This window comes from Lactuca sativa, chromosome 7, assembly GCF_002870075.4.
Source record: "Lactuca sativa cultivar Salinas chromosome 7, Lsat_Salinas_v11, whole genome shotgun sequence".
In the NCBI taxonomy this organism is placed as follows: Eukaryota; Viridiplantae; Streptophyta; class Magnoliopsida; order Asterales; family Asteraceae; genus Lactuca; species Lactuca sativa.
The window spans coordinates 89034501-89106589 of record NC_056629.2 but is presented as its reverse complement, the minus strand read 5'-3'; the positions used below and the strand labels follow the sequence as shown (position 1 = coordinate 89106589).

Sequence of the window (72089 nt, the reverse complement as noted above, 5' to 3'; positions counted from 1 at the left end):
ATAAATTTTAGACAAAAGAATAAAATGGTTGTTTACTCTTGTTTAGTTGTAATAGTTATATACTAGTAATAAACATTCAATTTTTATTTAATATTTGTTATCATTTAGTTCATTTGATCTAAAGAGGAAACAAACTTTTTTCATTGAATAATTTCAATAAGCAAACAACATCTGTCCATATAAAAAAATAGGCCCCTAAAATGTTTCAAGGGTTAAAAATCATATGAGAAAAAGACAAAATTGGAGAAATAACTGAAAATATAAAAAGCAAATGAGAGCAAATTTATAAAATGTTAGAGTTAATAGGTAAAGTACTAAGTCTATCATGTCTTATTTTCTCCTTTCAATAGTATTTTTTTTGTATAAAATAAATAAAAACAATAATAAACTTTTATTAAGTAAAAAAATACTAACAAATATATTAACGAGTAATTCCATTGAATAAAGAAGAGGCTAAATGCAAAAAAAGAAAAAAAAAACAACTACAATTTCGTTGATTTTTTATTATAGCATATTTTTTAATTTATTTGTATTATAACATTGTATTGTATTTTAAAAAATACAGCGATTTTTTTTAATCGGAAAAAATCTAGCGATTTAGTATTGTCATCAAACTACAAAAGAATTTACTTGCTATAATTGGATAATTTTTTTGAAATACAATGTTTCGATAAAAAAACTTAAAACAAAATGCTATAATTAGACAAATCTTTTAATATACAATGTCTTAACTAAAATACTAAAACAAATAAAAAATAATATATAATACCATAATGTATAAATAGATATAAATAAGTTGTTATTTATTTTCTTACACTAAATAAAAATGACACCTTGGATATTAATTTCGTGGAAATTGTTATACAACAGTGGTCCAAGTTAGACCAGCAAATTGTTTGATGAATTGCATGTGCACGTATATGTATTTTAAACCTACCCAATTAAATCACTTTTAAAACATGTTATTATATTTATAATTAATAGCCTCTTTTGGTCACTATTTTACTTACCCCACTCCTTATCTATATACACTTTCTATCTTATCCTTTACTTTAATGGACAAAATAATAAATAAGAAACAGTACAATAATAATACAAGTGGCACAATGTCCCCTTTATTTTAGTATTATGGGATACGATTGTGACCATATATTTTATATAATTCTTAAAGAATATGCGGATATAAAATAAAGATGTGAAATATGTTTTGGTAATAATGATGTCATACACTTATTTTGTCAAACTAAAAACAATAACATGTAAAAAAGATACAGCAATTTAGATTTAGATCCTTTATTTTGTAATATCATATAAATATAAATATATATAGTTATTGTGATCTTTATGGAAAGACGATATTAACGCTTTTTTAGGTTGACTTTACAATAATAGTCATAAGAAAAGAAGTTTGATTTGATTTTGATTTTGATTTTGATAACATCAAAATTAAAAATTTTTGTGGATCAAAGTAGAAATTAGAATGGTAAAAGATAAGATAAGATGTGTTTTGTTGAAGATTTGTCAATTGTGAAAATGGAAATGCATCTAAATTCTATTTGGGACAAAAATCGTTTGCAATTAGTTGAGGATGAGATTGAGTATAAGATAATACATCCCTTTCATTCACCAAACTTTTCCTAATTTGATAATTTTCAATCTCACACATTGAAATCGTCAATTAAAATGTTTTCAATAAATTCTTCAAGCAAGAATCGTGCTTGAGTTTATTCAAATCATCAATTTGTGAATGTAGCTACTTGATTGTTAGATAAAATAGTTGCTTAAAAGATCATGAATTGCATTAGGTCAAGTATCAGTATCAATCTAGATGCATTCGATTCGTCATGGAAAAAGAAACAGTTGAAATTGAATCAGAGAAAGTAAAATTAAGATACCTAATTTTCATGAACTCATAATACTAAAGCAGAATCTAATTCTGTAATTGAAATCTACGACGATGTTAATATACAGAACGTTCACACACAAGAGTTAAATGAAGGAGAAGAGGAAAACAAACCTGATCGGAAGCGCTTCCTCAAGAGCTTGAATTGCATCATCGAGAGAACCATTGCTGATTTCGTTCTTATTCTGATGATCATATCTATAAGGACTTTGAGCATCACTTTCCTGATCGCCGTCGTCGTCGTCGTCGCTATTTTTTCCGATCGACGAACTACTAGACGAATTACACTCTTCTTCTATGATCCTCATGAACTTTGTCGCTCCGGCGGTTTCGTAGATCCTTTCAGCTTCTATTCGTCCTCCGTGATTGGTCATAACTACTGTCTCCGGCGGCGGCAACGGCAAAATCCGGCAACCACTACCAACACTACCCACTCCTTCTGAGTTAAGTTTCATTCGATCAATGTAACCCAAACATATATTTGGATTTTACGGAAGTAGTAAAGGAAGAGACAACAATGGGCGCCTCAGTTTAGAATCCGAAATCAGTGTGTTTATGTGTATTTATACACTCATAGGTGTGTTCTTTATCCTACCTTTTGTCCGGCTGGTTTTTCATTTATTATATATATATTTTAATGAAATTAGACTTCCTTTGACTTAGGTCTGTTGGTTACCCTCTTACAAATTTTTATTATTATTTTAAAAAAAAATTTGGATGATGACGTTGTAAAGACATATGGTTGTGTTTTCGGGGCAAGATTTTGAGTATGGATGTATCAAAGGGTCGGATCCGGATCTGGAGCGAACCAGCCCGAAAAATTTGAGTATCCTTGATCGAAACCGGACCATTTTAGGGTTTGTCGGTCTAGATTCCAGGTCCCAAACATGGTTTCGGTTTTTGGACAGAATTGACATTTATTTGTCTAAATATTTGTTGGACTTTATATAATTTGTTAGATAAAATCTAGCTGGTAGCGGGTAGTTTGTAGCAGGTAGCGGGTAGCTTGTAGCAGGTAGCGTTTTGTTAAAAGCTACATGAAGTAGCATTTGAATTTGAAGCGTTTTGATTAAACTAAACGCTAGAAGCTTGTAGTGCCAAAGGAAACTTTCTATTTTAAATGGAGCGTTTTGTGACTTTGTCAAACGCTAAAAGTTAGAAGTTTTCAAACGTTCCAAAATGGTCTGTGCCGAACAAGCCCTATATGATTCGTATATTTCATTTGTTGGTCATCTTTTACTCAATAATATGGTGTCACGATACTAAATTAGTATCATTAGATTTTCAAGTGTATGATACATATATCTTTTTGTATGATAATATGTTTTATTTTCGATATGTTTATTTAAAATTGTAGTAGATTTTAGTTATTTTTGAAGTTTGAGATTACGAAATATTATCACATTTTTTTCATCTAAATAATACATTTTAAGAACTATTAAAGCATTTTATTTCTGATTTGTTTTTTGTTTTTTGTTTTTTATTTTTTTTTTGTTTTTTATTTTTTGTTTTTGTTTTTTGTTTTTGTTTTTTTGTTTTTTTGGGTTAGGTTTCAATAAAGAAAGAAATATTTTTCTAAAAGTTCTGATTTGGTCTTTGGTTTGAAATTAATTTTTTTCATCATGAAATCCTAAATCTAAATCTGTAATATATATATTTTTGTAAGAAATATAATTTGTTGTGGACAATAACCAAAAATAAAATTTATTTAATCGAAAATGCCTAATTTTGGAGATGATGGTATTATCACTTTTTTCTTCATCTAAATAACACATTTTATGAACTATTAAAGCAATTTATTTCTATTTTGGTATTCAATAAAGAAAGAAATATTTTTTTAAAGATTTCTGATTTGGTCTTTGTTTTGGAATTAATTTTTTTCAGTGTGAAATCCTAAATCTAAATCCGTAATATATATATATATATATATATATATATATATATATATATATATATATATATATATATATATATATATATATATATATATATATATATATATATATATAGGGAAAAGTGAATATACCCTTAAGGGTATATAAGGATAGGTACCCTAACCCACTATAATTCGTCGTTTTGTTTGATATATTCATTATAATATTCTTAAACTTCAACCCCTAACTTGATTTACTTTCAATATATTCGAAATTTCACTATTATCCTCCTCTTACATCACATGTTTATGTCTGTGTCCTACTAGGCTTTATTTATTATAGTTAAAATGAAAATTATGTAAGATGAACATCAATGTAAATTTTATATAAATCTTGGATTAAATCAAGTTAGAAGTGGAATTAGAATAACATTGGACAATTAAAATGTGTATATATGATACAAAACAACGTAATATTGTGAGTTTGGGTACCTAAGCTTATATACCCTTAAGGGTATATTCACTTTTCCATATATATATATATATATATATATATATATATATATATATATATATATATATATATATATATATATATATATATTAAAAGTAATATATATTTTTTATCAAAAATATAATTTTGATGTGGAAAAGTAGTCAAAAAAAATTATTTAATCGAAAATGTCTAATTTTGGAGATGATGATAAAAGTGACTAGTGCTTTAGTATTAGGCTGAGGTGAATGATGTCGAACTCCACCTCAATTCCGACTAAGAAAAGAAGAATCAAAGAAGAGAGGAGGGTATGGTTGCCGAGTTGGGTGAAGGAAAGAGTGAAAAAGGGAGGAAGAAGAAACAACTTGACAATATTCCACCGAGTTGCCGAACCGAGCTCAACATGCTGAGTGGTCGGCCGGTGTTCGCCGAGGCCACTCCGTCCAGCATTACGGAACTAATATGTTCCTTTTTATGATGATTCATTTATTCAAGGATTTTTAATAATTAAATAACGTAAGAAAAAAACCTTTCGATTATGGTCCGATCTTTTGGGTACAGTCCGGTCCAAACCTGAAAATTCAAATTTTGTTAAAAAGTTAAACCGAAAAAACTCAGTTAAATGTATTTCCAATTCGGTCTGGTCCATGTTTTTCTTCCGGTCCAGTCCGACTCAATGGGTCATATGTTTATCCCTAATTTTGAGCCTTTTTTTGAATTACAGAAAAACTTTGTCTGGAAGTGCTTGTTTAAGGCTTTTATTTTAAGAGAAGTGATATGGTGATGTTCAAACGAAGGAGAGATAAAGATCAAGGGTTTGATTTATGAGGAAGATGTTGAAACAATAAAATTGTAGATCGATAGATTCAAAACAGTAAAGTAAATCAACCAAGAAGAACAATGATCGAAGATTAATAATAAATGCCTTAGAAGAGTTCGATTTGAACTTTTCTGTAAAGACAATGTAGGGAGTCACAAGAACGATTAACCCTAATACAAAACATGCATGTAATATTTATAGCCTAACCCTAGCACCATAAATACAGATGGACAAACCCAACCCGTTTAATAAAGGCTAAATACATACATATTAAATTTGACACAACCCAATAAATAACCCAACAATCTCCCCATTTGTGTCAAATAAGGAAGGAAATTCTTCATTGCTGTTGGCGCTTCTGAACCTTGAAGAGTTTTGGCATCAGACCAAGCAAAGTGTTGCGAACTGTGATATATCATTTGATCATATCTGCGAAGCACTTCTTAGCTGCAACATCATTCACTTTGCATTGTTTAGTAATCCCCAAAATATAGTTCAGACTGGTTATAAAATAAAGATGCTTGTCTGATAAGGAGAACAAACACTTCTGAACATTCGTACAATCTCTAGCACTTTGTTGAAATGCCACACTCCAATTGTCCTTTTGGATTCTTCTGAGTTTCATCTTGGAGGCATCGTTCAAAGCTTCTTTTGGTTACACAATGGGTTTCTTTTGGAGTACACTCGCGATCTCCACATCCATTTTCCCAACTTCTTGAATGTAGGAGACCAACATCATTTTTAGATGTTCCATAATGGGTTTGCATTTCTTTTCATCTTTAGATAAAAGATTGAACAAAAAAATCCAATCATATGGATTAATGCATGAAAAATATGCAAGAGTGAATTCAAAGATCGATTTGCTTGCCCCTCGTGATGCTTTGAACTGAGCGTTAATAAAGCTTTCTGTTTCAACCGGACCAAAGACTTTCACAACAGTAATCTTCTTCGAACTCCATGTTTGATATTTAGGATTTCCATGTTTAAGATAGAAGGATAAAAGTGATTGATTGACATCGTTATCTGAATCATGGGCTTTCTCTATCTTGTTAAAACACCGAATAAAAAGGCCTTCAGAGTTATTGAAAGTCAAGCTGAGACTCTGAAGTGTTTTCCAATTCAAACGAAGCAACTGGCTCTAACCAGTAAACATTCGGATTATCAATTGCCTTGTTTAGACTCCACTCCATGGACCGAGGAGGGAAGAGGGCCTTATGAGTTTTGAGAGTAACATGTGCTTCACGAGCCTCTTTTTCAGCTGCTTCAGCTTCTTTTGCAACACACAAATTCTCATCAAGCTCTTTGTCATGTTTCCTCCTTTTGAGTTTAGCATTTTCTGATAAGTCTTATTCTTCTTCTTCTTCCTCCTCCTCATCATCAACAATTTTAACTTTTCCTTTCGATCTAGAAGCTTCATTACCCTTATCATCTTTTGGTTTTAGATGTGGCTTATGTTCGTACTCCCCAGATTCATCAGCTGGTTTCTTGGGTTCTTCAGCAAATGGCTTCTTAGCTTCTCCCCCTTGTTTCGGAAGAGACACAGATTCCGGAACACCCTCTATACGATTAAGCATGGAGAACACTGGTTTGAGTATGTCAGCAAGATATTGGCCAACCGAGACTGTGAGCAACGAGTCACGAGTCTCTATGAGATTTTGCAAGAAAAAGTTGACATCTACGACACAGCTCTTGAGAACAACCTTTTCGGACTTTAAAGCATCAAGATAATAGTTGGTATTTTCAAATTATACTGAAAGAACCTTCACCTTTTCAGTCTTCATAGCAAGTTTATCCATGGTTTTATTCTCAATTGCAAGATCTTCCTGTAACTTCTCAATCGTTGAAACGATGGAGGCACTCATCTCCGCATTGTCCACTCGGAGTTTTGAATGAACTTTGGACAAAGCTTCTTTCTCCATTTGAAGAGTAGAGCCAAGACTCGTGATCACCTTATTCGCAACTATTGTGTACTTATTATAGGAACTCCGAAAACCCTTCATAAATTGAGTAACATCAGCAAATAGTTTTTCGACTTTTTCGGTTGTTTCATGAACTGTCTTTTCTGAGTTTTCAACAGCTTTTGTAGAAGCATCGATACTTTTGGCATGCTCCTTGGCGAGAGTCTCAATCAATGCTTTGTGAGCCTCAAAGGAATATGCGATATTCGATGAAGATTTGGAAGACTCAAGCAGAGTATCCAATTTTTGATTGAGGGCCTCGAACTGCCCTATCGTCATGGGTGCATCATTATCATCACTCTCCTGGTGAACTTTGAATGGGCTGTAGTTGAAATCTTGAAAAACATCCCGATCATCACCAAAGATTATATCAGGCTCATCATCTCTTAAAGGTGAGACGGTGGAAGTGTTGGATTAGTGTCTAAGTCCATAATTATTTTGGTATGTACTTGACCCGATGGTGCATGGTCCTTTTGGGTTGCCTTCACCAAAGCAACTTGATTGGAGAAATAAATAGAGAGAGAGGTTATTATGATTTATTAATATGTTATAAGAATAATATATTAAAGGAGAAATCATATTTGTTTAATTAATATTGGTCAATAATTAATTAAGAATTAATTTTGTGGTCAAATGTAATTAATTAAACTAGAGGGGCTGAATTGTAATTATGTGATAGTTACAAAATAAGGTAAGGATTATCTTATTATGGGTTGGACGAATTTAAGGTGATAAGGCCTTAGAATTCGACTATGATAAGGATTCAAGGATTATCTTATGGGTTGCTTGGTGGACAAGCAACTAGATAAAGATAATGACTGAAACCCTATCTCTACACCTATATAAACACCCCTTGACTCATGAATTCGGCCAGACCTTCCCCAAGGCTTCTTAGGAACGAATTCAATACCTCCCCTCTCTCCTTATACCTTCTCCATTTGCTCTTGGTGTTTGTAAGCCATTAGAGGAGTGACACTTGTGACTCTAAGCCTTCCAAAGTCAATTCAAGGAGGAATTGGGATTGTTATTGCCACATAACAATCAAGGTAATATCCTGTCACACCCCCAAACCAAGGATGGCGGAAACGTCCGGGGGTGGAGTACTTCATATAAAGTATCACAACAACGAGTATAATAGTGCTCAAAGTAAATACAACCATCACAAATATAATTGAAAAAGTTACATCAACGTATATGTTTACATGATTCACATCAATTACATTATGATACAAAATGAATTGTTTGACGAATTATCGTCCCATCCTCAAAACGTTGCTGATTTCCTATTTCACTGAATTCCTGAGAATACAAGTAGTTTTGAAAAAGTGTCAACACAAAGGTTGGTGAGTTTATAAGAGATTTCGTTAGAGAAGTAAACCGTTTTCCTTGTAAAAGCAATAGAATATGTATCCAGAAAATCCGATATTTTCATTAAAATCTATGTAAAGTAGTCTTATAACCGAAGACCAAAATGTATAAGTACCTCTCTCACTAATAGAAAATGATATGTGTTTAAATCGACATAAACGCGCTTGAATTAAATGAAGTTCCCGTAAATTCTTATGTTTGTTAATACTTTATGTATATGTAGTCCTAAATCCCAGGACCGAGAAATAACAAGTATTGGCCATACTTAAAGATATAAATGTGGTTTCAAATGATGTGTAGTCATAATTACCAAAACCGAATGTGTACAGTAATATCTGTACTTATTGAGATAAAAAGTGATTTTTAAATCGACATAAAAACCCATTTAGGTTTTATAAAAATCCCGTAAACTTTATGTATTGTTATATCCCTATGTGAGTCGCTATAATCATACTATGACTAAATGAACCTGCCACGACGTTTCTCAGGCGTCGTAAAACTGAAATGACATTTATCACCCGTAGACCTGCAGGTCCCACTGTAGCTAGCAGCAAGGTGTGGGGTGTCAAACCCAATATAGATCTATACACAACTATCACGTTCTCCCTCCAGGAGGCTCTGATTATAACTAGCAGGAATTAGATTCCGCACTCAGACGTACGGAAGAGAATGTCTCACAATTTAGGTTAACAAGTTTACGTGTGGTGTGCATAAGTGTAAAGCCTTTTCCTGTGGAAATAAAACCTTCCGAAATGTGTTTGTTGTGTTGATGGAAACATAAACCATACCTATTATAGTTTATCCCAAAACGTTTGTAATGTATAAAAACTCTTTTATGAAAACGCTTTTGTAATGAATTTACACTTAACGTAATGAAAGTTCCCTTTTTGTTTAAATGTACCCTTCTGAAAACATATTTCTATTTTGTAAAGTATCATAGACTATACCTATTATAGTTTATCAAAACAAGGGTAGAAATAGTAAAGTACATAAACTATACCTAACATAGTTTAATAATACATTTGTATGTAATGGGTGTACTTTAATTATAACACTTGGTTATTTCTATGTATTATCTAGTGAAAATTCATTTGTTACCTGGTGTATATCTAGATATGAATACAAAAATGTCACATAATACAATAACACATAATCACATAATGATATATACCTTGCTCAACATGTTACAAGGTGAAATGAAATTTATAGCGTTTTTCTATTTATAACATTTTCTGCAGCTGTTATTGGAAAATTGGTAGAAAAATCATAAAATGTCCAAATCAAGTTCTGTAACTTCTGAGAGTTTGGAAAATGAGTCTAGTTGGTTCATAAATTTTTCCATAATTTTTAGGGACCTCTAACTTGTGTGACCAAGTCCATAATCACAGACTGGTCCGGATTGGTGTTTGAGATGATAGACAGTTTTGTAAAAATCACCATAAATTGTAGAAAAATCGTATGGAGATGTGCAAGTAGTCATTTTAAAGCTAAGAACTGGAACTACTTACACCTAAAACAGTTTTGTAAACAAAAATGTTTAACTTTCCAAAACAGTCCGTGAATGAGGTCCGACTTTTCTGATGAAGGCTGTTAGAAAAGTTTAGTTTTGTTCTTGTTGTTTTACTTGTATTCTCCCCCTAAAACTTGACAAAACATGAAAATGTAGGGGTATGAAATCACCTTGAGTGGTTTCAGTAGGTAAGTGTTGAAGAAGAGAAGTGTTCAACCCAAGAACACTTGAAGAATCACTTGAAGATTCGAAGATCTAACAAGAATGTGATGATGTTTGTGTAAGCAATCTATGATTTTTAGTGGGAGGATGTGTAATAATCATAAGAAAGATGATGATACTTACTAATTGTAGGAGAAAAGTCTTGGACTATGCCTTGAAATTCTCGAATTGGAGAGAGAAAGATGAGAGAGTTTGGAGTGTGGTTCTTGGTGAAAAAATGAGAAAATGAATGAAGTGTGAGGAGAGAGGGTGGATGTTCCAGCCCTAAGAATGTGGGAATGGTTGAAAATAATGAGAAAGGACCTATGAAGTGACTAGGGATGGGCTGGTGGTGAATAGTGACATGGAGTGGGTATGGGAGTGGTTGCTTGTGTCATAGAAATAAGTAAAGTCAACACTCTACCTTTGTACTTCACCCACTCTCTTTTGGATAAGGTTTTATCCTTAAAAACATGATTAATTAATAGTTAAGGGTCTTTATATGTTAAAATAAAGTTTTGGGTGAAAATCCCGTGTTAAAACAATTAAAAACGGGCCTAAAACGCGAATTTAGTCGAAAACCGGGAAAAAAAGCATTCCCAGCGAGACCTCTTGGTCCTAGGCCGAGGTTCGGTCCTTGCTGGTGCTGAGCCGGAAGCAAAGTGCGAACCAGAAGAAGAAGGCGAAGGCGAGGGGCTTAGTCTGAAGGCTCGGTCCGAAGGGTCAGAAGCGAAGGTTCGGTAAGTCATCAGAAGCGAAAGTGGTGAGACCCGAAATGTGCCGAACGTTCGGGTTCGGGTGAGGCATGCGAGGTTCGGGCCCGAGAGGACCTTCGGGTTCGGTTCAGCAGCCTTCAGCTCAGAAGGGTTCGGTTCCTAAGAGGGCTTTTGGGTCCTAAGAGGACTTTCGGGTCCTAAGAGGGGTTTCGGGTCCTAAGAGGGGTTTCGGCTCCTTAAGTCCGTTTTTCGCGTAGACTTCCGTTTTTGGGCTGTTTTCGCCAAATTCGAGGGTCGGGATGCCCCGAGTGGTTATAGAAAGTTGGGAGAGATTTGGAGAGAGATTTGAGAGAGATTCCACATACTTAGAGAGATTTGACATACTTGGAGAGATTTCACATACAAAGAGATATTTGGGAGAGATTTCACATTCTTAGAGAGATTTGGGAGAGATTTGACATTCTTGGAGAGATTTCACATACAAAGAGAGATTTGGGAGAGATTTCACATTCTTAGAGAGATTTGGGAGAGGTTTGACATTCTTGGAGAGATTTCACATACAAAGAGATATTTGGGAGAGATTTCACATTCTTAGAGAGATTTGGGAGAGGTTTGACATTCTTGGAGAGATTTCTCATACAAAGAGAGATCTGGGAGAGATTTCTCATACAAAGAGAGATCTGGGAGAGATTTCAAATTCTTAGAGATATTTGGGAGAGATTTCTCATACTTAGAGGGATTTAGGAGGGATTTCCGATAAGAAGAGATGGAGTGAAAACGGTTGAGAGCGGTTTTGTGTGTGACGAATGTGAGTGTCCGGCTTCGCAGTGCAAGGTCCGTAAACCCCGTTAAGCCTTGTTTAAGGATCTTGCATACTCCCGATGAGTATGCAACATTGTTTTATCTGTTTGGCTCGCCACGTACCACAGTTTTAGGTTAAGGAAATCTAGATGTACGCACTTTTCGATTTGTGATCTCTCATTAGAATAGAGAGTTGTTTAGAAATTACATAACGTAAACTCTAGTACCTATGGGCAAATTGAGTTGATCGGTTTGACTTGTTGACTTTAGTTGACTTTGGCTTGACCGAAAATTGACGGTTGTCACATATCCTAAACCTAATTATATGTTAATATCGATTTCCATATGCTAAAATTAGGGTTTATAGTCTTGGATTCAAAGCATGTACAATAGAGAAACCTAGATCCAAGCATTAGGGTTTGTATGAGAACATAGGATGTCTTATGACCAAAACCCATCAGTGGTATCAGAGTCTAGATTGGTTTCAATTGTATTGATGCATTACATGTTCAAAAAATTCGATTTTTGATGTTCTGGAGGCTGGACTCACCGAGTCCATAGCTGAACTCGCCGAGTCCATGCAGAATCGACGAGTCCAAGCTTGACTCGACGAGTCAACTCATCAGACAGAGGTATATCCGGGATTTCTTGCTGGTTTTGCTTATGGATAGTTACCTTATCATATTAGATCAATATTAATCCGATTTTATGATATATTTGACTATATTCTTGATCTAATTGAAGATATTTATCAATTAATAAGATAATTGTTTCCTTATGTGATAATTAATTAATTATTTTGACTTAATTGGTAAATTGTTTTGCAAGAAATCATTAAATAAATCAAATATGGATAATTATGTAATTAAATGTTAATTCAGATTATTTGTTATTTGATCCTTGTGCTTTGAAAAGTTTCATATTTTCCCCTTTAGGTTTTATAGTTTAAATTTGAACCCAAAAAGTTTTGTTGTTTTGAAATTTAAATAGTTAAAACCCTAATGTTTTGGAAAAGGTTTCAAAACTTGCCCTCAAGTTTTGGAATTTAAATTTTGATTAAATGGTTTAATTTTGATGTATATTTAAATTCTAAACCCTAATGTGTTGAAATGTTTCAAAACTTTCCCTCAAGTTTTGGAATTTAAAAGTTGATTAAAAGTTTAATTAGGAATGTTAAATTCTAAAACTCTATTATTGTTTTGAAAAAGTTCAAATCACACCCTTATGGTTTTATTAATTAATTAAGGTGTTTAATTAAAAGAAGTTTAATAAATCCATTAAAGTTTAGGTTTACAATTTAATTGAATCAAAAGTATAATTGTTAAATTAGACCACCTAGTATTTCGAAAGTATAAAATACACCCTATACTATATATAACATTAAAAGTCTAACATTATATATGTATGAGTAAAAGTCAGTCTTACCGTTAGTAGGCCTCATTCACGAAGCTGGTCTATAAGGGGTGTTTAAGGAAATTGCCTATAAAATGGCGATTGAATGGGTATCCACTCTTACCCACCGCACTCTTGACTAGTGGAGGGTCGTTAGCCGAACGGGCAGGATGGGACAAAACCTTCCATTATAAGTATAATGAAGTATAAAAGTAACTAAATGTTTTTGTAAAATTCCCAATCTTAGTTACTTAGGCAAAACTGATTTGATGCAATTCCATGAAATTACACTTTGTGCCCTTGCGAAGACGTTAGTGGAGCGTGTGTGGTTTACCGGCACACTAAATGGTTCTAAGCAAAGGTAGCAAAGGGTGACTTAATGTTTGTCATAGTTCGGTGGAGCGTGTGTGGTTTACCGGCACATCGAATAGGTGACTGTAACATGTAAGGGCACCATGTAAGTTTGCATGGTTATTCACACCCGCTTTGTGATCCTCGGCATCCCAGTCACAAACTAGAGGGGCATATCGAGATTTAAACATGCCATTGAAAGTTGAATGAATCTCAAAGGATCTAGGAGTTTTCATAGATTTAAAACTTAAATTTCTTTTTCGTTTTTCATGGTGGAAATTAGTGAATCGTCATTCACTTACCTTCAAATATTCTGCAATTAGGGTTACGGCATCCCTATCCCGAGTTGTGGAATATTGTGTTGGGTCCTAGCCTTAGTATTTCATTTGGGTGATTTACTAAGGACTCAATCTATCAACTAACTTGAATTTGTTTTTCTCCCGTTTTGTAGATGTCAAAGTTCGACAACTATGGTCTTCCCAAATCCCGTGGAATAAGCATTCCACATGAAGATGGTATTCTATGATTCAATCGAGGAACGAGAAATCATGCTTCACTTCCTCTTCCTCCTCCTATTGTTCTCCCCAACCCACAAGATCGAAGAATTGAAAGGTTCAATATCACTAAAGCCCTATTGGAAATGAAACATGAAGATGGTAAACCCGTGTGTGCCCACGTTTTAGGAATGAAATCACACATTGATAGGTTGATAATGTTGGGTGTGTCATTCCCAGATGAGTTGGCTATGAATTGGGTTTTGCAGTCACTCCCTGAATCATATAATGTGTTCAAAAGAAAGTATTATATGATGGATGATGACGACAACCTCATTGACCTAACTTACATGCTCATTGCTGCTGAATCAGAAATGATTTGGCGAAGCAATGGAGCGTATTTGTTGGGAAAGTCAACCGACCATGCTTCCGAGGACGTTCTAGGAGAACCGACCTACGTTTGCTGCCAAACGAAAGGGCGTTGGATACAAGTCTGCCCAAAGAGCCTGAAGAGTCCAGAAGATGGGAGAGTCAAGGAGTATGGCTACGCTTCAGGTAAAATCCACTATCTAACTCCGTTAAGTTCCTATTCATTGATTCTTAATACATGATGTGATAAGATTGCATTTGAATGTTTTGCAGGATCGGTGAAAAGAAAGGAGGCTTGGTGAAAGAGCAAGATGAATCTAATCACAAGGAATGGATCTTGGTCGCATGGACTTGAAGATTAGATTTTGAGCTTAGATAGTTATGATAGAGTTGTTAGAAATTTTCCTTTTGAAATACATAGTTTTCAATGGATTTTGCACTGTAAGGACAAATGTTTTCCGCTGCTTTTATAAATAAAATAAATTTTCGTTTGACTTATTTATTTGTTTATTTCCTTGCAATGAAATCGTTATGAAAATTGGTGTTTGCATATTTCTACAACAAATGGATATGATTCTTATTTATGGTGTTTATGGAAAAGTCGAGAATTTACCAAATAGGGAGAGTTTTCATCGCCCAAGTTTCAATTGGACAGAAACTTGGAATCATGCAACGTGGATGCACGATGAATGAGAAATTTCATATTTGGAAATTAGACTAGTTCATTGACAAAGTGTCAAGTGAAGGACTAGGAGATCGAGTACACAAAGTTGTGTGTTGATCAAAGTCCACCATAAGAGTAACAAGATATTCGTCATGATTTACTAAAGGTTTAGTAAATATGATTATACTTATAAGATTAAGTGTAATTCTGAATTGATTGAAAAAGTTTAAATCAATAGTAGAACGAATAACAAGAATCAAGTAGGCAGAAAGATAAAACTTTCTCCATTCTAAGAAGAAGGGAGAGTACCTTTTATACTTTATGATAAGTCTTAATGATTAAGAACCATATTTCAATTGATCCTCTAAGTACAATTGTATGTTCAAGAAGAGGAATCAAGAACTGAAGAAATGGTTAAATCAAAAAGTCAATCATACTTCGTTCCAAAACAAGTCTTAAAGTTAAGATTGTGACATTGAGTGAAAAAGTATTAAGAAGGTTTATAACATTCATTAAATGTGGTAAGTTGTGATGTCTTGGATAAGACAAAGACCAACTAGGACCAATTTATGAAATGTTTTGATAAAAGCTACACAAACTCTTGAATATTTGTCTGTCAAGAAATGGTTATTGACAAGAGAATCTTATATGTCAAGGAGTCAGTGGGAGTCTTAATGGTCTTGAAAGGTTTCAAGAACAAATCAAATAAACCTTATCGATCATCACTAGCACACGAGTTGAGGTTTACAACCTATCATGATGACATTATTTTGGTTCTATGCCAATCCAATCGAGTTAATTATGCATGAGAGTTCTATGAGTTCTCATGTTGAATGCATAAAAGGCAAAGCACCTTAATCAATGAAAGGTACATTGATAGGAAAGGGTGAGCTGCTTAACTACTTGGAAGACATGGTGGGCAGCTGTGCTACCATAAGGCAAGAAATCAAGATTAAGAAAGTTCAATCCATATGAGTTTGAATTTGTCGTAAACTTTGGTTTTGACAAATTCACATGGATAGGAACACATACACCGTTTAAATCTAAGTGTCATAAGATTTCCTCCTTCATGAAAATGATTGTGAGGAAATGCTTTCACTAAGAAAGATTTTTAGAAGATAGTGATTGTAAAATTGCATTCTCGAATTCGATTATGGTTACGGTATCCCTTTCCATAATTTGAATTGTGAGGTTTGGCAATTGTTTAGACACACATATGAACTATCTAAGGCAAAGGTGTATAAGTTCAAGAAGCCTTGATAAAAGATTATCAAAGCACTAAGTATTAGAAACATGAACTTAAGAAATTCAATAAGCATTGTTTTTCTGAAAGTTAAGCTGTTTTTGAATACATGTCAAAGCTAGTGGGAGCATAAGTGTTATGTTTATAATAATCATCGTGATAGTGGGAGCATAAATGTTATGATTGTATGATTATTAAGGAAAGTATTGCAAGTTGGCAATATTAATTATAGAAAACAAGAGTCATTCTTTGCAAAGTTGTAAGGATGGAATAGTTTTTTTGCTATAATTAAGGGAGAGAATATTATGCTTCATTTCAAATCTAAAGGCTTAGGTTGTGGAATGTTAATAAATTTAGTCAAAGGTACGTAGTGTGTTCTTAAAATTTCGATTATGATTACGGCATTCCTCTTCACAATTCGAATTTTGAGAACATAGCAAATAAAACATTGTGCGTCGTGTCCCATACGCTTCGGGTATAGGATCGATTGCAAATGCTTTAATGTTTGAACATTCTAAAATTTTCCAAATGTCTAGCGCATTTAGAGGGAAAAAGGACAAGAATTGGTTTTGGCTAAAATAATTAAACAATTATCAAAGGACAATCCAAAGTTCGACGAGAATTGGTCATTTGTGAGTAGTTGGAAGTATAGTATTGGAAAATATGGAAATGTTTCCATATTGGATGGACCATATCGACATTATTATGAATAGATAAGATTCTATTAAGAATAAGTTGTCATATGGAAAATATGGAAGCGTGTCCATATTGGGAATTGAATATTGAAAATCTATGACTAGATTAGAAACTTTTATGCAAAAGGATGTTCGAAGGAATGTACTTTGAGTGAGAAACATCATATCTAAGGAATTGTCTTGTAACAATCTCCGATAGAGGACTTTGTAATATCATTGGCAATAGTCTTTGTGACTTTGGTGCAGTGACATTACGAAAGGATAGTTGCATAAAATGTTAGAATCAAGCATATTCTATAAGTGGCAAGAATTTGACATTCTTAAACTTATGAAAAATGGATTTGGAGTTGTGAAATGAGAATGATTGGAAATGTGTCCAATGTGATCTATTTCATAAAGTAAGAACCATGAGTAAACATTGTGTGCATGCTAGGAGCATGGGACAAGTGTAATAATTCAAGTAAGAAGTTGATTAACCGAAACGACAAATAATGAGTAATCGATATGGTGATAAATAAAAGGTGTTTTATTTATACTCAAAGGTTTGAGGCCATATGGGATTAGTATTATTCATGTGTTTCACCTTTGCATGTTTTGACTTCCAGAATAATTGAGTTTATTAAGAATAATCGAATTATTCGAACGGGCCATAGTCATTCATACGTTGGAAGTAGGTATGAATAAAGACTGTCATGAATTGGTGTGTGGATTGTCTAAAAGAGTATTAGACATAAGCAAATGTTTGTTGCAACGTTTATGAGTGCTTATGAATATGAATTTAAGCATTGGATTAAACCCACGCTCACTTGGATCACTCCATGAATTGTATCACGAGTGATTGGTGAGACGATAACATCTTATATTCTTGAAACCGAGATGTGTGAGTTGTATCTTGCGAATCGGTTGCACCTTGATAATATGTAAACACACTAGTAACATGGTGTTATAAAACATATTGTTCTATGTGATTTGGTTAGTGAGTGCAAGCAAGCATTGTATCAAAGTTTATCCGTTCCTTTTATCCAAGGTAGGATAAAAGCGGTATCTTTTGGGCCCCTCGATGATTTAGTGATGAAAAACGTAAATGCTCGGCCGGGCTAGGGCTAATTTGATTTGTTCAATTAGTCAGTCATCATAAATCGGGAATCGAGATATAGTACAAAGAGAATGATTTGAAATCATATCTCATATGATATCTAGAATGGAGGAATATATGATCCCTTATCTAAGGACACGCGTATCTGATATGACCAGAGTTGACAACGGATTTGGAAAGCTACGATTGCAGATCAGGATCTGAAGTCATATGCAGAATAGTTATTAGAATTATCCAAGTGGGAGACTGTTGGATTAGTGTCTAAGTCCATAACTATTTTGGTATGTACTTGACCCGATGGTGCATGGTCCTTTTGGGTTGCCTTCACCAAAGCAACTTGATTGGAGAAATAAATAAAGAGAGAGGTTATTATGATTTATTAATATGTTATAAGAATAATATATTAAAGGAGAAATCATATTTGTTTAATTAATATTGGTCAATAATTAATTAAGAATTAATTTTGTGGTAAAATGTAATTAATTAAACTAGAGGGGTTGAATTGTAATTATGTGATAGTTACAAAATAAGGTAAGGATTATCTTATTATGGGTTGGACGAATTTAAGGTGATAAGGCCTTAGAATTCGACTATGATAAGGATTCAAGGATTATCTTATGGGTTGCTTGGTGGACAAGCAACTAGATAAGGATAATGATTGAAACCCTATCTCTACACCTATATAAACACCCCTTGACTCATGAATTCGGCCAGACCTTCCCCAAGGCTTCTTAGGAACGAATTCAATACCTCCCCTCTCTCCTTATACCTTCTCCATTTGCTCTTGGTGTTTGTAAGCCATTAGAGGAGTGACACTTGTGACTCTAAGCCTTCCAAAGTCAATTCAAGGAGGAATTGGGATTGTTATTGCTACATAACAATCAAGGTAATATCCTAAACCTAATTATATGTTAATATCGATTTCCATATACTAGAATTAGGGTTTATAGTCTTGGCTTCAAAGCATGTACAATAGAGAAACCTAGATCCAAGCATTAGGGTTTGTATGAGCACATAGGATGTCTTATGACCAAAACCCATCAGGAAGAACTTGGACTAACGGTAACACCAAAAGCACCTGCCCCCGTATCAGATACGTTGACAGTCACTTGGGGTGAACTCATAGTAGTGGTGGTTGTTGCGGTGGATTCGGTGTATATGGGAATGGTTTAGGCAATCGAGATCTATGGTTGCGAAACACCAACAGATACATTGGGAAAAAGAGCGAATGTGATAGGTGTAGATGAGGTAGTAGGAGAAGATGGAGAAGGAACATGAAAAAAATCATTTGACATGGGAATTAAAGTGGAAATGGGAGATGATACCTTCGCAGTAGACTGAGTGGGAGTAGGCTCCGAGACCATGGGTTGCGAAGTGGCTCCTGTATCATCGTTGTCGTTCCGAGCCAGAATATCTTTGGAAATGGTTCAGGACTCTGATTCCTCTTGAGCGACTGGTGAGGGTGATCTCATCTTGCGAGCATCCTTCTTAACTTTCTTCTTCGAAGTTTGAACAGGCTCTGAAGGTCCAGTTTTCGCGTGTCGCTTTCTTCATTTTTTAGGCTTATTTCCTTCCTCAAGTGCTTTTCACATCGCATCATACATTGGACGAGGACCTGATGCTGGCTTATTTTTGGTATTCATTGATAATCACATTATTTGTAGGAACGTGAAGGAGCATAGCTTCCAGAAGTGAGCCCACAAAGATAGGAAATTAGACCAAAGTTTTTACATAACTAGGTTATATCCAAAAGATGAGTCGTTGAGATTCTATCGGCGACGAGAACTGCTTGCATGAGTTCTTGATCCCGATAGTAGGCGTTCTATGTCCCTTATACGCCTGTCAGCTCTCACTTGCTGAGCTCGAAGTTCCCTAACTTCAGCGTGGGTTTCAGCAAGTTCCCTCTGCAGAGCTGCATTGCGGACCAGAGTCCTTCCATGAGTAGAATCTAGTTGGCAAATGCGGACGGTGTTGACACCAGAGTTGGCATCAATTTCCGTGACTCGATCGATGGCTGCTCGACCCTGCTCAATATTACGAGCTATCCTGTGGACCATGATGGGCAGAGCTCGATCAGCAGAGCCACCTTCGCTGAGGTTGTAAAAGCTTCGGTCCCCAAAGTAAGGTAAGGGTTGACCCTGCTCGTCGCTCCAGCAATTCAGGTTGGTTGCCCACAAGGGTGTGGGTCCTGGAAATGCTGGGCGAGGGTTGTTGTTAAGGGCTTGACCTACTGGCAGTAGGTTGTTGACTTCTGGCTTTGAGTCAGAACCATCAGAAAAACCCTCAGCATGGTGATCATCCAAAGGGATTGGGTGATCATCTTCTGGTTCTTCCTCTAGCCATCCAACGTTGCCTTGGTTTGGGAAGTACGGGTCGCCGTGAGGAAATCCAGCCATTAAAATCTACGCGATAAAAGGGATATAAGAAATAACTAGACAGACGAACTAACTAAGATAATTACAGTAAGACCAAATACCCCTATGGTATTTCTTTATGGTTGTATTGGTAAGTTTTTAGACTTGTTACCACATCACAACCATTCTTGGGCATATGCTAATCACTCCTTGGACCAGCATAGTTGATCAGGCTATGCCACTCCTAAGACTGACCATATATCCCCAGGCTTACTTGTGATATTCAATAATCATAATACTTTTGTTCTTGTCGTTGTGACACCGATTTTAGTATGAATGCAGGCATGTATACTTACTTAAATATTTTATTATTTAAAAGTATATACTCTTAGACAGAGCATTTTAATCCCAATGTATTTATAGTTAGTATATCTTTTATGGGTTGATATACTATATTCACTATAAACAAAGCTTTGATACCAATCTGTCACACCCCAAAACCAAGAACGGTCGAAACGTTCCGGGGTGGAGGACGTCATGTGAAGTATCATAACAGTGTAAAGTAGTAAGCAAGCAACAACATCATCCATTGCATTAAAGTTTTAATACATGTGCGTTCTTTCATTGTAATAAGACACCAAAATATGTAATTAAAATAAAAGACGAGTCTTGTCTGTGCTCCGTCTTCTCAAAACCTGGCAATCGTACCTGTTTACTGGTGACCTGAGAATACAAGTTATTTTGAAAGAGAGTATCAGCATAAAGCTGGTGAATTCATAAGTATTTAAGTGTCATTGCCTTGTTTTGGAAAGTTGTTATGAATGCCATGTAAATCTTTGAATGAAACATTTGATATAAGTATGAAAACCCTAGAAAATCCCATATTTCCTACTAGTATAAGAGTAGCCTTCTACCAAGACCCGAATGTTTGAAAGTAATCTTCTACCAAGACCTGTAAGTTTTGCTATAACAAAGATAGTTTTTCCTCTTTTTGACTACTACTAACAGTAACTAGTCTACCTCATCGTTTATGTGAATATATCACAAAATAAAGTAATAGGAAAAATATAGCCATGTAAGTGTTATCCTTTTGTATTAGGATCAACTCGACATCGCGGTTTCCGAAATGTATAACCTTGAACATCCGTAAATTGTTCATTTTCCTCTGTAGCTGGCAGCAGGTTTAAGGAATGGTTAGTCCCGTAAAGGTACCCCTAATATAAGTATCAACCGTAGGCATCCGTAGATGTTCATTACCTCTATTGCTAACATGTAGGTGCCGGAATGGTTAGTCCCGTCTAGTTATCCTTTAACACTAGGATGGGCAGAACAAATTTACATGTATGGTATGTACTAGTAACTCATCATATAGAATCTAGGTACAAGTATCCATGTAAGTGTATACAAGTAAATGTATCTATGTAAATGTATTCATGTAAGCATATCGATGTACACGTATTCATGTAGCATGTAATGTATAGTATAGACTCATGAATGAACTGACTCTGGTGTTATTCCTTGTAATAGGAATAATGTTTTGTATCTCCTAACTATCCCTATAATAGTTAGCTGGAAGGTAATTGATTGTCCAAAAAGGTTTATACACCCTTGCTACCCAAGAGTGTGGGAACTGAATGAAGGATGAAAGATATCATATCAATACATATATAAGAACATAAGTGTATAGATTTAGTTTTGATCAAGAAGATGAAAATGGTTTTTTAAGACATTTAAGAGTTTTGAACAATAAATAACAATGACTTGATGTCATTTTAATAAACATTTCAAAAAGAAATACAATTGATAACAAATTATTTTTAAGATAGAAAACCATTTCATGCATCACATTTTGAAGTATGTGAAATCGGCTGAATGAAAACACAGTTATAAATCACATGTGATTGATTCATTAACATGTTGTTTTCTACTTGTATTCCCCCCCCCCATTAAAGCATTTAAAATCATTTAAAACATTGATTAAGGGGTATGAACTCACTTGTAGAGGGTGGTTTGGATGAACTGAACGATGTAGGATTGCTAAGTGTCAAGTGAAAACTTGTACACACCCTAAGATCCTAGTTAACATATAATCACACATATATGTATCCAATTAGTCTTAAACTACTAATTGAAAATGTTAAGACATCCTAGAACATGCTAAACACCTTATTTAAGTGTTATAAGCCCTATGGATTGCATCTAAGTTGTTGTAGGACAAGGCTAATGGGTTTAGGGTTACAAAGGACCCCATTCTTGAGTTTACTCTCCAAGAACCATCACACAAGGAGTTTACGGTCGTAAACCCTTGAGTTTATGGCCGTAATCTCTTAATCCCTTGTTCATTTGATGTTTTGAAGCCTTACATGTTCCCTAGAAGCATTTCTACTTGATGGTTTATTCCTTGGAAGAGATTAGGGCACCTTTCAACTCCTTTGAGGAGTTCACGGCCCTAGAACCAAATCCCTTAGAGATTACAGCCGTAATCTCTCATGGTTATGGTGTTTTTGGTGTTTTCAAGCCCTACACACATTAGGGTACGAGTCTAGGCTAGTTTCACAAGGTAAGGAAGGGACTAGGGCACTCATTTGGCCCTTAAAGAAGGGTTTACAGTCCAAGATGTTCTTGGGCCGTAAACTCTTTGATCTTGTTGTTTTCATATGATTTCTAGGTTATTAGACACATAATAAGCTCTATAATACACCTAGATAGAAGTACTCACGTTTTGGGACGAAAGGCCGAAGATCCGTGAGAGAGAATTTGGCTTTTCTTTAGTTGGAAATGGAACAAATGAATAAATATGGCTAAGGACCATATATATACCCCTGGGGTTTTTGGCAGAAAATATTTTATTCAGGCAGTGAACTCTAATATCACGAAGTTTTGGAATAACAGAGTTGCACAAAACCCTAGTGCATCCTCTCTCCTGATATCTCTTTAAGTGTAAATCCTGAAATACTCAAACTTATACCAAAAGTTTGAAAATTTACTGCAACTGTTCTAACTTCTATTGACTGGATATAGTTTGTACAGAATAGAAATTCCGGGTTGTCACAACCACCATTCTGAAAAATAAACATACGAATGTCAGGGCCACATATACTTTCCAAGTTTCCCGGTTCCATCAAGACCCTCCTTGGTTCGAGTACGGATCCTCTGCTTTCAGTAGTACGGGCCCATACTACCTTCCACATCTATCCGTACTTTCCCCAACAATTGCTTTGACTTCACCCATACCCTTTTTCCGATACCCTTTTCACTGACCTCACCCTAAGCTTCCTTAGGGTACTTACCGACCTACTTTCCGCCATCAGCTACACTAGGAGTTCCCCACTACCTCCCCCTAACTAGCTTGCGGATACTGTTACATATCCGCTCCTTAGTTAGTTGAAGTTGGTTAGAACCCCCATAGCACAAAGCGAGCAGCATTCGTGCATTGAGTAACCAAACTAGGCATAACCTACACAGGTCATCCTACTGCTGACTAAATAGTCCTAGCATACAGCTCATACAACAGGCACATAAGGCATCCTCCCTAAATCCTTAGCCCTAACTAGCATGCAGTTCGCAGAATCATATATCAGGCACACACGGTATCCTCCTAGATCCTTAGCCCTATTCTAGCATGCAGTTATCTGAATCAAAACCATATAACATAACATAACAAGTATGGGTATCTTGGGGAAAACTTTCTTGAGCCCGGCCGGTCGCACGCATCACACACTTCGTTTTTCTTAAAATTTCTCAATTTAGACATCATAAAACAATTTTTCCTTGAAAGCACTTTTAGTCCCTCGGTTTGAGTCCAGACACCCCCGAGGGTGTGTCCGAATCCCTCAAACAAGGGCTCTGATACCAACTTGTAACGACCTAATTTTCAAGGCCAAAAATTTCATTTTTGGTTTAATGTATTTAGCAAACTTTTTACCAAACATTGTTAATAAAACATCCAATACAAAAATCATAATGTTTTATTTCAAACCATACCATTATAAACATTGAAAATCAGAGTATAGTCCCAAAACTTATTGCGGAACATGTGAGTGTGTGTGAAGCGCTGCTACGCCGCCAACTCTTTCCCCTTCGACGAAGAGGTACCTAAAACCAAAACCAAAACTGTAAGCACAAAGCTTAGTGAGTTCCCCCCATCATACCACATACCACACAATATCGTCAGTATCTTTTAACCGGTAACATTCATCGGTATCTTTCAACCGGTAACCTTCATCGGTATCTTTCAACTGGTAACTGATATTGCCATATTTATACTTATTTTTAGGCAATATTTAAGTACATTTTTATTAATAAATTGATAATATGTTTAGAATAATGGTACTTATGACTTTAAATTGCTATTTTCAGTCAATTAAAAGGATTTTCGAAGAGAGGGACCAAAAGTGACAATATGAGGAACATGGGAGGCTTGAAAGACAAGAAAAGAATAAATCCACGATAAATACTGAATTCACGACGTGGCAAGAGTGTTCTAGAAGATAGACATCACGATGCGGAGGATTCCTTGGAGGATACGGATTACTTGAAGCCCACGACGTGGCAAAGCTAGCCACGACGTGGCGCGGGTTTTTGGAGACTATTTAAGTTCTCCTGATTATTACGAAAAAAGAAGCTTTTGGCTGAAGGAAAGAGTTCCAGGAGACGATTCAGATCGAAAGAGGGGTTCTGGAAGAAGGTTTTCAACACCAAAAAGAATAGAGGTTTATATCTTAGTTAAATTAGAACATGTCTTTTATTACTTTTAGCTGTGTTGGTTTAGTTGCTATGATGAGCAGCTGAATCTAGCTACTCTTGTTTAGCTAGATGAAGCTTCAAACTTATGAATAGTTCAATGTTTATGGATTAAGTTCAGTTGGTAAAAATTGCTTGTGTTTGATTTGTATAACCTAGCATGCTATTGTTTGTTTTTCTAATTGCTTGATTGCATGTTCTGTGTAGCTTAGTGACCATTAAACTGCATGAACTTGTTTACCTAATGATTTAGTGAACATTGAATTGTTAGAGCTAGGATTGACCAATCTTAGTTAGTAATTAGAATAAATAAAGCTTAGCTGTGCTAGAGAACGTGTATTGTGATCATAATTGCGTTTATACAACAAATCTTACATAGCATATTTACATTCATAATTAGTTCTGTGTTTAATTATGTGTGAACATACATGGTTTGACATGAATTAGTTAATTATTGGTAAAGTTAGAACTAAATTACTAATACAACTAAAAACCAACTTAATAATCCGTAATCATTAGTTAGCCATAAGGAAGAAGTGGATTCAAACTAAACAAGAGTGTGTTTTTACTTATTGAATTTGATTTAAGTTCATCTGATCTTGTAAAATCAGATAAAACCCCTTTAAACTTGTTAATAATTAGGTTAATTTAATAGTAAGTAAATTAATTAGAACACCGTTCCCTGTGATCGACACCCGACTTACCTAAACTATACTGTAATCTGACTAGGTACACTGCCTATAAGTGCATAGATAGTTAAGTTTGTTAGAATATAAATATTAAAATTAGTGAGTACTTTTGTGCACATCAAGTTTTTGGCGCCGTTGCCGGGAAACGACTTAGCTTTTTTTAGTTTTAGTTTATTTATTTGTATTAAATTAATCGATCCTTCTTGTGGATTAAAAACCCACAAAAAGTTAATTTTTCAGCAAAATAAATTTTTTTCTGTCAGTCACAGAGTCCACGACGTGGCCAGATACCTGCCACGACGTGGACAGTTAAAAAACTAGATTTTTAATTGTTAGTAGTTTTTCTTATTTTAGTTCAGTTTTACGTTTTTAGTTTAGCAAGTTGCAGGAGTTCATGACCAGAAGATCAAACACACACCTGGTGCCACCACTAGAAGATCCCGAGTCTGCACTTCACAAGAAAAAGACGCCCTTACAAGAATTGAAGTCAGGTTTTTCTAGGAACTCGGGAAAGAAGACAGGAGAGTCAAGTTCATCCGCGAGGCACAAGAGCAATCTTGAGCATTTGGATCATACACCCGTCCAAACCGAGTCCGAAAGTGATACCGAACTGGAATTTGAAGAACACACGAACGAACCCGAGAACGAGCCAAGGAACGAGATGGCAGTAATTGAAGAAATGTCCATGGGAGCTTACAAGAAGCGGATCCGAAAAGATGTGGGTCTCGGTTTAGTCCAACCCGCAATACCTGCCACTGCCACATTCGAGCTGAAGGGACACATATTGACTGCACTGAAGGACATCTCATTTTTCGGGAAAGATCATGAGGATGCTTTTAAGCATCTATATGAAGTCAACGACATTGCGGATTACTTCAATGTCCCAAATGTCAACAGAAACACAGTCATGCTTAGGATGCTTCCCATCACTTTCAAAGGAGCTGCTAAGGAGTGGTTAAAAGCACTCCCACCGGGTACAATCACCACTTGGGCTCAAATGCGTGAGCAATTCCTGGACCAGTTTTGCCTGCCATCCAAGATAGCCAAACTCAAGAAGGCAATAGCCAACTTTGAGCAATAGCCGGTGGAGTCATTATACGAAGCGTGGGAGCGGTACAAGGGCTTGCTGATAAATTGCCCTCAACATGATCTAAATGTGCAGCAAGAGATGTCAATCTTCTATGATGGGGTCAACGTGATGACAAGACAACTCCTTGATTCTCAAGGACCTTTGACAAAGAAAAATCCAAGGGAGGTCACGGAGCTAATTGAAGAATTCGCGAAGCACTCTCGCGAATACCACAACCCGAGGCAAGATGGAATCAAAGACGGTGGAGGGGCCTAAACTGAAGAAATAGCAGCTGTCATGGCCATGCTGAATAATATGGATCGAAGGATAACACAAATGGACCAGTCGATACATGCCATAAGAGTGGGTTGCGAGAGATGCAGTGGTCCACACTTGACCAAGGACTGCAATGTAGATGAGTTTGGGAACAGAAAAGCTCAAGTATGCTACTCTAGTGGGGATAAATTTGATGAGGACTGGAGGAAACCGAAGAAGGAGTGGCTGCCATATGAAGAGTATAAGAAGCAAAAAGAAGAGAAGTATAGGCAGACAAGTCGAGGCCTTTATCAGAAGGAGCAGCCACCAGCCGAGAAGAAACCCGACCTAGAGACCATTTTGATGAAGTTTATGGAAGCTTCGGAAACGAGACACGATGCCACTGATTCTGCTATTATGGAACAACAAACTCTGATAAAGAATCAGCAAGCCTCCATCCATAACCTTGAAGTACAATTTGGTCAACTAGCCACTCTAGTTCATGAAAAACTGTCCCCAAAGAATCCCGAAGTAAAGACCCAATCTCACGTAATGGCCATCGATATTGAAGAAGAAGCAATCTCTGAGTTCCTGGAGGCATTGGAAGAGGAACCACAGCAGCCCGATCCAAAACCCAAGAAGTCAAAGTTCGAAAGTGAAAAAGTTGCTGAAACAGCTTCGCCACGACGTGGCACTCCACTGGCCACGACGTGGCGCATGTCTGATCAAAAATCCTTTGAGCCCGTTCAAGCTTATCAGGCACCTTTGCCATTTCCCACCCGAGCTGCACTTAGTCTACCGAAGAAGGAGCATTTAGAGTTTGTAAAGCATGTGAAGGGGATCCCAATTAATACTCCCTTTGTCGAGTCCTTATCCAAATCTCCCGATAATCAGAAATTACTGCAAGATTTGATAGACACTCGAAGGCAATTAAAGAAGCAGTCTAAAGTGATTCTAAGTGAACAAAATTCAAAAGTTGTGTTGGGAGAGACACCAGAAAAGATGGGGGTTCCTGGACGCCTCACTCTTCCGTGTGAGTTTGGAAATAAAATGAGGGTTAATGCTTTAGCCGATTCTGGGGCTAGCATTAATTTGATGCCTTTCTCATTTTATCAAAAATTGGAGATTCAGAAGATGAAGGCTACAAAAATGAAGATTCACATGGCAAATCGTTCGGTGACATAACCCCGGGGCATCGTGGAGGATATTTTGGTAAAAATTGGAAAATTTGTTTTTCCAATAGACTTTGTAGTTTTGGATATGAAGGAAGATCCCGATGTGCCAATAATCCTTGGTCGTCCATTGCTTAACACTGCTGGAGCTCTTGTTGACATCCATAAGTCTAAGCTCACTTTGAGGGTTGGAGATGAACAAGAAGTCTTTGGAATACAAGATGACTTTCAAGAGGATAAAGAAGAGGTGTTCACAATTAATGAAGAGAATGAACTAGAAGAACTGGAAAAGCTTATGGAAGAAGAGATCAAGGCAGTTCATCAAGTCAAAAGAACAAAACCGAGGGCATCTGTTCCATATTTGATTGAAGTCATAGCTTACAAGAGTCCGCCTTCTTGGGTGAGCAAAGAGGATGATGAGATGACAAGTGATGAAGAGGAGGTCACTTCAAGAATGACAAAGCCGGTGGTGAAAGAGGAGGAGGATGCTATGGAGTGCAAGGAACAAACGAAGGGCACAAAATGCAAGCTTGAAGAAGATGGAAAAGCTAAAAAGGAGAATTCAAAGAAGGCATATAAAAGGCGAGTTCAAGCTTACAAGAGGCGGTTCAAGGATCAAAAGATCTTAATGGTGGACTCTTCAGAAGATTCAACGTAGAAGGCACGAAGTCCAGCTCAAGACTCCAAGAAAAAGAAGCGCTTCTCGGGAGGCAACTCGAGCTTGGTTTGCATTTTCTTTTCTTTTTAAATTTTTTTAGCTTTTAATTAGGAAAGATATCAACTCATCATCCAATAACTGGTAATTAGTAAAGAATTAGCTGTGGGGAACTTTAATTAATGAATGAGATGCATAATATTTAGTTAAAATGTGAGATTTTATTAAAATTTGGCAATCAGGCAGTTTCCACGACGTCGGCATAGCCAGCCACGTCGTGGGTAAAAGTGAAAACACGAGACAAGAAAACAGATTTAAATTCCACGACGTGGGGATAGCCAGCCACGACGTGGCCTTTAAAAAGTCACGGGGGGGACCATATGCTTAAAACCCTCTGACCAATAACCTCCATCCCCATTTGATACTGCTGCATGAACGGGAACAACAAAACCCCATAGCCAATTTCTTAATCTACTTCCAATTTCCTTGCAAGTTCTTGCCAATTAATCTACTTGGTATGCGTTCTACTCATTATTTGTAGTTAGTTCTTCCAATTTTAAATTTTCATAGCTAGGGTTTATGTAATTCACGAAATTGGTTGAAACTAGTTGTTGATTCTAGGTTGCATGTCCCTTAAATGTCCATAGGAACAAACCCCAAGCATTAATTTTGGTAGAAATCACATATAAAATTACCGATCCAAAAACTGTTAGCGACTGCGGCCCACGACGTGGCGTAGCCTAGCCACGTCGTGACTTCTGGAAGACCCATTTAATTTGTTTTAATGCTTTGGATGTTTGCTGTTTTGGTTTGCTTTTGTATGTAGAAATGGCACCACGACGAGCTATTCTACAAGAGGAAAACCCGATTGATGTAGCAAGTATACATCCCTTATATCGGTTTCCTCAAAACATTCCCCAACTGTTGTTAACTACTTACGAGAATCGGCTGGGATGGTTGTACAATAGGGAGTTTGCGATAGCCCCAATTATCGATTGGGGATGGCTCGGTGGAGTGGGAATGGTTGCTGAGTTGACACGCTATTGGTCGAAAACATACGAAGGGGACCAATTTTCTTTCACTTGTCACGGGTGGAGGAATTTGTTTGCCATTCAAGAACCCGTATACCGGGAATTATCGGTGGAGTTTTTCTCTACCGTATGCTTCGAGGAACGCACTATTGATTTTACCTACAATCGGGCACTTGTGTTTCGTTTAGGTGGTGTATATAGAGAGTGTAGTCTTCGGGAATTCACTTGGCGTATGGGGCTTTATACCGAAGTGGAGACTCAATCTCCGTTTTTCATACCGTTCTTGCTTGGATGCGTTCGGGATTTTAATCCCGGTGTTATGAATGTTCAGTTCTGGAGGAGCATTTCTAGCCATGAGTACAATACTCGTGACTCGAGTGAGTCCCAAATTCGGAATCCTGTTTTCCGATTTTTACATCGCCTGATCACTTTTTCAATAAATCACAAGCATTATGGTGATAAAGTCCCCATTCAGAATTTGTTTTATTTATGGACTCTTATTACCCGGGAGTTTGTTGTGATTTACCTTATATGTTGGCGAGGTTCATGGGGAAGAAAGTGGCCAATTCTAGGCCTGGGAGCCCGATTACAGGGGGGCATTTGGTTACTCGCCTTGCTAGGTCATATGATATTTTGACCCATGACTTTGTGAGGAATCTTACTCGATTCCCGGACACATAGTTGACCATTCAAGTCCTGGGAGTTGTGCGAGCGGTGGTGATTATCGGGGGTCGTTTTGTTATACCGCCGATAGATGACGAGCAAGAGGAGGCGCAGCCAGGGCAGCAACTGCCAGCCAGACCGCGGCGTCGGAATGTGCGAGCTAGAGGTGAAGTCGAGAGAGAGCGTGCTGCTTCACAGTATGTGCAGGGAGTGCCCACCGACCCTTTTCAGAGTCGGGTGGGGACTTATTTGGATAATCTACGGGGGCATGCCATTTACCATACCCAACTTACTGAGGGTATTTATTCGCATTTGGGTGTGACCCGACCACCTTCTATGCCACCACAATATCCTTATTTTCCGACATGGGAGGAGCTATGGTGTCCGCAAAATGACGGGACAGGGCCAAGTGGAGCGCAAGACCAAGATGATGATTGATTTTATTTCCTTTTCTTTTTATTTTGTTTTGATTTTGAGTGGTTTTTAGTTTTTTTTATGTTTGAATTTGGTGTGTTATGTAAAACATTCTTGATCTATGATGTTACTCTTTTATTTCTTTTGGGCTGTTCCATTTTTCAGATTAGCATTGGAATTCTAAGGAGCATATAAGGTTAACTCTAGAGTCGTGTTTGTCGAGTCAAGGAAGCTAAGAGTCGTGAGTTGGAACCCACAATTCAAGATAAGTGTGGGGTACGTTAGTAGAAGAGAGGTTACAGTTGGGAAGTATATTTACATAGAAGTGTCTTAAACCATTTAGCCATTGGTCAAGTTGCTGGAGTGCATAAAAGAAATAAGGCATTTTCTGCTGATGTCCAGTTTCCACGACGTGGGATCCTTACGCCACGTCGTGGCGCTCATGACCTTGAAGAAATAAAGCAGCCTGTTGGTGTTCGCGCTTTCATCTCATATCACGACGTGGCCAGCTACCTGCCACGACGTGTCTTAGTTTATCATTGCCCACATTTCTACTTACTAACACCCACTTTGAAGAATTGAAGTTTCGAATCATGTTCGTGGTTTATTTACATATTCACCCAGTTCTACACCGAGTTTCTATTTTTGGAGGTCCATATTTCGGATGCACGTTTTCCACACTTTTGGAGATGCTCACGCCACTATCCCAGGGGAGTCTATTCCTTTTTCGCCCTTTTCTTTAATTTTGATTTATTTTTATGAATACAATGAGGGCATTGTATGAAATAAGTGTGGGGTAGGGGTAGAAAAAGTAAATTGCTAGATAATCATAGAATTTGATAGTAAAAATTGAAAATTTGAAAATTGAAATTTTTAATAATTGAATCTAGTAATAATAATTTGAATTATAATTGCTAGTATTATGTGGGATGATCCGATGAAAGCTCAAATGTTTAGTTGAGCCAATACACGTTATAGTGCATTTGTGGCCTCCCTTATTTTAGTGAAATCATGGACCAAAAACATAACCCCTCTTGGTTTGAGGGATGCAATATGTTTAGCAGCCTAAACCTGAAATGTATCCAAGAAAATTATTATCATTAACCAATAAAGGTTGAGGTTGAGCGCCTCTGCTTAAGCATGTAGGTTTATTGAGTGAAAAAAGTGAGGTACATGTAAAAAAAAGGAGAGAATTATGAGTAAAGTTTGAAGAATTTTGGAGCAAATAAAGTGAAGATCAAAAGATCAAAATTCCAAGAAATTTCAAAAAGTTGAAGATACCAAAAATCAAATAAGGTGGTGAATTCAAAGAAATGAAGAATTCCAAAAGAGCTCCATAATGGTATCAATGATTGTAATTCTAGATTATGTATGCTTAGATTGCTCAACTAAAAATACCTTGAGGATAAGGAGGTTTTCTGCGGATGGGTTCGGAGGGTTGCATAAAATGAGCATTGTTCGGAAAAAGTGGGCGAGTGTTTATGAAGATTGTGAGTATTTAAAGTATGAGGGGGGTACTTTAGGAAAATTTTAGACACAAATGCATGCGTTGAGGTCTTGGCATAATGGCTGAGCTAGAGTCGGATTGTTCTATGTGGTATTGGTAATTAGAAGTTAAGTTTATATTTGCTTGAGGGCAAGCAAAGCCTAAGTGTGGGGTATTTTGATATTGCCATATTTATACTTATTTTTAGGCAATACTTAAGTACATTTTTATTAATAAATTGATAATATGTTTAGAATAATGGTACTTATGACTTTAAATTGTTATTTTCAGTCAATTAAAAGGATTTTCGAAGAGAGGGACCAAAAGTGACAATATGAGGAACATGGGAGGCTTGAAAGACAAGAAAAGAATAAATCCACGATAAATACTGAATTCACGATGTGGCAAGAGTGTTCTAGAAGATAGACATCGCGATGCGGAGGATTCCTTGGAGGATACGGATTACTTGAAGCCCACGACGTGGCAAAGCTGGCCACGACGTGGCGCGGGTTTTTGGAGACTATTTAAGTTCTCCTGATTATTACGAAAAAAGAAGCTTTTGGCTGAAGGAAAGAGTTCCAGGAGACGATTCAGATCGAAAGAGGGGTTCTGGAAGAAGGTTTTCAACACCAAAAAGAATAGAGGTTTATATCTTAGTTAAATTAGAACATGTCTTTTATTACTTTTAGCTATGTTGGTTTAGTTGCTATGATGAGCAGCTGAATCTAGCTACTCTTGTTTAGCTAGATGAAGCTTCAAACTTATGAATAGTTCGATGTTTATGGATTAAGTTCAGTTGGTAAAAATTGCTTGTGTTTGATTTGTATAACCTAGCATGCTATTGTTTGTTTTTCTAATTGCATAATTGCATGTTCTGTGTAGCTTAGTGACCATTAAACTGCATGAACTTGTTTACCTAATGATTTAGTGAACATTGAATTGTTAGAGCTAGAATTGACCAATCTTAGTTAGTAATTAGAATAAATAAAGCTTAGCTGTGCTAGAGAACGTGTATTGTGATCATAATTACGTTTATACAACAAATCTTACATAGCATATTTACATTCATAATTAGTTCTGTGTTTAATTATGTGTGAACATATATGGTTTGACATGAATTAGTTAATTATTGGTAAAGTTAGAACTAAATTACTAATACAACTAAAAACCAACTTAATAATCCGTAATCATTAGTTAGCCATAAGGAAGAAGTGGATTCAAACTAAACAAGAGTGTGTTTTTACTTATTGAATTTGATTTAAGTTCATATGATCTTGTAAAATTAGATAAAACCCCTTTAAACTTGTTAATAATTAGGTTAATTTAATAGTAAGTAAATTAATTAGAACATCGTTCCCTATGATCGACACCCGATGTCACAACTGGAAATTTTGTGTCATGTAATCTATACACTCAAGCTAATGTGAATCAAAAGCTTAAGAACATGTGTAACACTTATGATTATGACTTCAAAAACTTCAAGTAAATACATCATACAAAGTACTACAAATAGTCATCAAACAATTGGAGACCTTGGAAGTCCTTGTTTAAGTCCATTTTGGACTAGGACTTTCCTATTGGATTCAAATGGACCAATAAGCTTCCCATTTGACTATCATGGGCTTAGAACCCTAATTGGGCTCTAATTGGACCCACATTAATTTATTTCAAACATTTTGGGCCATGATGGGCCTAGAATGAAATGAATTAAAAGCCTTGATACATGAATAACCTAAACTAGTCAAACAAAAATGGAAAAATCATACAACATTCTTTTAGACTTAAAACATACCCAAGATTAACTCAAATATTGGGCTTAGGAGCAAAAGGCCCAAATTTCTTTTTTTTCCTCCATGTTTTCGGCCCAATGCCCAAGCCCAAGAGAAAATGGAAGTGTTGACTTTGGATGCCACCTCACTATTACCCAAAGGATATCCATGCATTGTATCTCATTCTTCCATGCAAACATCACTTCAAAATCACTTCTCTTCTCTCCTCTCTCTCACTCTCGGCCACAAGCACACACACACACCACAAAAATCTCTTCCAAACTCTCTAAGTCTTGAAGAACAATCCTCCCTCTCCACTTAAAGATCTCGAAATTTAGGAAGCATTCAAGAGGAAATTTCCACAAAATTCTTCATCTAAGGTAAGATTATGCTTGGATCTATGAATTAAATTCTTTGTTTTATCAAAATCCTTTCCTAATCTATGCAAAAATCATGATCTTGCATCCTAGAACCATCTCAAACTCGAGATCTTCATCAAAGGGTGCTAAGGCCAAAAATCACTTCATCTTTCTTCCATCTTTTCCTCAAAAACCGAAAGCTTCAAACAAGGTGAGCTTCATACCCCCTATTTTCTGTTTTTATGAGTTTTGTGGGGGGGAATACAAGTGAAAGTGTAGATCTATATGTGTTTTGTATGCCTTGTATGATTTCCATGCTTACATGTATGCTTTTGTGTGCTATAATGTTGGATCTAGCCATAAAACCCCTCAAAACCGAGATATATCTTATGTTAAATGATTTTAGCATCAAATGTATTTCTACATACAAAGTGTTTCAAGAAAAATAGCTAAGTGGTTTAGTAACAATTTTCTTTGGGCTAAAAACACAAATTTTGGGCCTAAAATGTGAAAAATACAAAATTAAGGGCCCAAATTGACATATCACGAATTCTGATGGATGAAGTGTGTCAAAACAGTTTCAATAAAACAATTTCTGGAAATATACTCATTTAGAGGATTAAAAACATAAATTTCAAGCTTAATGGGCTAAAAATGACAATTTCGGCCCAATGAGGCCCATTATGCGAATTTTTCTGTTTTGGAGGGCCAAAACTGTGATTTTCTGTAAAACAGTGGACCATAAGTGATCCAAGTCCTTTTCAAAGGTTTAAAATGCTTTTTAAATTTAAAAAGGGCCAAAGTTGCAAAAATTTTACAATTTGGGCCAAAATTGTCAAAATTGCGAAAAGAAGGGTTATAACCGAGAAAACTGAAATTTCAGGGACTTAAGCTGTTTTCTATGAAAAATATGCTGGAAAATATTTATTTCAATAATTTTTGGTGTTAAAATGTCAAGAAAATTGATTTAAGGACCAAACCGGAAAGTATTTAAATAAAGGGTTGAAAAAGTAAATTTTACAAACAAGGAGGGGCTGAAAACAGAAAATTTTCAAGACTAATTCAATACATGCAATTTGACCAAATAATGGTACCACGACTATCGACAAAATACAATACATTACAACACCAAAAGTCGTTGTTAAACGAATTGGTTCGGTCTCGAACCAATAAAAATCCGAAACTACTAACACGACGACACTATGATACTACAACACTACGATTCATACAAATAACGATTTGGAATTCATTATACATGCGAATGTGCACAGACGTCTACGCACTATCTTTGGGCCCCACAAGTGTAAAATCTTGTTCGTTGAGCCTAGCTAGCCCAACGACCTGATCTTAAGGCCCGAAGACTTCAATCTTACGAAGTGTTGGGTTTACCAATCCGACACGACGTAACCGGACTTTCAATGGCTTGTATGCTACTGGTCCCCAAGGGTCCTTTGGTGTCGCTAGTAGAGTCTACTTTTTTTGCGAGGCGGGTCTGGGACCCCTCGTACCTTTTATCCCCAACCGGCTAATGGAGTCATCGAGGCCTTCGTGTCCTCTTTCTCTTCGGATGTGGGACTACACGTAGTCAGGGCGGTCGGATAACGTGATTAGTACGGACGATGCCTACGGGATCGTTAGTATTGTTATAGACTAGTCGTTTGTGTAACGCGTGTTTGTAGCAGATAATCATGCTCAAAAATAATCCAATGTCGCCTGGTAATGATAACTTCATGCGTTGCAATGGTTTCAATGTAAATTCATGGAATTCAAAAAAAAAATAATTAGGAAAACATCGGGTTTTCCTAGGGTTTTCAATACATACAGATTCGAAATACATACAACTTCAATAAACAATTTTTACAAGTATAGAAACAAACAAGCATACTTATGGATCTTCACAAACGTTTTCAAACGTTTCTCTTTTCAGAAAATATCGGATTTTCTGGTGGTTTTCAAACGATACGAAACACTGTTTTTCAAATAAAACTTATGAACTCACCAACATTTCATATGTTGACGTTTTTTTTTTCAAAATACTTGTATTCTCAGGGAACCAGTGAATCAAAGGAAATCGTATTCAGTGATGGCTTGCCGTTTATTTATGTACGAATCGAACAATTTATTTTGGGAATGTAATGTTTAAACAATGTACTTCATGTAAACTTTACTGGTTGTACTGTATTAATGCATGGTGACGAATGTTGTTACGTTTCATATATATACAATGTTATGGTATTCAATTGAGTCACGACAGCCCCCGAACGTTTCCGCCGCCTGGTTTGGGGGTGTGACACCCGACTTACCTAAACTATACTGTAATCTGACTAGGTACACTGCCTATAAGTGCATAGATAGTTAAGTTTGTTAGGATATAAACATTAAAATTAGTGAGTACTTTTGTGCACATCAGTAACCATCATCGGTATCTTTCAACCGGTAACCATCATCGGTATCTTTCAACCGGTAATCAGCATCGGTATCTTTCAACCGGTAACTGGGGACTATTTCACCCCCTACTACTAACATGCAGTCAACAGATATAAGCATACACTCAGGCATATCCGGGTACTGACCTACCCTTGGGTCCTATGGACCACTGTTAGGGAAACTAATCCCTAATAAACACATAACATATAATCCAAATAAATCACATAACCAGTCCAAGATAATTATCACAAAGACCATTATCTTATAAATATCCCTTTTTGGTGGGCCGACATTGTGGCCTTAGACCTACCCCTACTGGAAGGTAACTCACCTCAATGTCGTGCAGTGTCTGAAATATCTTCGGCGCACAAGTCGACTCCCTACGACTCCTCGATCCCTACACGACAATCTCCAAGTCAACACACATCACATACAACCCTAAACAGGGTCGGTCCAAGTTCGGTCAAAGTCAACACTGGTCAAAATCAACATTCAGTTGACCTGACTCGTCGAGTTGGCCTACCAACTCGTCGAGTCCATGCTTCACTAAACCCACCCAAAACCCCGGCTCCACTCGTCGAGTCTAGCGAAACTCGACGGGTTCTCCTTCAATCATCACATCGGGACCATATTCATCCGACTCGCCGAGTTCCTTCTTGAACTCGTCGAGTTCATCTCCAACTTAAGAACTTGTCCAGTCTATGACTCGTCGAGTTGTATGAACAACTTGTCGAGTCCATCTTCAAAGATTGGGAGATTGCTATGGACTCGCCGAGTCTGCTCATACCACTCGCCGAGTCCTAAGGCTTCCAGGTCCCTTTTCGCGTCGAAACCCACAAAGGGCTTTCTTCCCACCATTTACCCATTCACAGGAAGGGTTTGGTGCATAATGGTCACCGACTCGTCGAGTGCCAAGAACAACTCGCCGAGTCCAGTCTTGACCAACTCCATACAGTCGATTTAAATGAGGTCTAGCACATCAAAACCATAGATCTGGCTTCCTAAAGTCCATTTTATACGTAAAGTTCCAAACTTGATGCACATGCATGGGGTTTTTAGCTCAAAAATCCATACAAAGTGTCTTACAATGTGCATGGGGCTCTCATGGCCGTAAAGTTGGCACCTTTATGCCATGAGACCCCTCTTAAGGCCCAGATCTGAAGCTAAAGTCCACATAACACTCCTTAAATCCGAAAATGGCTTGAAAAGCCCTAAATGCACCCAAGATCCACATTCTAAAGATGAACAACCAAATGAAAGACCAAAGCATGAGCATTTTACCTTGATTAAGCTAGAAATGGAATGAGATTTCTGGATCTACAAGCACCAACTCGAATACTCAAGCTCCTCTTCTTTCTTCCAAGCTCCACAAGTCAACAAAAGCACCAAAATGGCCTTAACACACACATATACAGCTAGGGTTTCGATATGCAGCTCTAGGGGAGTGTTAGGGACAAGGGAGGCCGAGTTAATGTGTTTATATAGGGTGCAAACCCTCATATTAGGGTTTTTGTCCAGACAGCACAGACTCGCTGAGTCCGACTTCTGACTCGTCAAGTCAGCCACTTGACTCCTGGGTCCAATTCGCTTCCACTCGACGAGTTGGGCCACCAACTCACCGAGTTCCAGGCCAAAATGCAAAAATGCTTAATTTAAATTACGTACCAGGAACCAGGTGTTACACTCAAAATACAAATGGGCTGGATAAAAATACGTTCGTGGGCTATCTATCACACTATGATAAATACATACATGGGATTATGAGAATAACACAAGTAAACAATGTGTACTAAATATAAGACTAACAATAGTAAACCTCATTTTGCTTTAAACAGTAACCTCCATAAGTTGGCTTTGCTTCTTGGCTTGAATCGGCTTTGACTAAAAGATCCATTTTCTTTGTCTTTGATGGCTTCCTATATCTTTGATTGCTACATGTTCTTATCCTGTTTTGTTTTGGGTTTGAGAATACTTCCCTCGGTACGTATCTTATCTTCGTCTTTTTTTTTTTAAGTTTCGTCTGCCTCTTTGCTTTCGTACTCTGCTCCATTTGTGCTAATATATAACTGTTTCTTCGAATTTGAGAGTGGTTCAGTCAGTGTCTCCATTTATGCACCTGTTTCTTAGAGGTTTTCAAGAGTTGTCATCTATAATTAAGTTTATTTTGTATGTGTTATTTCTTCGACATTTTCTTTAGTTTTAAGATTGGATTTCGTTGTTGCTTCTGTTATGAATAGACCCGTAAACATAATAGGAATGTGGTCTCATTTGAGAGTGGATTACCCATTGCCTCTACTTCTGGATGTGGTCTCATGTGTAGGAGGTCTCTAAGAAAAGATGCTTTTGTGAATGTTTCTACAGTTACATCCTTGGTGCTTCCTTCACATTTGGATTGTGGTGATTTTGACCGTATTTGTTAGTATTGTGGCACCCTACTTTGGTATGATGAAAGATTAATTGGATTATTACGTTCGAATCATCCCCGTTCCTTTTCCACTTTAACCTCCTCCTGTAATTATGAGTTCATATGTCGAGGCTTTGTTCTTAGAGAATATTAAAATTTATAACAAGATGTTTTTTATGACGTATGCATGATGGTAAGTGTAGTAAGCGCTTCCCAAAGCCTTTTAATATACATATTGTAGCCGTTTTAATGCTCACATTAACATCGAATACCACAGATGGAATATGATGATTAAATATCTATTTAAATATAGGGAGAATGACTTGAAAGGGTAATATATTTTTCGATTTTTACACATTTGGTCATTAAGTTTTTTTTGTCCATATTTACCCCTTCAACTTGTTTAACTATACACATTTAGTCCTTATGACCGGTTACAACAGGTAAGCTGGAAAAAATGACTTAAAAGGGTAATATATTTATCACTTTGTACACATTTACTCTTTAATATTTTTTTTGCACATTTAGTCTTTAATATATATATATATATATATATATATATATATATATATATATATATATATATATATATATATATATATATATATATATATATTGCAAAATAAGTCTTTGCAGTTTTTTGCATACATTCAATACTTATGATCGTTTTTTTAGGTTTTTCTCACTACATCCTACGCGGGACAATCTTTAATAAAGTGTTCAGGGCTGTTCATGCTTATGCTTATTTTGCAATATATATATATATATATATATATATATATATATATTGCAAAATAAGTCTTAGTTGCTCAGTTCTTGTTGTTTGCTTAGGTCTTGTGTTCTGCATGTCACAAATTCTTCATACGATCACAGATTTTAACTATCTTTATATCCACACATTTGTATTTGAGTATACTGCAATTTTCATTTAGATTACTCCTGTTAAAAAATATATATTTTGAATTATGATTTAAAAAAGTTCATACATACATTCATAAAGAATACATGAATATAAAGATCCTAAGTACAAATATATTACTTTTTAACGGGAGTAATCTAAACGAAATATATAATAGACTCAAATACGAATGCGTCAATATAAATATCGTTAAAATCTGTGATCGTATGAATAAGTTACGACGTTCAGAACACAATACCATTCCAAATCACAAGAACTAAACAACCAAACAAGCAAGACCATAAGGACCATAACCATGAACAACCCCCGAACACCTTATTAATGATTTTGTTGCGTAGGATGACGTGAGAAACCCTAACAAAACCGATCATAAGTATTGAATGTAATTAATCCACTCCCAACTATCACAACCTATGTCGCACGCGAGACTTGAACCCATGACCTCTCAAATGAGAGAATCACTATTTACCGCTATGTCAAACGTCATTTGGTTGAGATAATTGTAAATGAAATACAAAAGTTTCTAGATGGTCGCTACATATATACCCACGTGAAGCTAAATGAAGGATTTTAAAATTCAATTCATGAACACCAACCAGCAGTACAAATTTTAACGGTTCATTTGGTGAACATGCAAATTGTGGTATTCAAGGAGAATAACTAGTTGGATTTAGTTGTTACAAATATGTGTTTTGGTAGAACACCTCTCACTGCGTGGTTTGCTATTAATCGTAGACAGATTGACAGATTGGATTTAACTTATGTCGATTACCCGTTTAGATTTCGTTGGGATAATTCATCAAATGTAATCTATTTAATTACCTACTAACTTCAAAAATTAAAACAATCACAAATTCCAAAAGTGTTCCTTTGCCCCTTCCTCATTACTTGGGCTCACTTGTGATCCATTAAAATGGAGTAAAGGCTTTTATTCTTCTTTCGTTTGTTAGAATACTTGGGCTCGCAAATTGAGTGTTTCTTTGTATAGATTCAACTATTCAAATATCAGCCTAATTTTTAATATCAAAAATTTGGTCCAAAACAATCATTAAAAGCATCACCCCTAATGTGAGTTTGACCCTAACCTAACTCATTTAGTTAAATTGTCATGTCGTGTAAATCCGTTTATTTATGTGTTGAGTTCGTGTCGAGTTTTGGGTTAGGAGTATACCTTAAAATGTGTCGTAGCATGTGAGGTTGAAATACTAAACATATTAAAAGAGTATAATTTAGATATGTGGAAATGAATGTAATAGTTGGGAGGCGTAATCACTAAATTTATAGTAAGTTTAGAGCACAAAATGAAATGAATATGAATTGGAAGGAGGAGGGCGGAATCATATGGATGAGGGAATGGTCGAGGGGACTGTTTAATTTGGGCGATAACAAAAAAGCTGAAAATGAAAGTCTTGACTAAGACGGCTAAGTGTATTCCATGTTACAGAACATGTCAATCCAAAGGTTTTATATATTGTTTTGGTTTTTGGTTTTTGTAGTTTATTTAAAGTATTTAGAAAACTTACATATAAACGGGTCATTTTCAAGTCATAATCGAGTTGAAGTTCTCAACCTTAACCTTACCAGTTTAATTTTCGTGTCGTGTTTTGTCAACCCGTTTAATTAAACAAGTTGAAATATTTTACCAAAACCCATTTATTTCGTGTCGTGACAGATTTTACCGCCTCTGGTTGATATTGTTAAAATCCCCCATATTTAAGAAAAACATTTGTTATTTGCAAAAGATGCTGATTTAAATGATTGGATAATTTTCCAATGATAATTTTATATATACTTTATAATAAACATGCGGCTTTCCAAGCTTTATGTTTAGGTGTTGTGAAAACATATTATACCAAACATATACAATTTTGGTATTGGTTTTACGTTAAAGGATAAATTTTTTGGGAAATGTCATATTTTTCTATGATATAACTTTAAAGATTTAAATGTTATTAGTAAAAAATGTCATATACATAATTAAATATATTAAGGAAGGAAATTCTAACAAAAGGGGATGTAGCTCAGATGGTAGAGCGCTCGCTTAGCATGCGAGAGGTACGGGGATCGATACCCCGCATCTCCAACATTATTTTACTTTTTAGAATTTTCAAGAAACATCTCAAGGTTTCGGTAAATTACCAATCTTGTCCTCAACATTGATTATGTCAAACTCTACAATTTATGAGAGTTTTAATGCAATGTAAAAAATGTTGAACTTTTATTTTCATATTTGATTTTGTCTTAAAATTCAAAATTTGTCGTCTAAACTCTAGAAACTATTGGTGTGACTAAACTAATTACGGTTCGAATCTATTATATAAACTTGGTCGTGTTACACATAACTACTAGCTATAGTTTCAAAAAAGTTTTGTGATTTATGCTATGAATAAGTTTAAAATTAAATTAAATCTAAGTAATATTAGTTTGGTTGTTATAAGAAAAAATATACCAATTTCCTTTTAAATATTTTCAAGGTATAAGTATACCGTGAGAAATGATAAGTAATAATCTTGATTTATTTATTACAATCACCTTTAATGGCAATATAAGCTTTGGAATTTCAAACATGGCCGGTCCATTGATTTTAAGGGTTTGTGCGAAAAATAAAAATGTACCTTTAAATATAATTTTAATTTATATATAAGTAAAATTTATTAACACTATAAGAAAATTGATAATTATTATGAAAATAATTAAAATAAAATGACGCTAATACAATAGATAATCTATATAGTTACATGAATCGTCCATAACATCTTCGCATTAAGGTGAGTGAGGGTGAATTAAAAAAATATTTACTAAAAAACCGATCAATCAAAAGTAATGAATCCAAGAACTGATTAATAAAAATAAAATATTAAATAACTATGTAAAAGTGAGGAACATTAAAACTTATTAATAAAAATAAAATATTAAAAATGGGGAAAGAAGGAATTGAAAGTGTTCATTTAGAAAGAGATATCAAATACAACACTTATGGCCAGCTAAGTACAAGTCACTCCTCAAAATTTCTTCAATTTTGATTAAAAAAAATCAATACATATCGACGGAAGACAAACGAGCAACAAGCTGCATCGTTAGTCTTTTTTGGATGACAAAACCAATTCTTTTGAAAACATATGTGGATCTAGAATATACAACATTAGAATGCATGACCCGTTAGACTTTGTTGATGAGATTCACCGCCTCTGGTACGAAAAAACAAAATTTATTACAGGTAAAAAGTATAAATGCATTATTTTTCTATGCATGTATTCTCGTGCTTTGCCACTTTGTATGCATTGGTTTTAAAGCACCATATTCAGCTGTAAAACATTCGCTCCTCAAACCGACGAAAAGGGGAGACATATATAGATAAATAATTATGAAAAGAAACAAAGAAAATAGTGGGGAAAGCAAATGTCGAAGTTTTGCCAACTTAACGACAAGAGGATTTTAAAATTTTTGACGTAAACTATGACGGACCCAAAAAAATTTCGAAGAGGGGGCAATTTTTTTTATAACTTTTTTGTGAGGGGCAAATTTTTTTGATGAGTCAAAATATATAATTTTGAAGGGTTAAAATATATTTTTTTTAAAAAAAAAACATATTTTTTAATGATTGTATTTTTTGTTGTGTGGGCAACTGCCCCCACTCTAAGACCGCTCATGCTCCAATATGTTAATGATAAACTGATTAATAAAAAACAATGTGTAGATAACAAAGATCAATCCGAAGGAAAGGTGGGAAAGCAGCGCTTTTCTCCAACTGAACTATAAATATTAAATCATATTCAAATTTATTTTACCTAATTTAGTTAAATCTTGGGCCCCAGTAATTTACTTAAAAGAAAAAAACTTTTAAAACAAACTTCTCCTTTACATTAAAAAACAACAAAATTAAGGGGGTGTTTGACTTATCTTTTGAGAGGCCAAAAGAACTTTTAGAATAAGATAGAACGGAAAAGATGTTTGATAAAAACATTTTAAAAGCTGTTTTTGGGATTTTGATACAAGGAAAACTGACTTTTTGAAAAAGTCAGGAAATTCTGACTTTTTGTAACTTTTTCCAAAAATCCTTTTGACCTTTAAAAGATAAGTCAAACACAGCCTAAAATTTGTAGTTTTCTAAATTCTTTATGACTTTTTGAATTGTAAATTCAATATTACCTTGAAATATTTTTAACATAAAACAAACACTTTTTTTAAAAAACAATTTATTAACTTATTATTTTCCCACCAAAAAAATTAATCAAAACATTTAAAAAAAAAACTCATTTTCCTACCACCATAAATTAATAAGTCGTTTTCGATAAAAATCCAGTTGATGCTTAAAATGAAATATCAAACACCTTTTAGTCTTTAAATAATAGATTTATGTTATAATAGTATTTAGAAGCCAGAACAAGGAGGCCATGGCCCCCTAAGCCTCTGTTCCAACCATGTAACTTGGACAATCATTATCTATGTTTTTTTTGTTGAGTATTAGGTCCTTATCAACGTAGTTCAGAAATAGAGTTAAATTGTATTGGTGTTAGCATTTCTAAAAAAAGTTCATCTCATTGCTTGTGGATGTGACACCATCTTCTTGAGATTTCATTTGTAGTTATAATCATATTTAACGAACCATTGCGTTTGATAGCTAGCAGACTATATTTTGTTACATGATACAATCGACTTAGTCCCAAACAAACACTTTCTGTCACCATTATAATTTATTATCATATATTACTTTTCTAGTCCATTGGGTTTCAAGGCTTTCTTGCAAGGCGTCTACCAATTGCATATGTCCCATTCTTGGGGAAAAGTACAATAGGCATTCTTTCGCTTGTGGTTGATTATTAGTTCTCAAAAATAGCGTACAACTAGCACACAAACATGATAGCATCGATTCGTTGTCTCTTATCGCAACATGTTTGATGAAATGTCCTACTCAAAGAGAAGCAAAAAATATGAAAATTTTAGTTGATAATGATTAATGACAATAGATAATATTAACATTTTGTTTTGTATAGTCATACCAAAGACAACACAAATGATCTGTCCAATTCTATTTTGTAGTTAATTGTTTTTCTAATAGTTTACTTGGTTTGATTATTTGTTGGTAAGTTCAAACCTTGTTAATTGATATTTGTTTTTGTTTTTGACACAAATGTTACTAATAATTTACTAAAAACTCTAATAAATTCAGAAGCAATATTTTTAATTATTACAATATATATATATATATATATATATATATATATATATATATATATATATATATATATATATATATATATATATATATATATATATATATATATATATATATATATATATATATATATATATATATATATATATATATATATATATATATATGTTTGGACCACCATAGTCACATTAGTACACAAATCAAGTAATGTCACCTTCATATAATGGGAGACGCATTCCCATGTGATGGCATGTACTAAACATATATATAGTGATTTCTTTTTTATTTTATTTTATTTATTTATTTTTATTTTGTTTATACCCTATTTCAAAACATTGATAATATCTTCATATATACAAAACTAATACAAAAAAATACTAAAAAACTAAATGCATAGTTTGTAAATCCTCAAATCCAAGGATTCTTGAAGACTAATATAATGCCACTCAGCAAAATCAATGTTTCAAACCAAATTCATTCAACAAGTGTGTGTTTGTGTGTGTGTAAAATCATGTGGAGTCGCACAAGAAATTGTAGAGGATTTTATTGAAGCTTTTTGCGTTTTCAAGTTGAGGTGCATGTGAAGCCTTCTTTATCACTTCCAATGATGCATTCTTTCCCAACATTCTAAAAACACAACAACAAAATTTCACCTTTCAAATACTCCCCAACACATATATCTTCTTATAAAAATGTATAATCATCATTTGGAATGTATCAAAGGGAAAATGTCATCAAAAGTACAACTTTTTATTAAGCCAATTATCGAAAAAAATATATAATATATTAGTTTTTGGTTATTAAAACTCGTTCATAATTTCAAAGAAAAAACCCTCCCGATTATTGAAAATATTCTTTTATTAACTTTATGATCATTTAAAGTTTTTCATTAGTGAAAATCGGATCGTATATTTTAAGTACAACTTTGTGTTTCTAACATGTGTCGTATATTTTACTAACTTTTAATCCAAATTAAATCAAATTTATATATTTTATAATATGACGTGTCATAAGAAATATGATATGAAGGCATACTCTTTAAGCTCCTTTGCCATATCCAACAAGAAGATGTTATCCTGATCACCCCATATGAGCAACACTTCCTAGATTTAGCAAGTTTAAATATATTAATGCAAACAATAGGAGAAACATAATAAAATTATTTAAATTTAATAAATGTTTGTTCCTTCGAGTATATTAGCTTTTTTTTTTTTTTTTGCAATTTTGATCCCAAAAATATCTCTTTGCGAAATTGGTCCTAACTTTAGTTTTTTGTAACGACTTTTGGTCATTGTTCCATGTAAAATAACCAAAATAGGTAGTATATCTCAAGGACCAAAAACGTAATTTTAACGATTTTTTATGATAAGATTATAGATAGTAGATGCATTGACTTAAAATTGCTTTATTTTTAATATGTTATTATATTTTTAAATATTTTTAATATAAGATTATAGAACCTGTTGAAGAGGGGAAATATTAGGGGTGTCATGTTGGCCAAGCACCAGCCCTTTCAGCAATTCTAACTTCTCTTTCCTGTTTTCTCCATATAATTTCTGCAACCAATAAAAAAATTAATTATATATATATATATATATATATATATATATATATATATATATATATATATATATATATATATATTTTAATAATTCTTAAACACAATGGACAATATTCAAGTATTAGATTAGAACTCAAACTCTTTATATTATACTAAATGTATATAACTTCATCATGGAACATATTGTGTATGTTTTAGGTAATATCATAAACAAATCATAAGAAAAAAAACTTAAATTTATTTTATGTTTATTCTCTATGTTTAACAGACCGGTTGAAAATCAGCTGATGACTAAAAAACTATTTGCTAGCCGATAAAAACGGACGTTTGATAAAATCTAGCTGCTAAGGTAGTTGAACTATGTAAATAGACATAAAATGACATATAAAAGATTGAGTTTTATTTATTTATTTATTATTATTATTATTATTAATAAAAGGTATGTTTGGAAGAATTTTAGAAAATCTTAATAAATTCGTTGAAATGCTACTTTGAATAGTTTTTAAAAAGTTAGGTTATAATCTAACTTAAAATAGTTTATATCATGTTTCCTTTTCAATTTATAGAGCATTTTAATTTTGTTTTTATCACTTTATTGTTGCATGCATAAATGTCTTATTTATAATCGGTTAAAGACCTAAAAGACTAACGAACAAGTTATATTTTTAAAAAGTTTGTTTCGAAAAAAGTTCCCAACAAACTCCTAATATAAATGCCAAAGTTTGATATATTCTTTGGGATTAGAGTGATAAGTGGAATGTTATTTGTCAATTTTACTAAAAACATATTACATTTCTAAACAGAAAAAATGATATGATTTATCTAGTTCAAAAAAGTAAAATTAATAAAATTTTTGGACTATAATCAATTTATAAAAAAAATTACTAGAGTATACTGTAAAAACTGAGTTTTATGGTATTTTAAAAACAAAATAAATAAATAATATAAATAAATAATATAAATAAATAATGCTTTACATTTTTGGTTCAATCTAGAAGAATTTTGATGTGATTATTTGTTCCATCACTCGACGCCATTAGTTAGTCTGTTAAACATTTTGAAAATGACCATTATACCCCCAATTCAATATTATATTAAACTACAAAGTCGTCCATGTGGTATGCTGTTTCTTTGGTTTGGATAAAAAAGAATAGCACAATTATTTGATTGTGATTAATCAATTGATAAAATAAGTGAAGGAAGCATCTAATTAATAATCTAGAGCCGATATATGGAAGATTGGAAGGTGGGGTTAGGCATGAAAAGGACAAAAAATATTCAAAAGAATAGAAATAAAAACAACACTTACGTCAATGAAATCGTTGAGAAAAAAATCCGGCATGTAAACACGATTAGATACAGCCAATCGGAACAACGTCCGGAGCTGCGCCGCCGTCTCCGGCAGCATTAGCTCATCGATCTTCTCCACGTTCGCTCTCTTCAGTAACTCATGATTATCTCTTGGTCTCATGTTGACTCCTGAACTTGCGATCACAACCTTTTCCACCCTCTCCGGCCACATTTCCGCCACTCTGTACGCCACAAAACCTCCGTAGCTCGTCCCAACCACCGAGTACTTACTCACGCCGACCTTCTCCATCATCTTCCCGACTGCACTCGCCTGGAAGATTTCCGATCGTTCGGAGGATTTCGTGGTGGATTCACCGAAGAACACTAGATCGGGGACGTAGACGTCGAAATAAGGCGCTAGAAACGACACCTGTGGAGAAAAAATGACGGAAAAATATATTAATGCAAACGGAATTTGATTGATTCGTCGGGAACACTGACCTGTTGACGCCACTGCCAAACGCCGTGAGGACCGAATCCGTGAATTAAAACGAGCGATGGTTTCCGATGCTCGCCATTTGAAGATGGAGAACGGGCGGACGCGGGGAGTCGTTTAGGTCCCCAAAAGTGGATGGTGGTGTAGGCATCGACGCCGACGGATTGAGAGGAGAGGCCTGAGAGAGCGAGGGAACGTCGGAGGAAGGAGCCGTACAAGGAGACGAAGCTTATGCAAGAGGTCGCCATTGTTGTGAATTTTGGGGGAACGAGGAGGAGGGTTTTGTTGGTAAGCTACTAATAGAAAAGAGCATGGAAAGATGAGTGTAAATTATTAGTGCAACTGATTTTCTTTTGTTGTAATGTTCTTTCCATGGGGTCCTTTCCGAAAAGTCCTTGATGGTTGACAATATGAATTGTTTTTGGAGTAAATTATATGAATAGTCCTCACGTTTGAATAACTTATCTTTTTGGTCTTTAATTTTTTTCTTTTTTTCATCCGGACCATCTTTATAGTATGATTTTATTGCATCGTTGGTCCCTATTATAATTAAAAAGACTATGTTATCCTTATTAATTTTTATATTACAATTTAGTTTATTAAAATATTTATAATTATTAAAAAGTGCAAATAGGCCCTACTTCAAAGTTCTCAGTCATCTCACCTTTTCTTAATACCCTTCACGTGATATTGCTATTCATCTCTGACCATCTCACCTTCCTCAATACCCGTCATGTGATATTGTTGTTCATCTCTGTCCTCTGATGCTTTATAATCTATAATGGAAGAAACTCAAAAGAAAACCTAAACTACTCATTAGATCATTGCTGACATATACTCCGGTGAACCTATTGCTTATTTCCTTTCAGTTCATGATGTCCAACTCTCTTGCTCCACCAGTATATCACCCTTGCTTTTCCAAAATCAGAATTGTCGTTGGATTCCTCCTTTTACCCCCCACCACCGTTGACCATCTTCAACAATCATTGTCACCTTCATATAAACAACCTTCCTCTTTTGTCACCTTCATACACACTACCTTCAACAACCATTGTCATCTTTAACAACCACCACTGTAGATCTTTCCAGAAAACTCATCTACTTTGCTGCTCTAATTGTTGCACCCACTGCCATTTTTTTCTCCGGTTAACGAGAATGAATACAAACGTCCAACCCAATGATTATTTCCTCTCCATAACTCTCTTATCTGTATCTTCTTATAACCATAAAGTAGATCTTGATAAGCACTTTTATAATTTGCTTGATTTTGATGTTTTCTTCTCTGGTCTGCAATATGATTCATTTGTAATTTCAATTTGATTAATTTTTCTGTTTCCTTTCTAATGATTTTGTTTCTAGGAAATTTTAATTTGATTGAAAAGTGGTGCTTGCCAGAGGAAATTGGGATGGGTTCGGTTTTTTAGATTTGTTGGAGTGGCTAGAAGTTCGGGAAGAAAAGGGTGAGGATGGGAAGGAATCGAATGGGGTGAGTGTGACAACCCAAAAAGATTTTACTTTTAAAGGCCAGTCAAGCAACTCAACTGAGTGTCAGACTCATTGGAAATGAGTTCTAGCCCGGTTAAAGGTCATTCTAAAGAGTTTTGAGCCTAATACACTTAAGGAATAACTGCTAGAAAGTATTTGCTAGAACCACAGTGTAGCAAATCGAACCATAACCTCATCTAAATGAGTTCACGACCACAAGACCATGAGTTTATGGCCGTAAACTCATGTGGCCGTAAACTCAAGAGCATATATAAGGCATTGGGTCATTTCTAGTCATTTATATCATTCCTAGGCCGATTTCTTCAAATCCTCTCAAGTATCATCAAGACTTTCTTCCTAGATCTTAAAAAGATGTAAGTATTATTCCTAGATTTTTTGATACACCTCTTAATCTAGTATCCTTACATGATTTCATCCATAGAAATCACTCTTTTCTTAGATCTTCAAGATTCACCAAGATCACCAAGAACACACACTAGCGTTCTTGGCCAAAACCAACCATTTCAAGCTTCTAGATCGTAAGTACTCTTCCCCAAACTTCATATCTAGTTAGGACTCATGCTTAGAGACTTGAAAATATCAAGAACACAAGGACAAAAGGAGTTTATGGCCAAGCCATCTCCTATGGCCGTAAACCCCTTAAAGGGTGCCATTTTGGCCATCAATCCTCCTAGATGCAAGGCTTGTGACCCAGAACCCTTCCTTGATGATTGTAGGACCTTAAAATACTCTTATAAACATAAATGGTCATGAGTTTACGGCTGTAAACTCCTTTGGGCCCTAAACTCATCAAAAGCCTCAATGAAGGTGGTCTTTCTCATCCTAGTGTAGAGCAAAAGTCCCTAAAGCTTCCCTAGCCCTCAAAATTGCACTTTTACATGAGTGACCATGAGTTTACGGCCGTAAACTCCCTTAGGCCGTAAAACCATGGTAGTAAACTCATTTTGGTGCCATTTCACATTCTTTGTTGAATCACATGTGATTCCAACACTTGGTCAAAGTGTTTCCTAGTCCCGAAAGGTGTTTCCTTTCATATACTTGTATATGAACACTATATCCATGCCAATATGTGTCATTATATGTCATTTAGGACCTATTGTGTCTCGGGACTTCATTCGTGGAACTTCCCATCCTTACACGCATACCCGTTTGAATCACCCGCATCAGGTGAGTTTATACCCCGTAATGAATCTTTTAATTGTTTTAAATGCTTTTAAGGGTGGAATACAAGTTGAACACAATGATAATTGTGTAATTATTTGTTATAAACATCTTTCAAAATGTTGCTTATGTCTTCTATAAGTGGTCAAAACATTTCAAAAGCTATTTTACAGTTATGTTGCTTTATAGCTTAACAAAACTCCATTTTTAAAGTACAAGCATAACTGAGTAGTAAAATGAGTCTTTTCAATAACAGTTCAAGTAGAATACTAGTAAACTATAATATGTATAGTTTAGAGGTTCAGTTCATACTAGATACAATACACGATAACAGAAAGAACATAATAAGATACTATAACAAAAGAAAGTACTAAGATACTATAACAGAACGAACATACTAAGATGCTATAGCATGGAACACTTACAGGATCTAACTATACCAATGAATCACTAACACATTATTCTAAACAAAAGGTGATAGTTATATTGGGTATACATGATCACATAATTTTAATGTGGATGTTCACGGCTTGCAATTGATTGCAGAGGTCGCGTTTGGGTCCCATAATCTTTTGACAGGGAGAGCGTTTAGTATGGGGTCTAGCCATCACATTAAACCTTAAAAATCAATTTAAGGCAATTAGTACAATAGTAGTTACTATATATACAATACTACATTACTTAAATTTTACAAACGATAAACAGAACAGTCGGGTCTAGTACATTCAGTAGAAAGGGACCATAATGCTAACCTTATGATTCTTTAATGTATACATCATGAGATATATATAAATAGGATCCGACAGTTAATAGGATTGTGTGCTTTCTGCTTCATTTCCTGTTCCTTGTTTGGTTGTGGGCTTAGAGCAGATTCACCCAACCTATTATCTAGTCGCTCTTAGTAAGATATATGTTCCGTATACATTAAGTCATCATAAGGGGTACCGGGTATGGGTCAAGTCATAGGACACTAATTCAACGCAGAGTTTTCTAGTACAAAGCATACTTTTCAAATAAGAACTCTTAGTACTCAAAGCTAGAAACTCACCAGTAAAGGGTTTAATCCATTTTATTAAACTAGTGTAGACTTAAAGGACTTTAGGTGATTGACTCTATAATACCTTAGTCTATACATCATGGTTATATATCATTAATACCCAGTAGGTAGTTGGATGTGTGCTTTCCGCTTCATTTCCTGTTCCTTGTTTGGTTGTGGACTTAGGGCAGATTCATCCAACCAACTATCTATTCGATATTAGATTATATATAGCCAGTATAAACTAAGTGATTATAGAAGTAGTCACTGTGGTCACAATTTTATTATAAGAAATAAGGGTTTTCTTAAAGGATCTTTTCATTAAATATAAAGGAACTATTACAATTAACTCCATGAGTAACAAGTGAATACAGTAGGGTTATATACAACAAGGACTTAACAAACAATGGGATGTGTGCTATCCGCCTTACTTCCCGTTCCTTGTTTGGTTGTGGGCTTAGGGCAGATGCGCACAGTCGATTGTTTGTTTACTCTGAGTTTTATATAACTTGTATTCATTTAGTACTCATAGAAAGGATTGTAGAATCATTTTTACATATCTTTCATCAATTTAGGAAATATAGGATTTTCTAGAGGAAAATGCGAACTTTTCTAAAACAGAACATATAACTTACTACATTTCAAATACATTTTTCAACAACTTTCTACAACTTACTTACATCACTAAAATCTTATGAACTCACCAGCTTAATTTCTGATAAACTCTTTCAAATAACTTGTATTCTCAAGAAACTAGTAGATAGGTACTCGCTCTGGGAATTCAGAAGATGGAGCAGTATAGCTTCAAGTCTTGTTTTATTATTTGATTATGTACTCTATGTTTTGTGAACACATATCTTGTAAACACTTTCTTTCTAATGAAATGGTTGTTCATTACTTGCTTACTATGATACATGTCTTGTGATACTAAACATGACGTCCTCCACCCCAGAACGTTTCCGTCGTTCCGGTTTTGGGGTGTGACAGTGAGGATATCGTCCTTGAAGATGCAAGGGATTCGTTTACTTGAAACTTTTAGCTTTCACTGATTTAAATCACTTGGTGAAGATGATGGGTTATGAGCACTACATCAATCCTATGGTGTACATGCAAACCCTAAAGCTTTGGATCTAGTTTGTCTGATATACATGCAATAATCATCAAAAGCTCATAAACACTAATTCTAGCATATAATAATCAAAATTGACAAAAGATTAGAGTTTAGATCTTACCTTGATTGTTATGTAGCAATAACAATCTCAATTCCTTTTGATCTTGACATTTGAAAGCTTAGTGCCTAAAATGTTGCACCTCTAATGGAGTCACAAACACCATGAGCAACAAGATGACCTAGGAGACGGAGGAGGAGCACCAAAAACGTCCAAGAACCCTTAGGGATTACTTCACCACGTTTTTTGGGGCCTTAGGGGTTCCTTATATAGGTAGGCTATTAGGGTTTTCAACTAGGAAACCCTAATCTGACTACTTAGGCCTTAATCAGCCCATGGACTCCCTCCTTAGAGGCCTTGGACGAAATCTAATGGGTTTCCCCATAGATTTCGTCCACTACAACTTCTATGGAGTCCATTTGCCCAATATTCAACTATCACACAAATGACAGTTCTAGTCCCCTTTATTTAATTAATGTCTTTTAGCCACAAAATTAATTATTATTAATTTTTGACTAATATTAATTAAACAATATGATTTCTCTTTTAATATATTATTCATATAATATATTAATAAATCATAATTAATCATTTTTCTCCTTAATGCATCCTATCAGTTGCTATGGTGAAGGCAACCCAAAAGGACCGTGCTCACAATCTGGTCAAGTACATACCAAAATAATTATGGGCTTAGACATCTAATCCAAAATTCTCCCACTTGGATAAGTCTAATAACTATATTGCATATGACTTCGGAACCTGATCAACAATCATAGCTTTCAAAAGCTGCTGTCGAACTTTGATCATATCAGAAACGTGTCCTTTAGATAAGGGATCATATATTTCTCCATTCTAGATATCGAATGAACTGAGACATGGGTTTTAATCATACTCTTTGTTCATGTGTTGTTTCCTGATTTCCGATCTATGACGACTAACAACAGACTACAATTGAATACATCAATTCAGTCCCGGCTTGGCCAAACGCTTAGGGTGTCATCGCTAAATCATCGAGGGGCCCACAAATATCGCTTTTATCCCAATTTAGGTAACAGGAACGAATAAACTTTGACTCAATGCTCGCTTGTACCTACTCATCAAATCACACAAAACAATATGTTTTATAACACCAAGTTACTAGTGTGTTTACATATTATCAATGTGCAACCGACTTGAAGAATACAACTCACACGTCTTGGTTTCAAGAATATAAGATATTATCGTCTCACAAATCACTCGTGATAAAATCCATGAAGCGATCCAAGTGAGCGTGGGTTTACTCTAATCTTATAGGAGCACTCATGAACCCTGCAACAAACTTTTGCTATGTCTAAAACACTTTAGACAATCTACAGACAGATTCATGACAATCTTCTTTCATACCTACATCCAAAATATGATCGACTGTGGATGGTTTGAATAATCTTATTATTCGGGAAGTCAAAACATGCAAAGTGAAACACAAGAATAATTGAATCCAATATGGTCCAAAACTTTTGAGTATAAATAAAACCCCTTTTATTTAGTCACCATATTAATTATACATTATTCATTGTATAATGTTTTGGATAATCAACTTATTACTTGAATCATAACAATAGTTGTTGTCACACCCCCAAACCAAGGATGGCGGAAACGTCCAGGGGTGGAGGACTTCATGTACAGTATCACAACAACGTGTATAATAGTGCTCAAAGTAAATACAACCATCATAAATATAATTGAAAAAGTTACATCAAAGTATATGTTTACATGTTTCAAAATCAATTACAATATGATGACAAAAATAAATTGTTGACGGTTTAACGTCCCATCCTCAAAGCGCTGAAGTTTTCCTGTTTCACTGATTTCCTAAGAATACAAGTAGTTTTGAAAAAGAGTGTCAACAATTAAGTTGGTGAGTTCATAAGAGTTTTGTTTGGAGTAAAAACCGTTTTCCTTCTTAAAATCGATGAAGTTTGATTTCCAGAAAATCCAATATTTTCTTAGTTAAGTGTAAACAGAATAATCCTACATGATACGTTGATGTATTCTAGATTTACCCGTAGATTTCCCCTATAATTGTCCAGCCTATATAAGTTATATAAGATTTAGGTTAGATAAAACGTCGAATGTAATGGGTCCGCCCTAGGTCCACAACCAAACAAGGAACAGGAGATAAGGCGGGCACCACCAATTCCAAGCCAATCCAGACTAAATTCTTGTATGACTCAAGCATATACGCTCAACGATTATAGTTGAAGTCTAACCATATGAAAATCTATTGTGATTATAACCTATACATATCATAGTTCACCGGGGAGTAATAGGGATTAGGGAACCTGAACTATGCATATGAATAGCTTATCAAAAGTGATGGTGATGGTGAGTGTAACCTATACAATGTGTTAATGTGAATATAACCTATACATATCATAGTTCACCGGGGAATAATAGAGATTAGTGAACCTGAACTATACATATGAATAGCTTATCGAAAGTGATGTGAATATAACCTATATGATGTGTTAATGTGAATATGACCTATACATATCATAGTTCACCGGGGAATAATAGAGATTAGTGAACCTGAACTATGCATATGAATAGCTTATCGAAAGTGATGGTGATGGTGAGTGTAACCTATACAATGTGTTAATGTGAATATAACCTATACATATCATAGTTCACCGGGGAATAATAGAGATTAGTGAACCTGAACTATGCATATGAATAGCTTATCGAAAGTGATGTGAATATAACCTATATGATGTGTTAATGTGAATATAACCTATACATATCATAGTTCACCGGGGAATAATAGAGATTAGTGAACCTGAACTATGCATATGAATAGCTTATCGAAAGTGATGGTGATGGTGAGTGTAACCTATACAATGTGTTAATGTGAATATAACCTATACATATCATAGTTCACCGGGGAATAATAGAGATTAGTGAACCTGAACTATGCATATGAATAGCTTATCGAAAGTGATGGTGAATTCCTTTCTTGTAATTAAGTTCCTAGAGTAGATGAAACATAAACTATACCTATTATAGTTTATTACATTGTTTGTAATATGTATTTACCATAACTATACCAATTATAACTAATGAGTTCGTTTGTGGGGGTATAATGGCTTAACTATACTTATTATAGATTATCTTAATCGTCCATAGCGGCAATAACTCTTATGTAAGTGTAAGACCTTTAATATTGTGTTTGTTATATGAATGACCCTAAACTATACCTATTATAGTTTATCGATTGATTTCGTGGGAAATGAGCATAGGCCTTACTTGTCATAATTTATCAATATTTATATTTTAATGGATATAGCCTCGTAGTATCGTATATATATATATATATATATATATATATATATATATATATATATATATATATATATATATATTTGTCATACTTGTGAAGATGTAAATCGATGTGTTTTCTGATGTATGTCTATGTAGGAATACAAAATTTGTCATATATTGCAACTACACATAATCAACTAACGATGTATACCTTGCTCGACATGTTACAAGGTGAAATGAAATTTATTGTGTTTTTCTGTTAATAACCTTTTCTGTAACTGATATTGGAAAAATTGTAGAAAAATCATAAAATGTCCAAATCAGGTTCTGTAACTTCTGGGAGTTTGGAAAATGAGTCTAGTTTGTTCATAATTTTTATTATAATTTTTAATGATCTCTAACTTGGGTGAAAAAGTCCATAATCACAGACTGGTCCGGATTGATGTTTGAAATGATAGGCGGTTTTGTAAAAATCACCATAAATTGTAGAAAAATCGTATGGAGATGTGCAAGTAGTCATTTTAAAGCTAAGAAGTGGAACTACATGCACCTAAAACAGTTTTGAAAACAAAAATATTTAAGATGTCCAAAACAGTCCGTGAATGGAGTGAAACTTTTCTGATGAAAGCTGTTAGAAGAATGTAGTTATGTTCTAAGCATTTTAACTTGTATTCCCCCCCTAAAAACTTGAGAAAACGTGAAAATGTAGGGGTATGAACTCACTTTGTGTGTTTTCAGTAGATAAGAGTTGAAGAAGAGAAGTGTTCAACCCAAGAACACTTGGAGAATCCCTTGAAGATTCGAAGCTCTAACACAAATATAATGGAGTTTGTGTAAGATATCCATGATTTGAGTGGAAATAATTGAGATAAACATATAGGAAATGGATTATGCTTACCAAATGTGGAGGAAAAACTCAAGATCAGCCCTTGAATCTCGAATTTCTAGAGAGAGAAAGTGAGAGAGAAAAGAGTTTGATCTTCTTGTGAAATGAGAGCAAATGAGAGAAAATGAGGAGAGAGGATGAATATCCAGCTCTCAAAAACGTGGGGATGGCTTGCAAAAAGGGGTAAAAGGTACAAGGTATGGTGGGGAGGAGTATGGGTTGTCATGGAGTGGGTATGGGGGTTGCTTGCGTCATAAAGTAAAGCAAAGTCAACACTCCATCTCTTTGTACTTTACCCACTTGCTTTTAATATTTAGATAAAGATTTTTATGAAAATATGATTAAATTGTGAATATTTAGGGTTTATTATGTTAAAATATAATTTTGGGTGAAAACCCCGCGTTAAAATAATTAAAAACGGGCCTTAAACGTAAAACTATGCGAAAACCGGGAGAAATTGAGCTTCCAGCGAGACCTCTCGGTCCTAGGCCGAGGTTCGGTCCCTAGGCCGAGGTTCGGTCCATGCTGATGCTGAGTCGGAAACGAAGGCGCGAGCCAGAAGAAGAAGCGAAGGCGAGGGGCGAGGGTCTGGTCCGAAGGCCCGGTCCGAAGGCTCGGTCCGAAGGGTCAGCAAGGAAGCTTCGGTTCGGAGCTTAGGAGGCAAGAATGGCAGAACCGAACGGACTGTAGTGAACAGTAGTGAACAGTACCTTCGGTTCGGTTAGTGAACAGTACCTTCGGTTCGGATCAGCAGCCTTCTTCATCAGGAGGGTTCGGTTCCTAAGAGGGGTTTCGGTTCCTAAGGCCCGTTTTTCGCGTAGACTTCCGTTTTTGGGCTGTTTTCGCCAAATTCGAGGGTCGGGATGCCCCGAGTGATTATAGAAAGTTGGGAGAGATTTCGAGAGAGATTTGAGAGAGATTCCTCGTTCTCAGAGAGATTTGGGAGAGATTTGACGTACTTGGAGAGATTTCGCATACGAAGAGATACGTGAGGGAGATTTCACATACTTAGAGAGATTTGGGAGAGATTTGACATACTTGGAGAGATTTCACATACAAAGAGATATGTGGGAGAGATTTCGCATACTTAGAGAGATTTGGGAGAGATTTGACATACTTGGAGAGATTTGGGAGAGATTTGACATACTTGGAGAGATTTCACATACAAAGAGATATGTGAGAGAGATTTCACATACTTAGAGAGATTTGGGAGAGATTTGACATACTTGGAGAGATTTCACATACAAAGAGATATGTGAGAGAGATTTCACATACTTAGAGAGATTTGGGAGAGATTTGACATACTTGGAGAGATTTCACATACTTAGAGATATGTGGGAGAGGTTTCACATACTTAGAGATATGTGGGAGAGGTTTCACATACTTAGAGATATGTGGGAGAGGTTTCACATACTTAGAGATATGTGGGAGAGATTTCACTGGTGACCTTTTTGAGTGTCCGGCTACGCACTGCAAGGTCCTTAATCCCCGTTAAGCCTTGATTAGGGATCTTGCATACTCCCGATGAGTATGTAACATTGTTGTATCGGTTTGGCTTTCTACGTACCACCGTTTTAGGTTAAGGAGATTTAGGTGAACGCACTTTTCGATTTATGATCTCTCATTAGAATAAAGAGTTGTTTAGAAGTTATATAACGTAAACTCTAGTACTCACGGCAAATTGGGTTGACCGGTTTGACTTGTTGACTTTTAGTTGACTTTGACTTGACCGAAAGTTGACGGTTGTCACATCATCCCCCCGTTAGAGGGAATTTCGTCCCGAAATTTGAATTTAGGCAAGGAGTTTGAAAATGACTAAGGTCGGCTCTACATTATTTTGATTCTGACTAAGAGACGAGTTATCATACATGAAACTTAGCTTATACACATTATGATATAACCAATACTGGGCGGATAGTAAAATGTGTGATTCTATTTCAGTTTCACATCCCAACGAGGAAAAGAAACTAAGTCAGAGTTCTCACATTTTATTATGTACCAGGTATTTGTTATATATAACTGGGGAATGTATAAGCGAGGAAATCATAACAGATAACTTAGTAATTCTTCTTAATGAATTTGAGTTCCTAGTCAGGGCTAACATTGAACCTAGATGTATTTTAACCGCTCACCTATAAAGTAGAAGTATGTTCTCGAAAGTTTGACCTACATCCCTATGATGCAGTCCCACTGCGGAGTCGAAGCAAATTCCTAGAATGGTCTTATGACGGCCTTGGGATTTCCTATTGTTTATGCTCCCAGTTTAATCTTTGGCATTACTACTATGCATGCTTAAATCGATGTTAGACTTAATTAAATAAAGAAATTTGGAATTTAAACGTCGGTGTTAGGAACACGTACTAATATTTGCAGGCAGTTCCGGGGTGGTCTCTCCTTCGGTGATCGCAAGTACCCTTCCACCACCACTGGCATCCCTTGCTCTTGTGCAGTTCCTTTTAAAGTGGCCTGTTTCTCCACATTTGTAACAGGCTGGGCTTACTCCAGAGCCGGGGAACTGGTTGATGGGTCGTACCGGTGCCTTGCAGAAACGGGTAGTGTGCCCTTTTCTATTGCAGTTCTTGCAATGCAATTCTCTACAAGTCCCAGTGTGATGGAAGCTACACTTGTTACATTTCGGGAGGGTTCCAGCATATTGCTTTATGGGAGTGGGTGTGGTGAGGGTTGTGGCAGCATGAATCGCGACAATTGGCGTGGTTGTCGAAGTGTCACGGCTGGCTCGATGGTCAATCAGTTGTTGTGCCAACTCCTTGGCGCTGTCGAAGGTAGTTGGTCTTGAGGCCAATACACTATCATGAATCTGGGATGATAGCCCCCAAAGGTATCGTTCTATCTTCTTCTCCTCTGGGGTGACCATTGCAGGACATAGGAGTGCTAGGTCATTGAATCGGGCAGTATAAGCTTCGAGATCCATTCCCGACATTTTGAGGTTCCAGAGTTCCTCTTCTAGTTTTTGCACTTCGCCTCTTGGGCAATACTCTTTTAGCATTAAAGCTTTTAGATCCTCCCAGCTTATAGAGTTAGCCACTGCAGGAGTAAGTGACTTAACTCGGCTATTCCACCAAGTAAGAGCTTTTCTTGTAAAAGTGAATGCCGCATACTTGACTTTGCTCGCTTCGGGACAAGCGCAGATTTCAAAGACTGCTTCGGTCCTTTCAAACCATTGCATCAGCGCGATGACGCCCCCGCTTCCGTCGAAAGAATCGGGTTTGCCATTTGTGAAGTCTTTGTAAGAACACTCCTTAGTGCGTCCTGTGCTGTCCCCCTGATTCGAGTTAGTATTCCCGGATCCGAATCCGCCGGATCCATTTGTACCCATTTGCGACATTGCTGCCGCCACTGCTGCTGTTACGGCAGCTTGAAACATTATGGGATCAAACTGCGGAGGGGGCGGTGCTGTGCTCCCGGAGGGTCTGGACTTTTTCTTTGGCGGCATAGTCCTGTCATAAGTTGGTAGAGACGTACAAACGATAAGTTTTTTTAATAATAGAGACAAGTCAGAAGTTATCAAGCCAGACTTGTCTGTATCATGTTCTGTTTTTAAAAGTATTTTGTATGTATTTCGCAACAAAGTCCTCGTGAATGAATTTTAGTGGTGGTGACTCAAATGCAACTAGTGATTTGTTTCGCCTGATCCCTTTCTAAATTTACTTGATATATATTAAGAATTTCTTAGAGTTACCATATGTATATTGTTTGTAGTATAGGGTTCGAGGATAATAGGTTTACATCTCATTAACGTAAGGAAGATTTTGGGCAAAGCTACGGTTCCCTTGAATAGTGTAGTCTCCGGATCCTGAAGGATTCGAATGTCTCCACTTAACAACCTAGGTTGGTCATGATCTTCTTTCCAGGTTTCCAAGCACTCTACCTAAGGAGGCGTTGCGCCTTGAATAACCGGACGAGGGTTAGGATTTGGAACAAGGGCTATCAGGGTAGGTTCTCCACCTCAGGGTTGGGGTCAGGGCCATCAGCAAAGCCTTCAGCTTGGTGATCATCCAAAGGGATTTGGTACTCACTCTATGGCTCCTCTCCGAGCCATTTAGTATTGCCGTGGTTAGGGTAGTACGGGTCGTCGTGGAGAAGGAATTCAGCCATAATATCTTTGCGAGAAATGGGGATATAAGAAATAACTAAGTAGACATACTAATTAGATAATTATAAGATGATCTTTATCAGGTACTTCGATATATTATTTAGGGTATACTAGTCACATGTATTTGGGACAGGATAGACCTTCGAATAAGCGATCCTAACTCTAAATCCCCAATCCAACGAGAACAGGAAGTAAAGCAAAGATTCACAGATTCTAAGCCTATGACGTCCTGGATACATATAGTTTTATTGTATCCTCTAGGCAGTTATTGACCTATTGATAAAATCTATTTAGTTCTCAAATAAGTAATTATAATAATTCCAAATACCCCTATGGTATTTCATTGTGGTAGTGTTGGTAAGTTTTTAGACTTGTTGCAACTCCTACGACCATTCCTGGGCATATGGTAATCATTTCTGGGTGAGACATAGTTGATCAGGCTATGTCATTCCCAGTCCTGACAATACATCCCCAAGCCTACTCGTATTGTTCAACAATTACTACTTTTGTCCCATCCCATCGTGATACTGACCCTAGTGTGTGTGTGCACATGCTCTTACTTTTACCGAAGAATTATTTGTTTCTAAAAGTATAGTTGTTTTGAAAACTTTTAAATCAGAGACTTTCGGTCCCAATGTATTTATAGTTTGTATATCTTATGTGGTTCGATATACTGAGTTCACTATAAACCTGGCTCTGATACCAATCTGTCACACCCCCAAACCAAGGATGGCGGAAACGTCCAGGGGTGGAGGACTTCATGTACAGTATCACAACAACGTGTATAATAGTGCTCAAAGTAAATACAACCATCATAAATATAATTGAAAAAGTTACATCAAAGTATATGTTTACATGTTTCAAAATCAATTACAATATGATGACAAAAATAAATTGTTGACGGTTTAACGTCCCATCCTCAAAGCGCTGAAGTTTTCCTGTTTCACTGATTTCCTAAGAATACAAGTAGTTTTGAAAAAGAGTGTCAACAATTAAGTTGGTGAGTTCATAAGAGTTTTGTTTGGAGTAAAAACCGTTTTCCTTCTTAAAATCGATGAAGTTTGATTTCCAGAAAATCCAATATTTTCTTAGTTAAGTGTAAACAGAATAATCCTACATGATACGTTGATGTATTCTAGATTTACCCGTAGATTTCCCCTATAATTGTCCAGCCTATATAAGTTATATAAGATTTAGGTTAGATAAAACGTCGAATGTAATGGGTCCGCCCTAGGTCCACAACCAAACAAGGAACAGGAGATAAGGCGGGCACCACCAATTCCAAGCCAATCCAGACTAAATTCTTGTATGACTCAAGCATATACGCTCAACGATTATAGTTGAAGTCTAACCATATGAAAATCTATTGTGATTATAACCTATACATATCATAGTTCACCGGGGAGTAATAGGGATTAGGGAACCTGAACTATGCATATGAATAGCTTATCAAAAGTGATGGTGATGGTGAGTGTAACCTATACAATGTGTTAATGTGAATATAACCTATACATATCATAGTTCACCGGGGAATAATAGAGATTAGTGAACCTGAACTATACATATGAATAGCTTATCGAAAGTGATGTGAATATAACCTATATGATGTGTTAATGTGAATATGACCTATACATATCATAGTTCACCGGGGAATAATAGAGATTAGTGAACCTGAACTATGCATATGAATAGCTTATCGAAAGTGATGGTGATGGTGAGTGTAACCTATACAATGTGTTAATGTGAATATAACCTATACATATCATAGTTCACCGGGGAATAATAGAGATTAGTGAACCTGAACTATGCATATGAATAGCTTATCGAAAGTGATGTGAATATAACCTATATGATGTGTTAATGTGAATATAACCTATACATATCATAGTTCACCGGGGAATAATAGAGATTAGTGAACCTGAACTATGCATATGAATAGCTTATCGAAAGTGATGGTGATGGTGAGTGTAACCTATACAATGTGTTAATGTGAATATAACCTATACATATCATAGTTCACCGGGGAATAATAGAGATTAGTGAACCTGAACTATGCATATGAATAGCTTATCGAAAGTGATGGTGAATTCCTTTCTTGTAATTAAGTTCCTAGAGTAGATGAAACATAAACTATACCTATTATAGTTTATTACATTGTTTGTAATATGTATTTACCATAACTATACCAATTATAACTAATGAGTTCGTTTGTGGGGGTATAATGGCTTAACTATACTTATTATAGATTATCTTAATCGTCCATAGCGGCAATAACTCTTATGTAAGTGTAAGACCTTTAATATTGTGTTTGTTATATGAATGACCCTAAACTATACCTATTATAGTTTATCGATTGATTTCGTGGGAAATGAGCATAGGCCTTACTTGTCATAATTTATCAATATTTATATTTTAATGGATATAGCCTCGTAGTATCGTATATATATATATATATATATATATATATATATATATATATATATATATATATATATATATTTGTCATACTTGTGAAGATGTAAATCGATGTGTTTTCTGATGTATGTCTATGTAGGAATACAAAATTTGTCATATATTGCAACTACACATAATCAACTAACGATGTATACCTTGCTCGACATGTTACAAGGTGAAATGAAATTTATTGTGTTTTTCTGTTAATAACCTTTTCTGTAACTGATATTGGAAAAATTGTAGAAAAATCATAAAATGTCCAAATCAGGTTCTGTAACTTCTGGGAGTTTGGAAAATGAGTCTAGTTTGTTCATAATTTTTATTATAATTTTTAATGATCTCTAACTTGGGTGAAAAAGTCCATAATCACAGACTGGTCCGGATTGATGTTTGAAATGATAGGCGGTTTTGTAAAAATCACCATAAATTGTAGAAAAATCGTATGGAGATGTGCAAGTAGTCATTTTAAAGCTAAGAAGTGGAACTACATGCACCTAAAACAGTTTTGAAAACAAAAATATTTAAGATGTCCAAAACAGTCCGTGAATGGAGTGAAACTTTTCTGATGAAAGCTGTTAGAAGAATGTAGTTATGTTCTAAGCATTTTAACTTGTATTCCCCCCCTAAAAACTTGAGAAAACGTGAAAATGTAGGGGTATGAACTCACTTTGTGTGTTTTCAGTAGATAAGAGTTGAAGAAGAGAAGTGTTCAACCCAAGAACACTTGGAGAATCCCTTGAAGATTCGAAGCTCTAACACAAATATAATGGAGTTTGTGTAAGATATCCATGATTTGAGTGGAAATAATTGAGATAAACATATAGGAAATGGATTATGCTTACCAAATGTGGAGGAAAAACTCAAGATCAGCCCTTGAATCTCGAATTTCTAGAGAGAGAAAGTGAGAGAGAAAAGAGTTTGATCTTCTTGTGAAATGAGAGCAAATGAGAGAAAATAAGGAGAGAGGATGAATATCCAGCTCTCAAAAACGTGGGGATGGCTTGCAAAAAGGGGTAAAAGGTACAAGGTATGGTGGGGAGGAGTATGGGTTGTCATGGAGTGGGTATGGGGGTTGCTTGCGTCATAAAGTAAAGCAAAGTCAACACTCCATCTCTTTGTACTTTACCCACTTGCTTTTAATATTTAGATAAAGATTTTTATGAAAATATGATTAAATTGTGAATATTTAGGGTTTATTATGTTAAAATATAATTTTGGGTGAAAACCCCGCGTTAAAATAATTAAAAACGGGCCTTAAACGTAAAACTATGCGAAAACCGGGAGAAATTGAGCTTCCAGCGAGACCTCTCGGTCCTAGGCCGAGGTTCGGTCTCTAGGCCGAGGTTCGGTCCATGCTGATGCTGAGTCGGAAACGAAGGCGCGAGCCAGAAGAAGAAGCGAAGGCGAGGGGCGAGGGTCTGGTCCGAAGGCTCGGTCCGAAGGCTCGGTCCGAAGGGTCAGCAAGGAAGCTTCGGTTCGGAGCTTAGGAGGCAAGAATGGCAGAACTGAACGGACTGTAGTGAACAGTAGTGAACAGTACCTTCGGTTCGGTTAGTGAACAGTACCTTCGGTTCGGATCAGCAGCCTTCTTCATCAGGAGGGTTCGGTTCCTAAGAGGGGTTTCGGTTCCTAAGGTCCGTTTTTCGCGTAGACTTCCGTTTTTGGGCTGTTTTCGCCAAATTCGAGGGTCGGGATGCCCCGAGTGATTATAGAAAGTTGGGAGAGATTTCGAGAGAGATTTGAGAGAGATTCCTCGTTCTCAGAGAGATTTGGGAGAGATTTGACGTACTTGGAGAGATTTCGCATACGAAGAGATACGTGAGGGAGATTTCACATACTTAGAGAGATTTGGGAGAGATTTGACATACTTGGAGAGATTTCACATACAAAGAGATATGTGGGAGAGATTTCGCATACTTAGAGAGATTTGGGAGAGATTTGACATACTTGGAGAGATTTGGGAGAGATTTGACATACTTGGAGAGATTTCACATACAAAGAGATATGTGAGAGAGATTTCACATACTTAGAGAGATTTGGGAGAGATTTGACATACTTGGAGAGATTTCACATACAAAGAGATATGTGAGAGAGATTTCACATACTTAGAGAGATTTGGGAGAGATTTGACATACTTGGAGAGATTTCACATACTTAGAGATATGTGGGAGAGGTTTCACATACTTAGAGATATGTGGGAGAGGTTTCACATACTTAGAGATATGTGGGAGAGGTTTCACATACTTAGAGATATGTGGGAGAGATTTCACTGGTGACCTTTTTGAGTGTCCGGCTACGCACTGCAAGGTCCTTAATCCCCGTTAAGCCTTGATTAGGGATTTTGCATACTCCCGATGAGTATGTAACATTGTTGTATCGGTTTGGCTTTCTACGTACCACCGTTTTAGGTTAAGGAGATTTAGGTGAACGCACTTTTCAATTTATGATCTCTCATTAGAATAAAGAGTTGTTTAGAAGTTATATAACGTAAACTCTAGTACTCACGGCAAATTGGGTTGACCGGTTTGACTTGTTGACTTTTAGTTGACTTTGACTTGACCGAAAGTTGACGGTTGTCACAGTTGTCCCATGCACCAAGCATGCACACTCTGTTTACCTATGGTCAAAACTTTATGCAATAGATCAATTGAAAACATTTCCAATGATTATCATTTCACAATCCCTAACCCTTGCCGTTAGTGTAAGAACACAAAATTCTCGCCACTACTAGAATATGTTAGATTCTAACATTTTATGCAATTATCCTTTTGTAATCTTATTGCACAAAAGTCACCAAGACATTTCCAATGAAATTACAAAGTGCTCTATTGGGGATTGTTACAAGACGATTCCATAGATGTGAAGTCTCACATTCAAAGTACATTCCTTTGAACATCCTTCTTGCATAAAAGTTTATAATTTAGACATAGATTCTCGATATCCAACTCCCAATATGGAAACATTTCCATATTTTCCATACGAAAACTCATTATTAATAAAATCATATCTAATCATAATAATGCCGCTATGGTCCATTCGTTACTATACTTCCAACTGCCCACAAGTGACCAATCCTTGGCGAACCTTAGATTGTACTTGACAGTTGTTTAATTATTTTAGTCAAATCCGGTTCTAGTCCCTTTTCCCTTTTAATGCCCTAGGCGTTTGGAAAATTTTAGAACGGTCGAATATTACAACATAAGCAATTGATCCTATACCCCAAGCGTATGGGACACGATTTGTAGTGAAAAAACGTGATACTTTACCAGTTCCTTTCTATAATATTGCCATATATAGAATTCTTTTTAGTTGAATCTTTTCAACGTTACATCCATATATGTTCTTTGACTAAATTTGATTAAAATTTCTCGATCTAAGCCTTTAGATTTGAAATGAAATATAATATTCTCTCCCTTAATTATAGCAAAACACCTTTTCAACCCCTGCAACTTTGCAAAGTGAAACTTTTGTTTTCTATAATTAATATTGCTAACTTGCAACACTTAAAACAATAATAATCATGCTCCCACTAACATGATAATTATATCCATACCTGCATAACACTAATGCTCCCACTAGCTTTGACACGTATTCAGAAAACAGTTGGACTTTCTAGAAGGCAATATTTATTGACTTCCAAAGTTCATATTTCTAATACGATATGCTTCGATAAGTCTTTATCTAAGCTTTTCAACCTCATACACCTTTCCTTAGATAGCTTATATGTGTGTCTAAACAATTTCAGCACTTATAGCAATAAGTCTTAAATGTTTAAACTAATTGCCAAATCTCACAATTCGAACTATGAAGAGGGATACCGTAATCATAATCGAATTTGAGAATGCAATTTACACAACATCTAACTCCTTGAAATCTTCCTAGTGAAAGCGTTTCCTCACAATCATTTTCATGAAGGAGAGAAACCTTATGACACTTAGATTTTATGGTGTATGTGCTCCTATCCATGTGAATTTTTCATAACCATAATCCTAAGATAATGTTTGTGACAAATCCAAACTCTTATGGACAGAACTTATTCATTCTTAATTTCTTGCCATAAAGGGTCCCACCATTGCTTTCAAGTTATTTAGCAGCTGACCTATACTAGTCAATGTACTTTCATTGAACAAGGTGCTTGCCTTTATGAAGTTCATTGAGAACTCGTAGAACTCATATGCATAAGTAAATTTATTGGAATGGCACAAAAATAAAATTTTGTCAACACGATAGGTTACAAACCTCAAGTCGTGTGCTAGTGTCTAATAGGTTTACTCTTGATTAGTTCTTGAAAAGTTTCAAGATAATTTAGACTCCCACTGACCTCTTGACATATAAGATTCTATTGTCAAGAAACATTCCTTGACAAACAGATATTCAAGAGTTAGTGCAGATTCTTATCAAGACAAACCACTATACAAAATTGGTCTTAGTTGGTCTTTGTCTTATCCAAGACATCACAACTTACCAATTTCAAACGTGCAAGAGTAAGAAAAACATTTTCTACTCTACATTTGAAGAGTGTGTTAAAACTTCTTAAGATATGTCACTCAAGTCACAATCTTGGAGTATGACTCTAAGACTTAATTTTGGAACGAAGTATGACTCACCTATTGATTTAACCATTTCAACAATTTCCGATTCCTCTTCTTAGCCACACTAGTGCACTAAGATATACTTAGAGGATCAATTGTGATATGGTTTCACAATCAATGAGACAATCATAAAACATGATACAAGAGTATTCTCTCATCTTTTCAGATTAGAGAAACTTTTATCTTTCTGCCTAATTGATTCTTCTTATTCGTTCTGCCATTATTGAAACTTTTCAATAATTCAGAATTATACTTAATCTTTTAAGCATAACCATATTTACTAGACCTTTAGTAAATCATGACGAATAATCTTATTGTTATTTGTGGTGGACTTGACTAGTGGACAACATTGTGTTCTAGTCCTTTAGTCTTACCCGTTCGGCTAACGACCCTCCACTAGTCAAGAGTGCGGTGGGTAAGAGTGGATACCTAATGGTGGTCATTTTACAGGCCGCTTCCTTAAACACCCCTTATAGACCAGCTTCGTGAATGAGGCCTACTAACGGTAAGACTGACATTTACTTATACATATATAATATTAGGCTTTTAATTTTATATGGTATAAGGGTGTATTTTACACTTTTAAAATACTATGTGGTCTAATTTAATAAATTATACCTTGTAATTTAATTAAATATAAGTCATATCATTATGGATTTATTAACTCTCTTTTAATTATACACTTAACTAATTTAATAAAACCATAAGGGTGTAATTTGAACTTTTTAAAAAACTAGGGTTTTAGAATTTAACATTTAAAAATTAGAACTTTTAATCTAAAATTTAAATTCCAAAACTTGAGGACAAGTTTTGAAACTTTTCAAAACTATCTAGATCAAAGTACAAATAATTTAATTAATCAAATAATTCGTAATTATCTAAATTTGACTTAATTCAATTTTATGGCAAGATAGTCCAATCAAATAATTCAAATAAATCAAGTTTATCATATAAGGCAATGATTATCTAATTAATTGACAATTATCTTCTATTTTGGCAAGGATAATCACTCCAAATTAATAAAAATCAGATTTCATCAATAAAAAATGTTTATGGTAATTATCCCAATCCAAAACAACTCAAAATCCTGAAAAATCTGGCATCTGACACTCGGACTCGTCGAGCCAACATTGGAGTCGTCGAGTTGCCAGTGAACTCAGTGATTTCAACTTAAACTTGACGAGTTCAGGCTCCAGAAAGCAGATTTTCGTGATTTTCAGCTTGAACGATTACGTAAAGCATCAAATACATCAAACAAACAGTACAGGCTCTGATACCACTGATGGGTTATGAACACTACATCAATCTTATGATGTACATACAAACCCTAAAGCTTTGGATGTAACATCCCATTTAAAATAATAATTCAATGATAAACCTGGAACCCTGAGGAGCAATTTTTATTATTATTATATGTTATTATATTCCAAAATCAGATAATAATTGGTGGAGGGTTGGTTTCGGGGTGCCAAATAATATACTTTTGATTTCCGAGGGTTAAAAATGTGAGTTTCAGACTAGTTTCGTAAATAATTGTGAAGGCAGGGACTATGGGGTAATTATTGAGACTTAATATGAAGAGATGATGGAAGCTAAGGGCTAAAGAGTAAATTACGGACTTCATTTGAGAATAATTTGTAGAGGAGGGGTTGTTTTGTAACTGTTGGACTTATATTGAATGGATTTTATGGAGTCAGGGGCCAAATGGTAATTTGTGGAGTTAATATGAAAGGAAGAGGAGAAGGAGGGATCAGTTTTGACAAATTTGGATCCTAGTTAAATGAAGCGGGTATAATTGTTCCATTGCATCTAAACCCTAACCCTAATACAACTATAGCCGTCACCACCCTCTCCACACTTGTCCTCCAGCCGCCCTAATACAACTATAGCCGTCACCACCCTCTCCATACTTGTCCTCCAGCCGCCATTACCCCCCCTCCTTCCTCTGATCTCCGGTATCGCAACTCCCTTATGTGTTGAGTCGCAACCATCTTCGTTGGAGTCGTCGAGCACCACCACCACAACTAATGTCGTCGGTGATGTCGTGAATGACCGAAGAAACCTTCCACCGAGATCGAGGTCTAAGCTGTGAATGAGGAGGAACGGGTTACTAATGTCCAAAAATCACCTGGTGGGATCAATCTCATCTCGCACTTTCGTCCCTCTTGAGGTGTCCGATGCCAGGTGTGTCGCTGTGGCCGTCGGACATGGCTTTATGGTCGCCATTCCGACTTGTTCAAATACCACCAGGCGCCTAGTCGATAGTCGGAGTTGTGGGCTCGTGTTGTAAATGATTAGGTGCCGCCGAGGAACCCGAGATGTCTTGGACGTGTATTGTTGGCCGGAAACCGAAGAAAAGAACCACCATGGCCGCCAGCCATGGTGGCCGCCGCTGCTGCTGCCGGTTTTTGGTGCCGTTGCGCCTAGTCGATAGTCGAAGTTGTGGGCTCGTGTTGTAAATGATTAGGTGCCGCCGAGGAACCCGAGATGTCTTGGACGTGTATTGTTGGCCGGAAACCGAAGAAAAGAACCACCATGGCCGCCAGCCATGGTGGCCGCCGCTGTTGCTGCCGTTTTTTGGTGCCGTTGCCGCCACCTTACACCACCAGGTGGGTGGTTAGACTCCGTTTATAGCAGAAGACGTGTGGGAGTGTTTTTTCAGTGTGTTCCGTGTGTGTGGTCATCTTGACCGGATTTCACAAGAGAGCCACCACCACCACCGTGAGGTGGTGGCTAGCACCTCCGACCACCACCACCATAATATGGTCGTGTGTGTATGTTATTTAGGTGTGTGTGTTTATTTGGGTTTTGGATGTAAAATGTAAAATATTGTAATCGGCCGGATAATAATAGAAAAGCTTAAAACCACCACCATGAGGTGGTGGTTGCCGCCTCCTGCCGCCGTGACGGGTGGCGGTGTGCTTTGCTTGTGTTTGGACCTCGTTCGGAGGATGTTTGGACAATGAGGGGCCAATGAAACCCTAATGGGCCCAAA

General features: G+C 35.8%; 2 protein-coding genes and 2 non-coding genes across 4 annotated transcripts in view; 1 reads left to right on the top strand and 3 right to left on the bottom strand.

Moving 5' to 3' along the window:
* Positions 1 to 2479, bottom strand: part of LOC111888563 (protein OXIDATIVE STRESS 3 LIKE 1) — a 3046-nt gene extending 567 nt beyond the window's left edge. Inside the window, exon 1 of the mRNA XM_023884725.3 lies at positions 2018 to 2479. Coding sequence (XP_023740493.1) covers positions 2018 to 2358 — 341 coding nt within the window. The 5' untranslated portion in view covers positions 2359 to 2479. The remainder of the gene's footprint in view (positions 1 to 2017) is intronic.
* Positions 2480 to 26778: 24299 nt separating this feature from the next.
* LOC111888576 (small nucleolar RNA R71) lies at positions 26779 to 26885 on the bottom strand. The gene has a single exon (XR_002849258.1). It is a non-coding gene; the product is annotated as a small nucleolar RNA R71 (small nucleolar RNA).
* Positions 26886 to 42366: 15481 nt separating this feature from the next.
* On the top strand, positions 42367 to 42439 carry TRNAA-AGC (transfer RNA alanine (anticodon AGC)). Its single transcript has one exon. It is a non-coding gene; the product is annotated as a tRNA-Ala (tRNA).
* Positions 42440 to 45857: 3418 nt separating this feature from the next.
* On the bottom strand, positions 45858 to 49311 carry LOC111888569 (uncharacterized). The gene is made up of 5 exons (XM_052765204.1): positions 48885 to 49311; positions 48403 to 48813; positions 46993 to 47088; positions 46568 to 46635; positions 45858 to 46159 (listed from the first exon to the last, which is right to left on the bottom strand). The coding sequence occupies exons 1-5, from the start codon at positions 49125 to 49127 to the stop codon at positions 46042 to 46044; spliced, it is 936 nt and encodes a 311-aa protein (XP_052621164.1). The 5' UTR covers positions 49128 to 49311; the 3' UTR covers positions 45858 to 46041.
* Between the last annotated feature and the right edge of the window lie 22778 nt (positions 49312 to 72089).

Bases quoted from the DNA above. Each gene is read 5' to 3' on its own strand.
- LOC111888569 (XM_052765204.1), bottom strand. From the start codon at position 49,127: ATGGCGACCTCTTGCATAAGCTTCGTCTCCTTGTACGGCTCCTTCCTC. The intron at 47,089-48,402 runs GTAAGTGTTGTT...TATTGGTTGCAG, and splicing joins TTCTCAACGATTTCATTGAC to AAATTATATGGAGAAAACAG. The intron at 46,160-46,567 runs GTATGCCTTCAT...TTGTGTTTTTAG, and splicing joins ATGGCAAAGGAGCTTAAAGA to AATGTTGGGAAAGAATGCAT.